This window comes from Staurois parvus, unplaced genomic scaffold (assembly GCF_062004578.1).
Source record: "Staurois parvus isolate SC_StPar_1 unplaced genomic scaffold, SC_StPar_1.0 ptg000953l, whole genome shotgun sequence".
In the NCBI taxonomy this organism is placed as follows: domain Eukaryota; kingdom Metazoa; phylum Chordata; class Amphibia; order Anura; family Ranidae; genus Staurois; species Staurois parvus.
Window position 1 is genome coordinate 791,837 of NW_028318749.1, and position 72,089 is coordinate 863,925.

The window sequence follows — 72,089 nt, forward strand, 5'->3', positions numbered from 1 at the left end:
GTGAAGAATCTGGGCTGGGGGGGGTGGTAAAAATCATTATTTCCTAGATTGAAAAATATGGAAGCAGAAAACATCTTTTAAATAATAAAATTGCATGTCCAGTTGGGGCAGATGTGGGGAAAGGGGGGGGGGGCAGGGCAATGTGAGAGTTAATATAGGGTGAATGTCCACTTTAAGCAGTTTAGCTAAATAAACTAGGCATGGCTTACACCAATCAGACCATAAAAATGCTATGTGTTGTCAGCTCAAAACAGGGTATAAGAGCTAAATTCACTTCTGATCTTGCAGGGCCTGTTAAAGGATAAAACACAAAGAAATATGCATGTGTTATTGAGATGTACTGCATTTTTTTTGCCTTGATATACACGTCAATGTATGTAGTATGACAGGAAATGGAGGCCAGATGCACCAAAGAGAATTTATTCTTTTTTTTTTTCTTTTACTGAAAAACTGGAAATCTGAAGGAGCCCACAAGACACTTAGGCTGGGCCTAGCCTTCCCTATCAACATTCTACCTTTACATTGATTAACACCTGATCTTGTTCCCTGGAACCACCAGCACCTTTTTGGCTTTCTTGCCAGGAGCTGTGATTACCACATTTGTTTCCAGACATGTGTTGATCCTTCCTGATAGCTGAAATAATTTTTATTTTGTTAGGATACTGGATTAAATATTGCTTTAATTCACTTTGTTATTGCTTTAATTCAGTTTCTATTTATTGTATATTTCTAAACCTATCTGTGTATTAAGAGACAACAGAAACACAAAACATTATTTCAATTGAAAATGAAACTACTAGGTATCTATTGCTCACTGTTGAGAAACCGATGGTGGCATTCTTTGTGTACATGCTTGTGTCTGTAAAGTACTGCTGATTTTCCATTCTATACCATCACTGTTCCTTGGTAATATTTGCCAAAAAATGCTGTTTCTCTTAAACAGTTTTGCAGAGTTTCAACAGGCAACTACAAGCTACAATAGTCCCTAGTACTAGGTTACCATACACCCAGGGTAACACATTCCTACAACATCATGTTGGTATAGCACAGTGGTTCTCAAACTTTTTCGGTCATGATCCCCTTTGGAAACAGATGAACTTTTATTTCTCCTTAACCCCCGTACACATTTATTGGAAAGGCTGGGCAGCAGGCACAAAGCTACAGACTGTCGTGTGACATCACTCAATGTCAGCTGCCACTAGCTTCCTTATGCTGCATTCATGGGCTATTTTACAGACAAGAAAAACAAGTGCAAAATTCTACGTGAACACTCTATGAATTTGGAGCTATGAGCTGAAAAGGAAAAAATTCTAATTCTTAATACCTTAATTCTCTGACTTGCAGAGTCTAGAACATTGCTTCTGTCTTCTATCTAATACAGTGGTTCTCAACCTTCCTAATGCCGTGACCCTTTAATACAGTTCCTCATGTTGTGGTGACCCCCAACCATAAAATTATTTACCCAGTAATTATAATTCATGAGTGTCGTTTTACCTCCAATACTGCTGCTTTCAACACAGTAGCTGCTTTTAACAAAGTAGCTGCTTTCAATACAGCAGCTGCTTTCTACACAGTAGCTGCTCTTTACACATCGGAAATATGTGTTTTCTGATGGTCTTAGGGGACCCCTGTGAAAGGGTCGTAGACCCCCAAAGGGGTCATGACCCACAGGTTGAGAACCACTGATCTAATAGCATGTGAACACAGCTTACGATGTTAGATGGGTGGTGGGTACATAACAAGAAAAACATTGGAGTCTGTGGCCTTGTCACCTGAAAACACAGTTTTGAACTGCTCAGATTTTTACAGCCTCACAAATCAGGTGAAATATAAGTTCCAATCGAAAAATTCCAGAAAGTGGACAGCAAAAAGATGGTACAAAAGTAGATGAATTATGCACAGTAAAGGACTGCACACTGAAAATAATGGTATAAAGAGGTGGGTTACCATCTGCATAGATGCTGTACCAGATTGTGACAGCCTCTTCATTAGCTATGGCATCCACCTTCACTATGTCCAGCATCATCACAAAACATAGCTTGGAAGGAATACTGGAGCACTTTATTGTTTACTCATTGAAGCATATACCAATTTGATTAGTGCTCACTTCACCATCATAAGGCACAGGAGTCTGGGGCACTTATCACTGTGCAGTCACAGTAATTATGTAGCTCCAAGGGTAATATAACAGTAAGTGTCTCATTCAGTGGCTTCATAAATATAGTGTCATTAGCCTCAGGTTAAACCAGAAGCATGGCAACCCTACATGTGGCATCCACTGCCTCAAACTGTAGGGATTGCCTCCCAAGGGGGTTATGCTCCACAATATGAGAATCACTGGTATACCATAACACTTCTGTACTGCTTAAAAATGAATTCCAGGTACGGCAAATTTTTCATTGTTAAATTGGTCCAGCTTGGACCAATGCAAGTATGTATGTGCCATACCTTTGGGATGCCTGTGGAAGCTGAAAATCACTGTACTTGGCACTGCTACTAGTGATTGCTGCTAGATTCCAGGCCCCATGCCAAGTGGATACACAGCTGCTCACTGATCACAGGAGGTCACCTTCAGAGAACACTTTAAATTTTCTTAATTAATGCAAAGAGATCTCTGACTAGACAAGATGGAGATTGTGATGTCACTGCCCCACCTCTCCAGACTGTCCATTCAGTGAATGCTTTGCATTCATTGAGAAAATGCAGTGTTCCCTGAATGGTGCCCAAGCCAAGCCTAGCTTTCTTTGTTCATAAGGCAGCAGGGTAGGCACACGGACCCGAAAGCTAGTCAAGGTCACTGCAGTAGTGGGACCTACTAGAGTGATTTCCAGTTTCCACGGGGTCTGAAAGGTATGGTGCATACATACTTACATTGGTCAAAGCTGGACAAACATGCAGAAATTGCAATACCTGGAATCCAACTTTATCTCTATTGAGCTGTACTCCAAGAAATGATGTAAGAATACCAAATAAACACTGGCACTGTTGTTCTTGCTGCTTTGGGTAATAAATGTCCAATACATATATACCTGAAAAGTGAGCTGGTTGAATATTCTTGCACCTGAAATGACTGGTATGTGATCAACTAATGCAAATGACTACTTTCTTTGTCTATATCACTACTCACGTCACCCTCATTTTATGACAACATGCAGTACCTAATATCTGGACCTACCCTCTTCAGAAGGTGTGCTGCTTAATGTGTTTGTCTCTGTGCTCTCAGAGTGCTATCTTGCTTTGATGGTCATGGCTCACAATTTTTCTCCCCAAGCAATCAAGGTTCCTTTTTAAATGAGCCTACAGTGGGGAAAATAATGATTTAATCCCCTGCAGATTTTGTACGTTTGTCCACTTACAAAGAAATTAAGAGTCTATAATTTTTATCATAGGTGTATTTTAAATGAATATCAACCAAAAATCCAGAAAAAAATACATGATAAAAATGTTATAAATTGAATTGCAGTACAGTGAGTAAAAAAAATATTTGATCCCCTACCAACCAAAAATAATTTTGGCTCCCACAGACTGGCTGTGAGTAGTTATGTCAACTGAAGTAGGTGCTCCTAACGACACCTTGTTATGTGTATAAAAAAACACCTGTTCACAGAATCTCTTTCTTCAAACCTCACCACATGGGCAAGACAAAAGGGCTCTCAAGGGACATCAGGGACAAGACTAGACCTGCACAAGGCTGGAATAGGCTGCAAGACCAGCAGCAAGGAGCTTTGTGAGAAGACAGTTGTTGGAGCGATTATTCAGAAATGGAAGAAATACAAAATAACCATCAATCGCCCTCGGTCTGGAGCTCCATGCAAGATTTCAGCTCAAAAGGTAAGGGTGATCTTGAGAAAAGTGAGGGAACAGCCCAGAACTACACGGGAGGAGCTTGTGAATGGTCTCAAGGCAGTTGGGACCATAGTCACCAAACAAACCATTGGTAACACAATTTGCCACCATGGATTGAAATCCTGCAACATTCACAAGGTCCCCCTCAAGAAGGTACATACAGGCCCGTCTGAAGCTTCCTAATGAACATCTAAATGATTCAGAGAAGGATTGGGAGAAAGTGCTGTGGTCAGATGAGACCAAAATTGAGCTCTTTGGCATTAACTCGACTCGCCATGTTTGGAGGAAGAAAACTGCTGACTATGACCCTAAGAACACCATCCCTACACTCATGCACAGAGGTGTAAACATTATGCCTTGGGACTGTTTCTGTTCTAAAGGTACAAGCCCACTTTGCTGCATTGAGGGGTCATTGGACGGAGTCATGTATTGTAAAATCTTGGATGAGAACCTTCTTCCCTCAGCCAGAACACTGAAGATGGGTCGTGGATGGGTCTTCCAGCATGACAAAGACTCAAAACATACCACCAAGGCAACAAAAAAGTGACTCAAGAAGAAGCACATTAAGGTCATTGAGTAGCCTAGCCAGTCCACAGACCATAACCCTAAAAAAATGTATGGAGGGAGCTGAAACTTTGAGTTGCCAAGCAACAGCCAAGAAACCTTAAGGATTTTTGAGGAGATCTGTAAAGAAGAGTAGACCAAATTCCCTCCTGAGATGTGTGAAAACCTGGCAACCAACTTCAAGAAACGTCTTACATCTGTGCATGCCAACAAGGGTTTCTACATCAAGTAGTAAATCATGTTTTGCTTGGGGATCAAATACTTTTATTACTCACTAAACTGCAGCTCAATTTACAACATTTGTATTATGTGTTTTTTTCTGGATTTTTGGTTGATATTTTGTCTCTATCATTTAAAATACACATATGGTAAAACCTATAGACCCTTTATTTCTCTGCAAGTGGGCAAACTTACAAAATCTGCAGGGGATCAAATAAATATTTTTCCCACTGTACTCACTTAGAGGTCCCTGATTACCCAAAGATCTAAATATCTGCTCTTATTTCCAGACCAATGAAACTTTAGGAATGTTTCTACCACTTAAGACATTGGATTGTAGAACACATGATGCAGAGGGCTTGTTCTGGAAATTGTGCAGATGCAGTTAAGCAGAAGAGTCATATACATAGTGTGAGCATGTACAGTTGATCCTGTCAGCCACACAAAATCATTACACAACACTGGATACAGACTATTTATGCTATTGTGTACCTGTTAAGTCAACAGCAGGTAAAAGGGAAATGTACTGAGAGAAATATGGAGGTAGCCATTGCTGGCCTTGATCTAGACATTCCTGGTAGAGTGGAAATGGCAATGGCGACTTCTACACACCATAGGATTTGATTGATCACCTTGGGTTGTGATAGGGATGAGTAAATCTAGAACGGAAGTACAACACTGTCATTTTAAAGTCAATTTATTTCAGTGAAACAAAAAGGATGAAAGACTGTACACAAAGCCAATGCATTTTGTGGGCTACAGTCTTGTCATCCTTCATCATGGCTAAGAATAACATTCTTTATATTTTCTTTGTGCTTTTTAACCCTGTTGAAGGGGGCAAGGATACGGCTCCCATATGGAGTTGGCTTTGTGTATAGTCTTTCATATGAGTTTTACATTAGAATAAACATGTAGGACATTAATATCATGATGTAGCACTTCTAGATTTACTCTTCCTTCTAAAATTGTCTGGATTTTCCTGGCTTCAGGGCTTTCTGAGATAAAACAGCCAGGCCAGGAAAGTCAGAGCCAAGTCAGATCTCCTAATCTGTACACATTTTCCAAGTCAGCAACTCAGAAAGTATTAAAAGCATTGAATCATAATGGCACCCATCAATCTAGCATTTTCAGCAATGGTAGCCTCCATGCTTCGTCAGTACATTTTTCCAACAAGTCCTCTGTCAGCAGTATACAACACTTGGGTATTGAAATTTTGCACAGTCCAGGACTGAAATAGCTATTTGAAACATAAAGGTAAAATATTTGTATGTGCCCAGTAATCACAGCGTACTGTCATCTAAAAGGCTTTTCATAAAGTTTTCTTCCCAATCACTGTTTTCTGCAGCAACCTGCCTAAATAAAGCTTGGATTGTGTGTTTTCTCTTTGTATGCCTGCGGAGGGTGTTTTTTTCTGTGAAGCGCACATAGCAAATTTCACATTGATAGGGCTTTTCCCCAGTGTGCACCCTTTGGTGTCTTTGTAGTTCACCAGATTCACGGAACCCTTTGCGACAGATGTTACATAGGAAAGGTCTTGCTCCCGTGTGAATATGCTTGTGGCGTTGCAGGTGAGAAGAGCGTTTAAAGCTTTTTCCACAAACTTTGCATTCAAATGGTTTGCATTCTGAGTGGGTAATACTATGGCGTTCCAGATCGGATACATATAAAAATGACCTGAAGCAGACAGGGCAGTAATGAAGTCTTCTGGATTCCTCTGATGATAGATCATCTAGGTCATCAACATTTCGTAGTGATGAGATTATATCATCTTTGAAAACTGTGTAAGGAATCCCTTGATCATCTATCAACAGGAACTTGCTTTTCTCTGTACAAGATTCATCTTCACTCACTTGAGGCTGGCATCTGAGGCCTTTGGTTTTGGTAATGTATTGTGAAAGGCAATTGTTGACCTTGTCACCTTCTTGCTCTTCCTCAATAGTGTCTGATACGCTCACAATGCCTGATAGATCATTACTGAAAGGTTCTAAACCAGAGCTCATCTCAGGAGAGCAAGGGTCCTCAATTCTGGAATCTAAAGAGACAGGACTATCCTCTATTCCTTGAGATACTTTTGAAACTGTGTTTGAACAATGTAAAGGTTGTGGCAGCTCATCGACAATTTCACAATCATAATCTCTTACTGCCTCAGAGTCATTCTCTATTGTATTCCAAGGAGTTCTGAGTAGTGAATGTGAAATTGGTACTGTAGCTACTTTTATTAGTTCTGTTCCAGCTGTTATCCATTGGGATGTTACATCTTCAGCTACATTTTTGTGATGGATATTATCAAAGTGATTGTATGGAATGTGAAATCTGTCTTCAAATCTAACATCTGGGCTGGCAGAAGGCAAATGTTGCATATAGCAATGAGTGTGAATGTCATTACCAACACATGCTTGCAGATTACTACCATACCGATATGTTGGTAGAGGTACCGGCTTTAGACGTGAGCCATAGGGTTCTCTAACTACCGGTTGGAGAGCATGGGTCCAGGCCTGGTTCCATGGCATATGGTGGCTCAATGGATTTGGTAGGTTAGTCCACTCCTTAGGACACAGCTGATTAACCATCCAAGGCTGATGAAATTGCTTGTTATAGTTTGTAGACTCCATTATTAAGTATTTTTCATACACATTCCATTAGTCTTTACTTACTGGTCTACAACTGTAAATAAAAAGGAAAATATCATTTCATTTGTATACTGCATATCACTACACCTACTACTAAACCTGTTACAAACCTGTGCAATTCTTACTAAACATAATTGAGTGCATGGATAACAAAATATTTAAGCACATGTTAACTTCAGTAAAAAAAAAAAATAAATGAAAAAGATAAGCTGATCCAGAGATATAGGCAGCTGAATTTGTTGTATATGCAAATCTTTTCCTCTAAAAACTGTGTTTGGACACACCACCTTTCACTTTCCAAGACTCCTTGTTAGTCAGTGAGGCCACTCATCAATTCAAAGGCCGTTAGGAGGGTTAGGAGTGGGTATAAGAAAAGGAATGGGGAAAAGTCAAGATCTGCATTTAAATTTAGCTGCATATATGTCTTAATCTGCTTATTGCTTTGATTCGCATTTACTGAAGGTTGTTGGTAATTTCATTTTTTTGTCTTATGGTCAGTTGGAATTGCCTAGTTTTGTGATAGGTTTAGGGTTTAGGTTAAAGCTGATCTGTAGCCATCTAAAATAATATAGAATGTAGCACCACTAGAATCATTTGTTGTCCTCATATTGTTTACCCTTTAATGGCTCAAATTTTTGTTCAAGAATTGTCTCCTTCCAAGTTGTCTGGTTACAGAGCAGTAATTAAGATGCGGTTAGGGTAGAGATTCAGGAGAACATGCTCCATCCACTCAGTAACACCCACTGCATGAACTGTAAATGTAATAATGGTGCTGTGGGTAAGCATTGGAGACATGTTAGTGGCTGTACTTCAATCCACAAAATCATAGCTATTCCTTGTTACTATGCATAGCTGTCAATAAGAAAAATGCAAGTGAATTCCAATACAAATTCACAGACAATAAATACATTTCTAAACATAACTGCTTATCAGAAACATAAATATAATCCACTGTGGTGGCTACAGCTCCACTTTATAACACAGCAATCAATCAGCAACATACAAGGATTAGCAAATTGATTTGTAAATCAAAAGGTAAATTGCGCATTTTTTCATTGCCTGCCTGCATGTTAATTTGTCCAATCTGCAGAGATTCCAATAATTCATGAATCATGACTGCCCAGATTCCTAAACTTTATGAATGAAAAGGCAGATATATGAATAGTTTAATGTTTTTTTTTACTTTTAAGGCCTTCTACCCTACCCAAACAATGTGAAATATCTACCATAAGCAGCTGCTTAAGTTAAATATTGCATGTCTAACTAAATCTTTCTAAATTTAAAAAGATCGACCAGAGTCCCTAATAATATTTATTAATAGATGAAATGTGTAACAAATTAATTAAGAATAGAAACTAATCCATAAGTAACAGTAATATAATGCAAATGTAACAAAAACAAACAAACCATTCTATGTAAATAGTCAATTATAATCCCAACAACAAATTAGGCAGACCCCACAGCTCTCTAAAACTCTACCAGTAATCTCACTAACCAGAAGTCAGAATGGCTTGACCGTACATTCATCCTTCCGACGCATTTCATCCCATGAAGACTTTCTCAAGGGCTGCAACTCTATTAAAAGTTAGAGAGCTGTGAGATCCTCCTGTTTTGTATATGAATATCTGAGTGCAGCGTGCATTACAGCCATATGTGATTCTTCCTGTTTTCTTCGTATACTCTTAATAAATTACTTTTTTAGGTTATATGAAGCTTTTATTTATGTGGTTACAATGATCTAATACATGAAATGGATTGAGATCAGTGAAGGATTCAGCAGAAGGCTTTGCTTGGCTTGCTCATGTGTAGGTTCACAGCAGCATAGACATAAGCTTGACCTTTTTGAAGGGTTCATGGCAGTGGATGCAATCACCTTGGAATACCTGTATTCCAAACATTCACAGTGATGCCTATTTGATCGAAGATTGGTTACAATGTGGATTTATGTGCATGAAGAGACATGTCTTATTGGGACTATAATTGACTATTCACATAAACGTGTTTTGTTACATTTGTATTATATTATTTTTAATTATGGATTTGTTTATATCCTTAAAGGATAAGTTAACTTTTTGGACAAAATAATAAATGCACATTTTTTTTGCAGGTAAAAATATGTGCATTTATTATTTTTGTCCAAAGGAGCCTGGAAAGCATTGCACTAGCTATCAGTAGATCACTGATGCCATGCAGGTCTCCTGCAGACCTGTCAGAATATCTGCTTGCCGTACAGCATATTCAGACTTCTCCCTGTACTATCTGTCAGAGGGAGGGGGGTGGTGGGCACGGTTGCAGCTGCAGCTATGGGAACATGTTACATGTTCCACCCTAAAACTGGGTGGAAGATGTAACATGTTCCCAAAGGTGAAATTATCCTTTAACCATTAGCCGCCCGGCCAATAGCCGTTTGGCGGCTTGAAAAGCGCTGCAGCTTTCCGGGTCCACGCCATTTGGCGTGCTCCCGCACATGCGCCGTTTGCGCTATTGCAGAGCGGCGCAGCAGCGGGATCTGTCACCGCCCGTGCACCTCGGACACGGCCGATGACAGATCCGAGTACCGGCTCCCGTTGCCGGTACCATGTGACCTGCCGCGACCAATCACAGCAGGTCACATGACAGTTGTATACAATGGATGGCTTCATTCATGATGCCATCCATTGTATACTAGTGCCTAGCTGTGAATGGTCACAGCTAATCACATGCACATGTCATGTGATTAGCTGTGACCAAATCACAGCTAAGCACAAAAAAAAAAAAAAAAAAAAAAGCTGAATGAATCGATTTCATTCAGCTAAATGCTTGCTTATAGCAAAGTAATTCTTTGCTATAAGCAAATTGTGTAAAAAAAAAAAAAAAAAAAAAAATACTGATCACTTCCCCAAAGTAGTACAATGTTACTATGGTAACATTGTACTATTTTGGTCATAGTAAAATATGAAAAAAAATCTTAAAAAAAATTAAAAAAAATGTAATAAAAAATTAAATATAATAAAAAAATAAAAAAAAATTAAAAAAAAATATAATTTTTTTTTTTTTTCATACTGTCACCAGTCAGTGTCCCTGTTCACCGCCATGCCAGTTATATGATGACGCTGTACTGCACTGGTGACAGTATGTAAAAAAAAAAATAGTGAAAATAATATTTTTCATTTTTTCATTTTCGGAAAAATTATGACAAAAAAATACAATTTCAAAAAACTCGCCATGCCTCTTATGAAGTACGTCCGACTGTCTACTCAGCAAAAAGGGGTCATTTGGGGATATCTGTACTATTCTGACATTCTTGGACCTCAAGAAATTAGATTGGCTGTCAGTACTTCAGGATTGATCAATATTCAGATCTATACCATAGTTTGTGAACTCTATAACTTTCCTACAAACTAAATAATACATCCTAATTTGGGTTATTTTCACCAAAGACATGTAGCAGAATACATCTCGGCCTAAATTTATGAAGAACAATTATTTATTTGTAAACTTTTATAACAGAAACAAAGAAAAATGTGTTTTTTTTTCAAAATTTTTGGTCTTTTTTTGTTAATTTAGCAAAAAATAAAAACCCCAGCGGTGATTAAATACCACCAAAAGAAAGCTCTAGTTGTGTGAAGAAAATGATAAAATTTTAGTTTGGGTACAATGTTGTATGACTGCGCAATTGTCATTCAAAGTGTGAGAGCGCTGAAACCTGAAAAATGGCCTGGGCAGGAAGGTGTAAAATTGCACGGTATTGAAACGGTTAACTTTATCCTTTTACACATTTTACTTATTGATAAGCATGTTTAGAGACACTTATAGCACTTTCTGAATGTTGATAAATTATATTGCATATCAAAATTTTGCATTGTTCTAATGAGCCAGAGGTTTAAGCTTATTTTTTCAATGCTCTCTATTTGCATCTTTGATGTACATGGCCTTATTGTATGCATACCTCAACAGCTCAAGCTGAAATTTACACTTACCAAGTAACATCCCTTATAGGACATTTCAGTCTGCATTTTCTGTACCCAATGTGGTTCTATACTTAATTGTGGTTTCTTTTTAGCCAGCCTATAATTTTTTGAGAATCCTTTGTTGTGTAATAAATATTTATTTGTAAAACAAAGATTGCATAGATAAAAAAAAAGAAAATAGTTTAAAAACTTAAATTAAAAGACCCAAAATAATTGTTCTCTCCTTTTACTGCAAAGCAGTAGAAAAACCTTAGTGCAGACTCCAAATGACAGGTACACTGGTGTGTATGTTCCCTGCTCTTCAGTGCATAAACTCCATATATATGCCAATATAATCTTTTTAGGTAGGGACCACTGAATGTTTAACGTAAATAAAAAAAGTCTACTTTTTTTTAATGCATACCAGTCATTGCAGGTAATTTTATTGGAGTATTTCCCTTTCGTATTCCAATATAATTCTGGGTTTATATTTTCCATGTACTATATACACTGTTACCTAAAAAGTATATGTGATACTTTAATTATTTATAGACATTGATCCCATAATACTGTGAATATGTGGAATTTCTAAAGAAAATGAAATCATTGGATCATCATCAAAGACAGGCAGTATCCATGAGGAAAGGCCAACAAGCTCAGCAATGAAAACCTACATATTTTTGCTATACAGGTTTCCTTCAAAACTCAGTAGTACAGTGACATGTTACAGAAGTATCTTGACAAAAGGACAAATTACAACAAAGAACTGTTCAAAGAACAAAGACACATGAGGTGCTTTTGGAGGACAGAGGAAGTGTTGGATGGTATTCTTTCCAAAAAGGGTAGCTAAGCTGTAAAATGCCCCACTACATGAAGTAGTTATAGCAAAATTCAAATAGGACAGTTTTAGTGCCTTTGCTACCAATTTGACTCCAATCCGGGTAAGCCAACTGTGACAGATTTACCATTGGATTTTTAGTAGTTTTCTACTCAAAACACACTCTACTTAAAACACGGTACCAGGGGTAAAGTGCACTCACTCTGCCTCTTGTACATACCTATTGGTCCATCACTATGATGGTCTGCTTTACTAACCAATAGGAACATATAGGGTATTCAAGGTTTGACACTACTAGAAATTGCCAAAGTTTTGGCTTGGTGGGTGTTGCCAGTGGCTACTTCAGGTACTGTATATGAAGTCACCTCAAGGTGCCCACACTGTTGACCTGGGAAGGAAACATTGCAGTCCTGTAACAAAATGCATCTGGGTTACTATTCGAGGAGTGGGCAAAATCTTGCTAGTTATATAACTAAAATGACACAATAGGATCATACTGCTGCAGCTGTCATTCCTTGCTTTGTGGATACTTTATTTTCATAAATTACCATAGTGAATAGGATGCATGCTGATGGTTGAGAGATCATTCATTGATTCACTCATAGAAAATGCCCACATGAGATCAAGGTGTTAAATTTGTTTTTCATTAACTTTACAGGTCTGCATTAATAAATTTCTAGATGTCAAAATATACAGCAACCATATATATTTCAAAACCTTTTATAATTAAAAAGCTGTCATTTAGCTCCAGTCAAGTGACTTTTTTCAGGCTGAGAAAATGTCATCAGTTTGCTGCAGGCAAGAAAAAGCATTTCTTTGGTTTCCCTGCTCCCTGTGATCAGACTGCAACATTGTAGTAACAAGTCATACAAGGAAAAGCTGCAGCAGGGGATTATCTGTATCAGGTATTTGTGAACACAGCCAAGAACCACAAAGCCACTGGGATATTACATGATTGTGTCATCTCTGTGTCAGCATCTCAGCCCAAGAAGTATAGTAGGTACTGATCCTGGATACAAAGATGGTTCCATCCTTCTGGGGAAAAAAGCAAATAAAAGCTTTGTGATGAATTTCTGTTAGGAGTAATAAATATCAGAAAGTTTTCACTTAAATAACAAATAACTTAAAAGTAAATAAAAGTTGATAGGAAAACCTTAAGCTGGCCACAGACAGAACAAGATTTGGCTGGTCCAGCAGGCACTGGCGGAATTTCAGTCAGAGTGTGGCCATTCCTGTTCAACAAAAGTTGATCGTTAGATCACCTTCTGTCAACCGAACAAGTTAGAAACCTTTTGTTGATCAGCCACTGATCAGTGTATTTTGATGGTGTCAGGCCCCACTGTCAGGCTACAATGTCCCATCAGTGTGGGGATTCACCCATCCATCTCGCTTGTATAGATGGAGGAATCTTGACCCAGCTGAATGAAAAGAACTACTCATTTATTGTCAACTTTAGGGAAACAGATCCCAATAAAAAGGGGCACATGCTTGAATTCTGTCCAACTTTTAGTATGCTGTCCAAGCCAACAAACAGGCTTTTAAGTGACACTAAAAGCTGCATTACTATTTAGTGTCAATTACCACTGATTTGACTGTTCTGTTCAATTTGGCAGGCAGTGTCACACAAATGTAACAGTAAATTTAAATTACATACAGTGTATTTTAAAATATTTTTTTAAAATATAAATTACAGATGAATACATTAATAAGGTCATGTACCTAAAAAGGTAGTGCTCCGGTCACATAGTGGCTCTTGGCTCTCACGTCTTGCATATGATAACACCAGCTGGGTGCATTATGTTTCAAGCTACATATAAAACATGAAGTTAAGGAATGTGTGTCTTGTTGTTGTATGTGCCCGGCTCCCATGGATCCTCTGTGGCACATCTTCCAGTATCGGTATGATCCACCTTAGTTGTTGGAGTCCACTGCCGTAATATTGAGGGGCAGCTACAACCAATACGGAATCTGGAGGATCCACTTCAGGCAGACAAGATACACCTATGATGGTGCGAGAAATAAAACTCAGTGTCCAGCATAGTGAGGTAGTACACAGGAATAACAGGCGTATTCAAATAAAAACATTTTTTATCCATACACAGAGTGGGGAATAGTTAGAACAGCTGTAGAGAATTATATGGCTGTCTGTGTCCCTGCTGGGGAGATTCACCCTCTCTAGATCCAAAAATGTAAGGCTGCTAGAAAAACAGGTCAGGAACAATGCATCTTTCTCTCCATTCCGAAGAAAAAGAAAACACATGGGCAGGCTGCACAGTGACTGATCAGATGACCGGGAACTAGGAGTCCCAGGTCCCAATCATAAGTCCCACTGTGCCGCATACTCTCAGCACAAACACAGGAATGCATAAATGCAGTCTCACGGATAAAGACCCACTTCCATGAGGTCACATATATGCATACAGTCAGTGGGAAGGGGTTAAGTAAAGAGTTCTATTTTTCTAAAGACCAGTAGTCCATGTGTCATTCTTCTTTTCTGCTTTTGGTAAAAATTTAGACTAATAATATATCCTCTATGACTGTGTTATCCAACAAACCAACTTTTACAAATCCTTATAATGCGCAGATGTAACGGCAGCTGTAATTAAATAAATATAACATTAGATTTCACATAAACAACCAGCGCTAACGTTCAAATATGTGCTACAAATAATAAATACAATGTTGCAAATTCCACAATCTTTTTATGTAAGTGTGGGAGTTATTTCCCAAAACTGCATGGTGTGAAATCTGATGCAGCTCTACATAGAAACCAATCAGCTTCCAGGTTTTAAAGTCAAATCTTAACTGAACAAGCAGAAGTTAGAAGCTGATTGGCTACCATGTACAGCTGTACCAGATTCTGAGTGTTCCAGTTTTAGTAAATCCTCCCCACCGTGTTTCTTTCAATACACAAAGAATTTCCTTGGAAATGGATCCATTACCTTTAACCAGGTGAATTACCACAGCACCGCATGTGTTTTAACTCCATGTCAGAAGTGTCTCAGCTATATTATTCATCACCACCTTCAGAAAAGCTCACTCACCAGAAGGGATGGAACTCAAATTATAAAAGTTTAGAAGCACACGTTCACCATTTTCTCCAGATCTCTTATGAAAAAAATACTCAGCTAGGAATACCCAATTATTTATTAAAATATCTCTTTTCCATCATTCCAACTCCAACACCAACTCCATGAAGTCTCTTGATGTGGGAAGGATATAAACATAAAATACGGTCCTATACTGCTTTATGGGAAAAAAACTGAAAAACGAAATACAAACCATATAATTGTACTTTACACTACATACTGTAAGAGCACTGAGCGCTATGATAAACAGCATGCAAGTATAGAAAGACATGGAAAGTCATCTGCATAGGGTCCAACCACAACATGAAAGCTTTAGCCACCTTGAACTGTATAAGTAGTAAATCCTGGGCTCGTCCTCCTTACAACTTAGGGTAGGAACCATGAACCAGCTCAATGATGTCACCTGCTTAACCTCACCTTATGCATTTTGTTTAATGATTTAAAGGATAGGTTCACCTTTTTAAAAAAATAACATATGCACCTTTTTTTGCAGATAAAAAAATGTTTTGTTTTTTTTTAGGAGCCTGCTGATTATTGTTGCCATGCAGGACTCCTGCAGACTGCCAATGTAAGCTGTCTGCCAGTACATAGTATGGGCAAGCAGTTTCACACTAGCAGGAAGAATCAATGAACTACCAGAGCATTAAACAGCACTTTGGAAGTTCATTGAGAACTACAAGCCAGCAGCCACAAAGGATGTCGGTACTTGTAGTTGATTCATTCTCAGAACCCTGTGAATGAATTGTGTGGCCATGTCGGTGGCCCCCTGTTCTTATCAAAAAGTGATAGCTGGGAATGTCTCCCTGTACTGCTGTCACACAGAGGGCTTGGATCACCGAGCAGCTGCAGGAGCAGAAACATGTTACATGTTCAGCCTTAAAGACAAGTAGAACACATAACAAGTTCCTGAAGGTAAACCTATTCTTTAATAAAGAGCACCAGGATGCTGTTTATCAAGCTTTACTATACATGTTTAGTTTTTTTTAGTAATAAAGCACTGTCACATGTTTACATTCATCCTACATTGAGCAATGAGTTGGAATTGTAATTATAGAAAGAAATCCTTTGGGCAATAATTGGGTATTCCTATCTGAAAGATCAAGAGATAATGGTGAAAATGTGTAGCTGGCCTTCATAATGTGGGCTCCAACCCATCTGATAAGTGGGCCTTTCTGAAGGTGGTGGTCAATAACACAGTTGAAGCACATCTGATGTGTCATTCTGAACACATGTGGCACTGGGGATAATTCACCTAGTTAAAGGTGGTGGATCTATACCATCTCCAAGGACTTTTTTTGTGCGGTGAATGAAACACAGTTGCACAGAAAGATTCATGACCTTGCAACACTGTATTTATTATTTGAAGCACACATTTGAACTTCAGAGCTGGTTGTGTATGAGGATATAATAACAGTTTGGACTATACTTCCTTCCCACTTACACTTCGTGACAGTAAGACATGGAATTATTTAGCGTTTAGGGAACGTTTGGCCCTCCCAAGTGCATTGAAAGTTGCTATATTGTCAATGCAGCATAACTTCCATAGGAATTATCTCTGCTGAGCCTAATTACAGACTTCACCGGGGGACATGTAATATGTAGATAAACACTACTTGCTTCACCTGCCATCTAAACACTGATTGTTTTTGCTATATAACATTTGCACAATTCACTGGAGAATATCTATTCATGTTGCTGTGTTGTGGAATGTGAGCAACATAATAAGTCAACCTAATATCAAACATGTAACACTTTTTGTGTTTTTAAAGATGACCACCAAAGGAAATATCAAGTACCTTTGGGCATGGAGGTGCATTTGGCTTTAGTACACTGTACCGAACACCAAATGACACCACTATAGGTTAATGTGTATAATGTTATGTTGAGAATTAGTGGCAAGGGGTGTGATGGAAGTCTTTTTAGTTCTGTACAATTTTGAACGTATATTTTGACTATGTATAACAAAAGGCAAACAAAATATCAGTTTTCCTAAGATGTTCCCACTGTCTTTACTGCTTTACCCAACATTTTAACATGAACCTTGGTCTACAGAAAAAAAGATAAGTCTTGCACTAACTCAGTAGAGAAGGTACTTCCAAGTGCCTGAAGGTCTAGACTTTCCATAGCATGCCCAGTGAACCCACAATACCATAGCACAGTTGGCTGGAGCTGAAAACCATAATAACTGGTTGCATATCAGTGCACTGCAATTGTTCTCTAATGCAGAGCCTTCTGGGGATGTGAGTGTGTGAACAAGGAATTAGGTTCACATAAGGGAGGGTTTACAGTAGCAATTAGTGTTAAGGGGGTTTATGGGTAATGCTTTCTGTGGTGGTGATACCAGTGCTGATCTGCTTGCGCTCCAAGCAAAGTCATCTTTTCACAAGCATTTACAAAAAAAAGGGAGATTCTCTGCCCAGTAGGCATTGGTCTATTTTGTATCTTTAGTGCCCAGGGGGGAGCCTGCATGAAGTGGGGCTTTATGTGCAACTTAACTGCTTCAAGGTGTTGTTACACCTTGGCCAATAAATAAATTAAAAAAAAATTATATATATATATATATATAAAACAGGCCAAGCACATAAAACCACAACTGAAACAAAATGACACAAGGAACATAAGATATTCATGAATTTCACTTTTCTGTACACTAGGAAATAGTATATGGCATCACTATATATATACCATATTGCCAAACGTATTGGGACACACGTCCTAATCATTGGTTTCAGGTGTTCCAATCACCTCCATGGCCACAGGTGTATAAAATCAAGCACCTAGGCATGCGGACTGCTTCTACAAACATTTGTGAAAGAATGGGTCGCTCTCAGGAGCTCAGTGAATTCAAGCATGGTACAATAAGTCCATCCGTGAAATTTTCTTGCTACTAAATATTCCACAGTCAACTGTTAGTGGTATTATAACAAGGGCTTCTCATACCTTCAGTCTCCACCAGAGGGAATCCTGAAATGTTATTGTTGTTGTTTGCTAAGGGAATTTGGGTTTAATCCAAATGGAGGTTCAACAGTAGTACTTTAACATGACATTTCATTCACACATTCACTCAGACATTACTTTTTCCAGATTAGGTACAGCCTTTGACTTATTTCACAAATAAACCTTCAATACAGGATTCTACCAGTATGACAGAAGGTTACCAGTTTCTATAGAGAGAACACAGCAAATAATGGTTGCTTTCTTTCTAATTGAACATTACATTGTAGCAGAGAGAGGGAACACTAGGCTACTAGGTGTGCTTGTATATGAAGTAGATAGTTCAATGGTTTGTGTAGGGTTTTAAGCAACTTTCTAACATTAAGGACCCTCTTGGGCAATGCTTATAGAACCATGAGAAGAGGGAAGCATGAGAATATTGATACTATTTATTTATTTATATGCAGATCAAAAGCATGTTCTTATTCAGGGATTAAAATATAAACTGTATCATAATATTTTATAATTTAATAGTTCCCGTTTACCCCTTGTTAATATTTTTAGATGTATACTTTGTGTTCTTTTACATACCTACATAGTTAGTCTGGTTGAAAATAGACAAAAGTCCATCTCATTCAACCAATAAAAAGGGGGAAAAATTATACAATCCTACATACACAATTCTACACATCAGTTAATCCAGAGGAAGGGAAAAAAACCCATTAAAGCATGATGCAATTTGCGCCAGCAGGGGGGAAAAAATCCTTCCTGACCCCTCAAGAGGCAATCGGATATTCACTGCATCAACTTTACCCATAAATATTAGTATCCAGTTATATTATGTACATTTAGGAAAGCATCCAGGCCTTTTTTAAAAGTAATCCACTGAACTGTCCAGAACAGCTCTTGAGGGAGTCTATTCCACATTTTCACTGCTGTTACTGTAAAGAGCCTTTCTATATTTGGAGATTAAATCTCTTTTCCTCCAGACATAAAGCGTGCCCCCTTGTCCTCTGTGTTTACCTTAAAGTGAATAGCTCTACACCAAGTTCACTATATAGACCACCTATCTATTTATATATGTTGATCATATCCCCCTTAATCTCCTCTTCTCAAGGGAGAATAAATTCAGTTCCTCTAATCTTTCCTCATAGCTGAGCTCCTCCATGCCTCTTATCAGTTTGGTTGCCCTTCTCTGTACTTTCCCCAGTTCCGTGATATCCTTTTTGTGAATTGGTGCCTAGAACTAAACTACATATTCCAGATGATGTCTTACTAATGATTTGTACAGGGACAAAAGTACATCTCCCTCCGGAGTCTATACCTCTCTTATTATTATTTATTTATTTCAGGTACTTAGGTATATAGCGCCGTCAATTTACGCAGTGCTTTACATATATATATTGTACATTCACATCAATCCCTAACAGGGGTGGACTGACAACTCATGGGGCCCCCGGGCAATAGGGGTTCATGGGGCCCCTGTGTCCTTGCCCAAACTCGAAAAAGCCTATGAAAAAGGTACCAGGGGCATCTCATGGGGCCCCCTACTGACCCTGGGCCCTCGGGCAGTGCCCAAGTTTCCAAATGGTCAGTCCGCCCCTGATCCCTAACCCTCAAGGGGTGTACAATCTAAGGTCCCTAACTCACATTCATACATACACATATTAGGGCCAATTTAGACAGGATCCAATTAACCTACCAGCATGTCTTTGGAGTGTGGGAGGAAACCGGAGTACTCGGAGGAAACCCACGCAGGCACAGGGAGAACATGCAAATGCCAGGCAGGTGGTGCCGTGGCTGGGATTCGAACCAACGACTGTAGTACTGCCAGGAGGAAGTGCTAACCATTTAGCCACTGTGCTGCCCATTTCTTAATACAATACACCCCCCTGTGCAAGGTTTTTCTGACCTCCTCATAAAAAAGAAATCAGATTTGTTTGACAACTTCTGTCTTTCATGAATCCATGCTGTCTGTTGCTTAAAATATTTTTTTCCAGCAAGAACTCATCTATGTGGTCTTTTATTAAACTCTCCAGTATCTTCCCAACTATAGAAATTAAATGAACAGGTCTATAATTACTTGGTAAAGACTTTGACCCCTCATTGACACCACATTGGCCTTATGCCAATGGAGTGGTACTATGCCCGTGGTATTTTTGGTATGTCACAATAAAAAGAAATGAACAAAAACCTTCATCTATTTAATTTGTAAATAACTGTTTATGCTTTGTACTAAAAATTTAATTTTAGTGTCATTAGAAATCAGATAACTAACAGAAAAAAAAAAAATTTTTTTTTCATCTACAGTAATACTAGTTGTTTTTAAACTCATACTGGTAAAACTAGAAGAAAACATTTTGTAATTTGCTTTGTAGCATTTAAATTGCAAAGAAAAAAGAAAGCTTTGCCTATTCTTAAATAAATTATAATAAATTACTTTGATATGTCTCATTTGTGGTAACAGTGCTGAAAGCTGAACATTGGCCTGGGCAGGAAGGGGGTAAATGTGCCCGGTAGGTAAATGGTTAAGGTGCCTTTGTTCTAATTTGTACAATAAAGGTGAAGTTCCTCTTTAGGAATACCTGTCTGATCACTACTACTTCCTCTTGGAAGCCGGCACCAGGAATGTTGGAGTATGTCAGTCACACCTCCTTCCTGCACACCCTCAGGCCTTGCTCTCAATATATGAACATGTGTTGACATGATTATTTTGGCTGACGTGGCTGGAATGTGTTTGCACATGTTACCATTTCCAAATGTATGGTAAACCTGTGCTGAGCAGGGATAGCAAAGCAACAGGTTCACGTTAAAGCCAGACCCCACACCAGCAAATAATCGCCTTCTTCTTTCATTGCCCCACTTCTCCATTTGCTGACAAGTGCAAAAGGGAAAATCCTGGTCTGTCTGGGTATGGGGGAGCATGCGACTCAGTCGCAATCCTCCTACATCACAGTGCTCATGCTTAACAGTGGTGTGCTCAGACAACAGAGCTGCAACATAGGGCCATGGATGAGTCCTCATTGCCTGATGGGGAGAGAGCGAAGGGAAGGCAAGTCTAAGCTGCAGCAGAGGCTCTAGGTTTATCCCATGCTTTTACCCTCAGTCTTCAGGCTGGTCATGTGATACTACAGAGTCCTGCTATTTGCCTTTTCTCTACTGCTGCAAAGATCAGCACTCATAGCGTGTGTTCATTCTTCCAGGTTGAGTGACACTGGGCACCATTTAACTGATGACATCTTGTGGCTAAAAAGAGGTATTGTGGGGAACAGCTCTGGCTTGAAGGTGAGTATTGCAGCCAGATTTAGCCTGTAGTTGGGCTTTAATATGAACCTATTGCCTTACCTTGCATAGGCAATCCTGTAGCATTTTAATATTAACCACTTGGCCTCCTGAGGCTTCACCCCCAACCCCCCCCCCCCTTCCTGACCAGGCCATTTTTTGCATTATGGCGCTGTGTTACTTTAACTGACAATTGCGCGGTCGTGTGACGCTGCACCCAGATGAAATTTACATCCTCTTTTTCCCATGAATAGAGCTTTCTTTCAGTGGTATTTGATCACCTGTGCAGTTTTTATTTTTGTGCTAAAAAAAAAAAAACTTTTGAAAAAAAAAACATTATTTTTGACTTTTTGCTATTAAACATGTTCAGTGACAAAAATTAAAAAAATCAAATTTAGGCATAAATTTAGGCCAAAATGTACTCTGCTGCATGTCTTTGCTAAAAAAAAAAGATCCCAATACGTGTAAATTAATTGGTTTACGTGAAAGTTATAGCGTTTACAAATGGCAGTATATATACTGGGATTTTTTTATTTTTATTTTTACTAGTAATAGCGGCGATCAGCAACTTATAGCGGGACTGCAGTGGGCATTCTGACACTGGGGGGGAACTGACTTGGTGTCACTGACATCCCCAGTGACTGGTGGGCATTGATGAGGAGGCACTGATGCTGCTGCACTGATATGCAACACTGGTGGGCATTGACAGATGGTAATGATGGGACCTGATAGGCGGCACTGAAGGGCACTAATAGGTAGCAATGAAGGGCACTGACTGACGGCACTGATAGGCAGCACTGACTGGTGGCACTATCACAGATTGGCAGCACTGTTGGGCACTTTTGTTGCTGCACTGATAATCAGTGCCCTGATCAGTGCAGATGTCTGCTTTGACCGTTGCCGAGTGCCCTGATTATCAGTGCAGATGTCTGCTTTGACAGTTTCCAGTTACCGGCATTATTTTCCTAATGCTGTGACAGTGTGAGGAAAGTACTGCCAATAACTGGCAAGTGTATTAACATAGTGGTCAGCTTTGATTGGACACAGCTGAACAAGTGACAAAAGGCTGCTGTGATTGGTCTTTTACCATGTCATGTGATCAGCTTTGTCCAAAGGACACAGAGATCACAGACAGCACGGGGTGTGCATAGCTTGGGGCATGTTCTGGGAGGATGTCATATGACGCCCTCCCAGAACTGGACTACCGCGCTGTAGGTAGCCGTCATTCAGCTATAGCTCTGTAGTAAAGTGGTGAAGAGATTTATCATCAGATGATGTACCAGGAAGTAGATGGAGATTGATGGAGTAAAGTCATCTGTCTGCCCCTCCACCTTAGCCAATCAGAGGAAGCCCTGTATTGATTGATGAGACACAAGGCTTCCTGTAATTGGCTGAGCAGCATGCAGTTTTGTTCTGGGAAGACCCTATTCTGCTGCCGGATCACAGCGCTGTATACTGTATGTAGCGCCGGTTTCCTGGTGTTTACGTCTGTTACAGTCTAGTAAGGCATGACCTATTACCTCTCCTTCTTCATCGGAGAATACATGGAGTTGGTATCTTGCATGGACATCATTACTTTCCATATGGGCAGTTCCACCCTGTTGGCTGAAGCTGTGATCTCGGACGTGTCTGTGTATATAACATGGCCTATGGTGAAAGCACCAGATTTACAAGCATTCTGTAATTGGCGCCAAGAGCCAGTCTTGCTTTATTGTATGCATTCTTGGATGGCTCATTTGGACTTGTTCCTAGATAGTATGTAAGAAGTGCTGGATGAAAAGTGAGAACATGCCCTTTATTGAGGGTCAGGATATTGCCATTTGATCCTACAGATAATGCGACTCAAATGCTGGTCAATTCTCTCAAATGCTGGTCTCATATCTATGAACATCCACTAATATCACAGAGGAGGCCAGGTTCAAGTGTTTTTGTTCTGAATAATCATCGGCCAATAATGGTTTGAATGAAGAGCTTGCCGACTGTATAACTACGTTATATGGCAGCAGATCGGCCTCCCTGCGCTTGATCACATACCTAGTACAGCCTGGCTGTGCTGTGATTCGTCACAGCATATGCCAATCACCAGTTCCAGCCCAATGATTGACATCCGGTACCCGGTAATCGGTTCTGAGCTTCTTCCGAACACAGCTCTGTGAATGTAAACAACACAGAGCTGTGTTCAGTGACAAGGGATCTTGTTGTGTTTATTCCCTGCTAAGCAGGGAATGAAAACAAGCAGATCCCCATCAAACACAATCCACATAAACACTTGTTAGGCACACATTTAACCCCTTGATTGCCCTAGATGTTAACCCTTTCCTGCCCAGTGGCGTTAGTACCGTGACAGTGCATATTAATAGCACTGATTACTGTAATAATGTCACTGGTGATGTCAGTGGAAGTTAGGCTGGCCATACATTATACAATTTTCTTGAGAAATTTGCTTTAGATTTACCAAAAACCATATAATATGAGGTCAAACCTAAACAACACTTTTAATTGTATCCAATTAGGCACTACATAGTTGAAGGTAAATCTAAAGGAAATTGGGAAGAAATTGGAAGAAAATTGTATAGTGTATGGCCAGGTTTAGTCAGTTCCCCACAGAGTCAGTTAGTGTCAGATTGCGCGCAGCACTATTGCAGTCCCATCGCAGTCCCATTATTAGTTGCTGATCGCCGCCATTACTAGTATAAAAAAAAATAAATAAATTCCAGGTATCATCCCATAGTTTGTAGACATTATAACTTTCACACAAACCAATCAATATACACTTATTGGGTTGTTTCTTTTTAACCAAAGACATGTAGCAGAACACGTTTTATAGCAAAAAGTAAAAACAAATTTTTTTTTTCAACATTGTCTGCCTTTTTTTCGTTTATATAATAAAATAAAATACTATCAAAAATAAAATACCATCAAAAGACAGCTCTATTAGTGTGAATAAAATGATATACGGTTGTGCCCAAAAGGTTGCATACCCTGGCAGAAGCTGTGAAATTTTGGCATTGATACTGAAAATATACTGATCGTGCCAAAAAAAAATCTTTTATTTAAGGTTAGGGATCATATGAAGCCATTTATTATCACACAGTTTCTTGGTTCCTTTTAAAATTGTAACGATAACAGAAATCACCCAAATGGCTCTGATCAAAAGTTTACCTTCTAAAGTGTGGCCTTGGTACAGACACACAAGATGGCACACACAGGTTAATATGGCAATTAAAGGTGAATTTCCGATATCTGGGCTTTTTAAATTGCAATTAGTGTCTGTTTATAAATAGTCAATGAGTTTGTTAGCTCTTACATGGATGCCCTGTACAGGCTAGAAACTGAGCCAAGGGGAGCAGCAAAGAACTATCAAAAGACCTGTGTAACAAGGTAATGGAACTTTATAAAGATGAAAAAGGATAGAAAAGATATCAAAAGCTTTGAATATGCCAGTCAGTACTGTTCAATCACTTAGGCAGTGGAAAATTTGGGGATCTCTTGATACCATGCCAGGGTCAAGCAGACCAAGAAAGATTGCAGCCACAACTGCCAGAAGAATTGTTCCGGATACAAAGAAAAACCCACATGTAGCCTCAGGAGAAATACAGGCTGCTTTGGAAAAAGGGAGTGGTTGCTTCAAGGAGCACAATACGACAATACTTGGAACAAAAATGGGTTGCATAGTCCAGATGCTAGAAAGAAGCTTTTACTGTGCCAATGCCACAAAAAAGACTAGTTACAATATGCCTGACAACACCTTGACACACCTCACTGGGATTTTTTGTGGCTTAAGGGCCGATTCTCACTATAAAAACACAGTCCTGATGCATTTCTGCATGTGCGTTTTTGGTGCGTTCTGGTGCATTTTTGATACGTTACAGTTAATTTTTTTCCTTCTCTTTTTCTTCAATTTAAATAGGGACATGTGCATTCTGGTGCATTTTTGAGGCGTTTTACCGTGTTCAAGTACAGTTCTGTGCAGGAAAAATGCAACCTGTTCTACTTTTTTTCTGCAAGTGGAACGTACGAGAACTGCAAGCACTGATGTGAACTATGACAACCATATAACCTACTTTCTGTGCGTTTTGGATGCAGAAAAAAAGCAACTGAAACACATGTAGTGTGAACTGGCCCTAAATTTGTGAAAATTAAATAATGGCTGCATTGAGACCTGAGCAGAGCGCTTTTCAGGTGTCATTTTTTTTTTTTTTTAGCTTTTTTGCATATTTTCGCATGCATATACGAGCATTTTAGAAGCAAATTTCAAACGTTTTAAATGTATGTTCAAGCTTCAGGTGTTTTTGTTTCAGCCAATTGAAAGCAGTAGTGGACGGAAACCAGTTCTTACGGGCTACAAAATGTGCAAAAATGCTTGTTTTGGGCGTCTTTATGCGTTCCCATCTAAGTTTATGGATCCAAAATCTCATTGTTCTACCTAAGAAGTAGCTCATGTAACTTTTGGAGCATCAAGCTACAGGCACCTGAGTGTTCATAGGTGAACGGCCGCCATGGACAGTGGGATATAGAGCGTATTTGAGGTACAAGACACTGGGGTGTGACTGGGACCTGCTTCCTTTAGTAAATCGACCCCACTGAGTATTTGTGACGCTTGCATGCGCTTAGATATTGTTGAATGGAGTCATACATACACTACCCAGTGATCGCCAGCGGGTTTTTGTCTTTGTCGCAGTGCTTGTGAAAAATCAATGTGTAATGAGACTTGTTCTATCCAAATGCATGTGATGGATGTCTGGCAGACAAGTGCCATCAGGGAGGTGACAGGTAGGTGCAGTGGGATGAGGCCAGGCATGGCTCCTGTCATTGTCCTGCAGAGGTGGGATCACCAATGATCCATCATACATACCTCTGGGATCAGGAACATTCCGATGGTCGGAAGGCAGTACAGGGGTGACCAGGGGCCGGCCGATCATTCATTCTGCTCTGGATGTCCTTGCTCCCATAGAACAATGGAGAGAAGAGATCCAGCTCCGGAGCACTAGGACCCGCAGGCGTCTGCAGAGGAGGGGGAGCGGAGAGAGAGGGAGCGGAGGGCCGGCCCCGGTCCTAGTGCCTGCGAGCTGCTGCTGTGTCACCGGGAGGAGCCGCTCTTCTCATCCTCTCTACAGCCACAGCCGAGCCACACGAGGACTTGTGATCTCCCTGAACCCAGGCTTCACTGCCAGCAATCCTTCCCTTCTACCATGGCGGCTGGGCACCGTGCACTATGAACTCTGTCCAGTAGGGGGTGTACGGGTGTTGGTACAGATGGCAGGTTGTGCTGCTGATGTAGCCACAGGTTGGACCTCATAGACATCCCTCTGGAAGAGTAAAGACACTACAGAGACACGGTCCACATGCCTTCCCGTCATATGATCACAGCACAAAAATCACACGGGATGGATTAGCTTTCCATATTAAATTCACATGTAACACGGGGCAGCACAGTGACTAAATGGTTAGCCCTTCCATCTGGCTGTACTAGGGTCGTCGGTTCGAATCCCATCCACAGCACCACCTGCCTGGAGTTTGTATGTTCTCCCTGTGCCTGCGTGGACTTACTCCGGGTACTCCGGTTTCCTCCCACACCCAGTGGCATATTTTCAATAAGGCAAACAAGGCATTTTCCTAGGGCTGCATTTTTTAGTGGGGCAGCACTGCCCCCAGGAAGAAGGGACATATGTGGCATGGGGACCAGGTAGGATCAGAGCGAGGCCGTGGGCTGCTTGATGGTGTATGCAGAGCCCGACTCTCGTTCCCGGGGATGTCCAAAGCTGTGAAGGTGAGCGTCCTTGTGGGGGGTGGTAGGTGTCAATGGCTCTCTCAGGTGGGGAGGGGGGGATGGGGCAGGGGCATTGTTGGTCACTGTCAGGCTTTCTCCATGGGGGGGTTCTGGTGTTGGTCTGTGTCAGGCTCTCTCTCTGCCAGGGGGGTTGTGTCCAATTTTTGTGCAGCACAAAACCTAAATACACCACTGCCCACACTCCAAAGACATGCTGGTAGGTTAATTGGCTCCTCAGTTGGCCCTAGTATGTATGAATGTTAGTTAGGGACCTTAGATTGTACACCCCTTGAGGGTTAGGGACTGATGTGAATGTACAAAATACACTATATTGCCAAAAGTATTGGGCCACCAGCCTTTATACGCACATGAACTTTAATGGCATCCCAGTCTTAGTCCTTAGGGTTCAATATTGGGTTGGCCCCACCCTTTGCGGCTATAACAGCTTCAACTCTTCTGGGAAGGCTGTCCACAAGGTTTAGGAGTGTGTCTATGGGAATGTTTGACCGTTCTTCTAGAAGTACATTTGTGAGGTCAGGCACTGATGTCAGATGAGAAGGCCTGGCTCAGTCTCCACTCTAATTCATCCCAAAGGTGTTCTATCGGGTTGAGGTCAGACCTTGCTTTGTGCACTGGTGTGCAGTCATGTTAGAACAGGAAGGAGCCATCCCCAAACCGTTCCCACAAAGTTGGGTAAATGAAATTGTCCAAAATGTCTTGGTATGCTGACACCTTAGGAGTTCCCTTTGCTGGAACTAAGCGGCCAAGCCCAACCCCTGAAAAACAACCCCACACCATAATCCCCCCTCCACCAAACTTTACACTAGGCAAAATGCAGTCAGGAAAGCACTGTTCTCCTGGCAAGCACCAAAACCAGACACGTTCATCGGTTTGCCAGACAGAGAAGCGTGATTCGTCACTCCAGAGAACGTCTCCTCTGCCCTAGACTCCAGTGGCTGCATGCTTTACACCACTGCATCCGATGCTTTGCATTGCAGTTGGTGATATAAGGCTTGGATGCAGCTGCTTGGCCATGGAAACCCATTCCATGAAGCTCTCTATGCACTGTTGTTGTGCTAATCTGAAGACCACACAAAGTTTGGAAGTCTTTAGCTATTGACTCTGCAGACAGTTGGCAACTTCTGTACACGGTGCGCTTCAGCATGTGCTGACACCGTTCTGTCATTTTACGTGGCCTACCACTTGGTGGCTGAGTTGCTTTTGTTCCCAGACGCTTCCACTTTGTTATAATACCACTAACAGTTGACTGTGGAATATTTAGTAACAAGGACATTTCACGGATGGACTTATTGCACAGGTGGCAACCTATCATAGTACCACGCTTGAATTCACTGAGATCCTGAGAGTGACCCATTCTCTCACAAATGTTTGTAGAAGCAGTCTGCATGCCTAGGTGCTTGATTTTATACACCTTTGGCCATGGAGGTGATTGGAACACCTGAATGCAATGATTTGGAGGGGGTCCCAATACTTTTGGCAATATAGTGTATATGTAAATAAGTACCTGAAATAAATAAACTGAAGCTAACTTTTAGAAAACGGTGGCTCTTTATCACAGAAGAGACATGCTATGTGTACTCTGCAATAACACACACCTATCTGCCTGTTCATGGTTTTCTGTTGAAAGTACACTGGGCTGCACATGCTCAGCATGCATTCCCGCAACACTGGCAGTGTCAGAATGACTGACTCCCATGTACACACCTGGGATGACATCATCCCCTACCAGCCATTCAAGAGGCCGAAAACCTGATACCCAGGGAGAAGCTGACAGTGGCTGGGGAGGGATGTAACCACCACATCACTGGAAGGTGGAGGTGGGTATACTGAGAACTTTAGTTCCACTTTGAAGGACAATTATACATTAGTACAGTTCTACTTTAACCACTTGCTGACCACTCTATAGCTGAAAGAAGGCTACAGCACGGTCATCTAGTTCTGGGAGGGCTTTTATAGACATCCTTCCAGAACTCCACCCTGTGTGCCGCTGGGGTGTGCATCGGGCACGCTCTGTGATCACTGTGTCCTTTGAACACAGCTGATCACAGATTGAGGTAAAGGGCCAATCACAGTGGCTTTTTACCATGTGATCAGCTGTGTCCAATCACAGCTGATCACATGTAAAAAGATCTGGCAGTTATTGGCAGTCCTTTCCTCGCATCCTGTGTCTGTGAGGAAAGGAAAGCAGATTATGGCAAATATGTCAGTACACAGTTCACACTGATAATCCCTGTCAGTGCTGTGTATCAGTGCCACCTTATCATCGCAGCCTCATCAGTGCCCATCAGTGAAGAAGAACAATTACTTATTTGAAAAATGGTATAACAGAAACTAAGAAAAACATTTTTTTTTATTTTGTTTAACAAAAAATAAAAAAACCAGTGGTGATTATATACCACCTAAAGAAAGCTCTATATGTCTAAAAAAAATTATAAAATTTTCATATGGGTACAGTGTTGCAATTGTCACTCAAAGTGCAAGAAAGAGCTGATTCACAAATGTGTGGTGCAAATTGAAACTCAGGTTTCACAGCTAATTTATACAGTAGTTGTTCAGCGGTTCAGGTCAGGTTTACATCAGGTTCAGGTCCGGATTTTATCCTGTTCACACATGTGCGGTGTAGAAACGGTTCCCATAGAAGTCAATAGCCTGTAATCCACACCTTAACTGGACCGCAATGCTCAGAAATCGTATAGGACTCTGGTCTGCACCGGTCGTATGTGAACAGGCACCATAGGAAGCAATGTTATTTCACATGTCATGAGGATTGGATGTGGTTCAAACCGTATCCAGTCCACATATGTGTGAACCAGCACAAAAGCTGAAAATTATCTTGGGCAGGAAGGGGGTGAAATCAGGGGTGTATTTACCACAAGCCAAACAAGGCATTTGCCTAGGGCGGCATTTTTCAGGAGGGCAGCGCTGTCCCCCAAAAGAAGGAACCCATGCAGCACGGGGACCAGGTGGGATCTGAGAGAGGCTGCGGACTGCTTGATGGTGTATGCAGAGCCTGTCTCTTGTTTCCAGGGATGGCCGGAGTTGTGAAGGTGAGTGTCTTATCTCTTGCCAGGGTGGGGGGGTTAACAGTGTAGGGGGGGCAGTGGTAGTGGAAGGCTCTCTCGAGTGAGGGTGGGTGGGGGCTGGGGTGTTGGTGAGTGTCAGGCTCTTTTTGTGGGGTGTTGGTTGGTGTCAGGGTCTCTCCGTGGGGGGGTCCAATTTTTGTTTTGCCTAGGGCAGCACAAAATCTGAATACACCACTGGGTGAAAGTGTCCAGTACTGAAGTGGTTAAAAGAGAAGTGTGGTAATCTAAAACACAAACATAGTCACCTGGATGCTGTCCCCCACAACCTCTATACCACGAATTGAGCAAGCACTAATTTCTTGGGTCTGCTCTGAGCACAGTGTCATGACTTTTAGTCACCGGCTCTCTGCTCTGTCCCTCCAGCGCTCACAGGAGCAGCAGACTGTGGAGGGGGCAGGCTCAGCTTACAGTGGTAGGCTTAAAGGCAAAAGCAGCTGGCAGTCAGGTGTATTTATTATTTTTTGTTGCAGGAGCCTGTAAAGCATTGCACCAGTGATCGGTAGATTGCTGGTGCCAAGCAGGTCTCTTTTAGACCTGTCAGTACATCTGTTTGCCTCTACGAGCAAGAAGAAACACTGACAGAAAGAATAAATAAACTAACACTGCACTCAAAAGCACCATGGTAGTTCATTGAGAACTACAAGCCGACCTCCACAAAGGCTGTTGGTACTTGTAGTCATCTCATTCACAGAACTCTGTGAATAAATGGTCGGGCTGTGTGGGTGGAGCCCCGCATGGCCGTGCTGTTTTTATCCACTAGCCTACAGGGCACTTATACCCCCTTCCAGCCCAGGCCAATTTCCAGCTTTCAGCGCTGTCACACTTTGACAATTGTGTGGTCATAGAGCTTTATTTTGGTGGTATTTAACCATTAGCCGCCCGGCCAATGGCCGTTTGGCGGCTTCAGATGTGCTCCTCCATTCCGGGTGCACGCCGTTTGCGCTAGTGCAGAGCGGCGCAGCAGTGCGATCTGTCGGCGGCCGTGCACCTCGGACACGGCCGATGACAGATACGAGTACCGGCTCCCGTTGCTGGTACCATGTGACCTGCTATGACCAATCACAGCAGGTCACATGACAGTTGTATACATGGATGGCTTCATTCATGATGCCATCCATTGTATACTAGTGCCTAGCTAGTAATCTTAAAAAAAATAAAAAAAAATGTAATAAAAAATTAAATATAATAAAAAAATAAAAAAAAATTAAAAAAATATATATATATATTTTTTTTCATACTGTCATCAGTCAGTGTCCCTGTTCACCGCCATGCCAGTTATATGATGACGCTGTACTGCACTGGTGACAGTATGTAAAAAAAAAAATAGTGAAAATAATTTTTTTCATTTTTTCATTTTCGGAAAAATTATGACAAAAAAATACAACTTCAAAAAACTCGCCATGCCTCTTATGAAGCACGTCGGACTGTCTACTCTGCAAAAAGGGGTCATTTGTGGGATATCTGTACTGTTCTGACATTCTTGGACCTCAAGAAATTAGATTGGCTGTCAGTACTTCAGGACTGATCAATATTCAGATCTATACCATAGTTTGTGAACTCTATAACGTTTCTACAAACTAAAAAATACATCCTAATTTGGGTTATTTTCACCAAAGACATGTAGTAGAATACATCTCGGCCTAAATTTATGAAGAACAATTATTTATTTGTAAACTTTTATAACAGAAACAAAGAAAAATGTGTTTTTTTTTCAAAATTTTTTTTTGTTAATTTAAAATAAAAACCCCAGCGGTGATTAAATACCACCAAAAGAAAGCTCTAGTTGTGTGAAGAAAATGATAAAATTTTAGTTTGGGTACAATGTTGTATGACCGCGCAATTGTCATTCAAAGTGTGAGAGCGCTGAAACCTGAAAAATGGCCTGGGCAGGAAGGTGTAAAATTGCACGGTATTGAAACGGTTAATCACCTCTGGGTTTTTTATTTTTTCTTAAACAAACCAAAAACCACTGAAAATTATGAAAAAAAATTTTTTTTTCTTAGTTTTTGTTATAAAATCTTGTAAATAAGTGATTTTTCTCCTTCCCTGATGTGCGCTAATGAGGCTGTAGTGATGGACACTGATAGGTGGCATTGATCTGCACTGATGGGCATTGACAGGCATCACTGATGGGTACTGAAAGGCAGCACTCATATATGGCACTGATAGGCAGCACTGACTTGCACTGTTAGGTGGCACTGACTGGCACTGATGGGTGACACTGAAAGGCAGCTCAGATGGGCACTGATATGTGGCAGTGATGTGCACTGTTAGGCACTAAAATGTGGCACTGATGGGCACTGGCAGGTGGCATGGATGAGCACTGACATAAGGCACTGATGGACACTGACAGGTGGCACTGCTGGAGTTACACTGATCTTCAGTGCTCTGATGATCATTGTAGATGTCACCTCCGAGGAATGACGATTACCGGCTCTCCTCTCCTCTCAAGCTATCAGCGTGACAGCTCGTGAGGAGAGAAATGCCGATAACCTGCATTTCCCTGTTTACAAGTTATCAGCTGTGATTGGACAAAGCTGATCACATGACCGAGCCGACATCTTCGTCTCTTTCCGTGGATCGGTGATCCGCTGTGTCCAAGGGACACAGCGCACCGCCGATCGCTCCCAGAGCCACGCATGCGCGGTGAGAATGGGAGGAAATCGGGCAGTGCCTGCAGCATTGGGAACATGTTACATGTTCCACCCTACTGATGGGTGGAACATGTAACATGTTCCCAAAGGTGAACTTATCCTTTAAATGCTCTTTGCCCTCTGCCTTTACTAATGCTGCATACTGTTTTAATAACAGCCAGTGTATTTACCTTTTTTTAAAAACTGTTTAGTAGGGATCACGTGTCTGGGTCCTGGGCAACTGGTGAGAGGAGACATCAACAACACTCAGAGCATTTGTGGCAGTGAGGGTGACCGTTGTCAGCTCTCACAGCAGGACCAGGACCTGGAACTTCCTGGTCATGTGATCGCTATTAAACAAAAGGTATACAAGACGATTGTTATTGTTAAAGATATACACTATTATAAAGAGAGAAGACAGGCAGCAGTTAAAGTTTACTTGGCAGAGAGCCTTTCCTTCTAGTTAAAGGATAATTGTACTAAAGAACTAACCATTTGAGTACTCACCTGTATATTACCCCTTCATTACTAGGCCATTTTCAGTGCTGTGATAGTTTGAATGACAATTACTTCTCCAATTTCTGCTCTCTGCTATAGTTACCTCGGCACAGCATTTTTAAATCCTCAGTCATCAAAAACTGGTGTGACAATTTTTATGCACTGACTTTTTTAATACAAAATTGAACAATATAAGGCACATGCAGTGATTTCAGTTGGTCCATGAGAGACAAACTTTAATGAATCGGAACAATTTTATAGTTAACATTTTCAGACGACAGTAATAAAAAATACTGCATGTGTTTTGCTTTTGTGAATGTATATGACTGCAAATTTCAATCACCAATGTCATTTGGTAAAATGAGTCGCATAGAATCAGTTGAGCCTCTCCTGACCACTGGCCACTTATGTATTAGAGCATTCTTCCCTTCCACCTCCAATGTAACATGCATTCTTCTCACTGATCACAAATGTAAGGGGGTTATTCTTCTGCAGCCCACCAAGGCAGGCAACACTATACTAACTACAAATGTGAGAGGACACTCCTCCATTGACGCTAATGTAAGGGGACCATCTCCACAGACCACCAATGTACAGGGGGACCTTCTTCACTGAACAATGTATGTAAATGTAAGGGGGCACTTCACTGACCACTGATGTAGGTGGACATTTCTCTACTGACCACCCATATAAGGGGGTCCTTTTCCACTGAACATTTCTCTGACAACCACTAATGCACTTGTATACTGATCAAAACTATAAGAGGGCCCTTCTTCAATGAACACCAATGTAATGGGGTCCTTTTCAGCTTACCAACCAAAAGGTGATGGTTCTCCACTGACCACCAATGTAAGAGGACCCTTATGCACTGGCAATCAATGTAGGTAGGCCTTTCTCTGCAGATCACCAATGTAGGAGCCCTACTCCACTGACCACAAATGTAAGAGGACCTTTCTGCGCTGATAATGTAGATAGACCCTTCTCTGCTGACCAACAATATAGGAGAACCTTTCCCCGCTGACCACAAATGTAAGGGTTTCTCTGAACTGATCACCAATTTAAGGGGCATTTCCTCACTGACCACCAATGAAAGTAGGCCCTTGTCCACTGACCAAAAATGTAAGGGGTGTTTCTTCACTAGCCATCAATGTAAGGGAGTTCTTCCCCACTGACCACTAATTTAAGGGGGGTCCTTCTCTATTGTTTGTTGAAAGGATCCTTCTTCACGATCCATTACAGTAAGATGGTCTTTCTCCACTGACCACCAATTAAGGTGGCATTTCTCCACTGACAACCAATGTAGGTGGCATTTCTTCACTGGCCAGCAATATAGGTGGCATTTATGAAATAGCCACCAATATAACCAGACACTACAATTTTCACTGTGTTTTTCTTTTTTGGCCATTATTACTACTAAAAATAATTTTGACATATAGAAAAAATGTTCAGCACGTGGTTGTATGGCTCTCTAGATATCAAACATGTTAGGTACACTGTATTTTTATATTATTATATCCACAGCTTATTGATCTGGCTAACTGTGAGCTGGAGATGTAATAAGCTTTTTTCAAGAGTTACTCCAACATAAACAGGTTGAGAAAGGTTGAAAAACACAGTAGTAGTAAATAGTCTTATAAATATTTTAACTTGTATTTCCAAGGACTTTTATTTGTTGCGATTAAATAATGTCATTATTTTACATACATGCATATTAATAAAGTATCCTTAGGGATAGTTAGTTAATTGGCCTAATTATATTCAAAGTACAAGCAAAATGGTCATCTGATCCTTTTCCTTTGGGATCCATCGTGATCTTTCTCACACTGTGCAATCTGTGTGCCTTCAACAAAGACAAAATCCCACAAAAGTGGGATTATATTTTCTCCAAACATTTTTCTTACTTTGCCAAGCTGCTAAATATACATATTAAATACCCATACTGAAATGTAAAGATAACATAGAAACCTACACATGTAATATTATAGTCTAAAAGTACCCATACTGATCTTTTTGTTAAAACGATTACACTACACTGATTGATGTGGCCACCACCCCTAAACAGGTCCTGTTAAGTCTGGACATTAAAAAAGCTAAATTTGAGACTGATTGCTTACTACGCTTTCTGATATCAGCAGTTATGTCATGACAAAATAAAAAGTGTCCTGGATAGTGGAGGTAGCCCCAGGAGTTTTAACATTCAGGCTAGGTTCACATTGCTGCAATCCCATTTTGATTCAATTTTTTTGTGTGATTATGTTGTGCAACTTGGATGTGGTTTGCATATTCTATGGCACCAAAACAGCTGGAATCACACCAAGGTAGTATAGGAACCTTTTCCAAAATCATGATGTGCCAAGTTCCATTAATGTGAACAGACACCATTGAAAGCTGTGACTTCCATTGTCATGCAATTATTATTATTATACAGGATTTATATAGCGCCAACAGTTTGCTCAGCACTTATAACAGGAGACAGTACAGCAACAATACAGTTCAATACAAGGGGGTTAGGAGGGCCCTGCTCCTTGGAGCTTACAATCTAAGAGGAATTTTGTGCAACTCACTAGTGTGAACAGAGCCTTAGGCAGCATGTGTTCACTGCTAAACACCAAGGCTTATTATTTGAAGTTAAAGAATAACTAAAACCAAGAACAGAAATGCAATATACTGCAACTTACTAGTCCTAAGATGTGGTGGGTGGACCAGTTTGCTTTTTTATTCAGGCTAAGAATAAGCGTAGAACATACCTTCAGTAAATAAAGACAATAGTTGTAGTTCTTGCCAGAAAGTTTCCTTCCACTTTCTGTGAGCTTCCTTCCAAGTGTAATCTACTAATTGCCCTGCTCCTCATGTAATGGAGATGAAGAGATACAGACATGCTTGTAGTCTATATGATAAGAGCGGATCAGGATGACAACCATGGCTCTCTCCATAGATACAGTGGATGAGTGATGTAGCCAACCAGGAACAGGAAATGTGTTACTTGCAGGATTACCAGATGAGGATAAAGCAAAAGATACTTAAAAAAAGAAAACAAATACAGCTACCACACCAAGGACTAATAAGTTGCAATGTATTACATTTTGGTTTGGAACCTAGGTACACTTTAATTTGGCCCCAACTAAAAGAAAAGATTTGGGGTCAGTTTGCTCCCGCTCATGGAAAGCAGCAGCATCAACGGCTGTTCTCAACAAACATGGCATCAAATGGGAAGAAGCGAAGGGGGCATGTACAATCTGTTTCAGAGGCTCTGCCTCCTTTATCAAGTACAATCATGCACAGGACAGGAATGTTTTTTATACTGGTTGGTAAAAGCCAGTAAACAGGAAGAGAAGAGGCTTAATTTCTCTTCCTATTTACACATATAACAATGCTGAGGTTGTGTTCAGGATGGCCCTTCTGCAATCAGCCTCAGTGCTGTCTATTTCCGAAGTATGGAAAAACTTCCAAGGGGATGCATACTTTTTATAGGAACTGTACCTTTTTAAACCTGGAAATGTAGACAACAGACAGGCAAGCCAAAAATGCTTAGCTGCATAGATACGCAAGTCATAAAACCAGTTTCTAGCTCACAGTGGAGGAATTAGTATTGTACACAGAATGCAACATTTAACTAGTTTCCCTCCGCCCCATAGCAGTTTTACTGCTACAGGGCGGACTCCCTGTGCAAAATCACGTATATATATGTGAACTGTGCTCCCGCCATGTTCACGGGCAGGGGGTGCGCACCCGCCGGTGCTGTGATTCAGTATAGCACCGATCATCAGATTCAGGCCAATGATGTTTGGCCGAGACCTGCTGATCGGCTGTATCAAATAAGAGCTCAGCCTGTGTCTCCGTGTACATTACACAGGAACAGGAAATTATGCAATCTTCTCTACCTGCAGCACATTCCATTCTAGAGAGAGAAGAAAGCAGATCCATGTGAGCAAAAGCAGTACACTTAGGGCTCATGTACACTGCAGCTGATAAACTCACGTTTAGGAGTTGTTCAGCATTTTTTCAGCAGCCCCTGAACTCACCCTAATGTTTTCCTATGTGTCCATGTACACATCTTCGTTTACAGTCGTTTACAGGCATTTGAGTTTACAGACTTTTTTTGAACGCAGAAAACTTGCGTTCAGTAGCCGATTTTATCAGCGTTTCAAACGCAAAACACTTGTAAACACGTCAAATCGCATTTATAAGCGCTTGTGTTTGAAATTTTTTTTTTAACTCTACCAGTTCCCGATGCTGTCCAGAGCCTTTTTTCATCATGAAAAATGCATGCAAAGCATTTTCAAGGTACTCAAATGCACAAAACACTGAACACAGAATGTTCCTACCAAGCTTGTCACACCTCAGACCTCTCCCACCCTTGGAAACAAAAGATATGTTAATGACCATTCGCACCTCAAATTCCTCATGAAGACCACCTGCCAGGTGACCTTAATGACTCAAAAAAATTGTTAATGAGCAACTCACACCTAAACTAATCTCAACACATACTGCTGTCTCTGCTTCTACTCCCTGTATTTATCTGAAACAGTCTGAAATAGTTAATAATTTACCACTTTTCAGTGCATTCTGGGCATTTGGGAGGTTCTCCTGTGCTTATCTTTAAAAAAACGCTTCTAAATACACTCATAAACGCGGCTAAACAGACGGTTTTTAAGCTATGTTTTCCAGCAGTCAGTTTCCATCGTTCAGAAGTGTCCTGTGTACATGGGGCCTAACACAGTAAAAGCACAGCTAGATCACATTTAACCCCATGATCACCCCCAGTTAACCCTTTCACTGCCCTGTCACCAGTGTCATTAGTACAGTGTAAAGATTTTTTTTTTTTCTGCTAACTGTATTAGTGTCACAGGCGATTTCAGATAGCGTTAGCATCAGTTAGTGTCCCTCCCAGATAGCATCAGATTACTCGCCACTATGTAATTCATCACATCACCCCCAGTTAACCCTTTGATTGCCAGAAACACGCTCACATACAGTTGCAAGAAAAAGTATGTGAACCCCTTGGGATTACGTGGAGTTTTGCATGAATTGGGCATAAAATGTGCTCTGAACGTCATCTAAGTCACAACAATAGAAGAACACAGTCTGCTGAACATAATACTACACAAACATTAGATGTTGCCATGGTTTAATTGCACATAACATGTAAACATTCACAGTGCAGGGAGGAAAAAGTATGTGAGTCCCTAGCTTAATGACTTCCCCCAGAGCTAATTGGAGCCAGGAGTGAGCCAACCTTGACTCCAATCAGTGTGGTGATATTGGATGTGTTGCTGACAGCTGTCCTGCCCTTAAAAAACACACACCTGTTTTGGGTTTACTGGTTTCAAGAAGCACTGTCTGATGTGAACCATGCCTCGCAGAAAGAGCTCTCAGAAGACCTACGAAAAAGAATTGTTGACTTGCATGAAGCTGGAAAGGGTTACAAAAGTATCTCCAAAAGCCTTGATGTTCATGTGTCCACGGTAAGACAGACTGTCTACAAATGGAGAAAGTTTAGCACTGTTGCTACTCTCCCTAGGTGTAGTCGTCCTGTAAAAATGACTGCAAGAGCACAGCGCAGAATGCTGCATGAGGTAAAGAAGAATCCCAGAGTGTCAGCTAAAGACCTACAGAAATCTCTGGCACATGCTAACATTTTTGTTAACACATCTACAATAAGGAAAACATTAAACAAGAATGAAGTACATGGGAGGACACCACGGAGGAAGCCATTGCTGTCCAAAAAGAATATTGCAGCACGTTTGAAGTTTGCAAAAGAGCACCTGGATGTTCCACAGCACTACTGGCAAAATATACTGTGGACAGATGAAACCAAGATTGAGTTGTTTGGGAAGAACACACAACACTATGTGTGGAGAAAAAAAGGCACAGCACACCAACATCAAAACCTCATCCCCACTGTAAAACATGGCGGAGGGAGCATCATGGTTTGGGGCTGCTTTGCTGCCTCAGGGCCTGGACAGATTGTTGTCATTGATGGGAAAATGAATTCCAGAGTTTATCAAGACATTTTTCAGGAAAACGTACGACCATCTGTCCACCAACTGAAGCTCCGCAGAGGATGGGTGATGCAACAGGACAATGACCCAAAGCATACAAGTAATTCAACAGAACAATGGCTGCAACAGCACAGAATACGCCTTCTGGAGTGGCCCAGTCAGAGTCCTGACCTCAACCCGATTGAAATGCTGTGGCATGACCTTAAGAGAGCGATTCACACCAGACATCCCAAGAATATTGCTACACTGAAACAGTTTTGTGAAGAGGAGTGGTCCAAAATTACTCCAGATCGTTGTGCAGGTCTGATCTGCAACTACAGGAAACGTTTGGTTGAGGTTATTGCTGCCAAAGGAGGGTCAACCAGTTATTAAGTCCAAAGGTTCACATACTTTTTCCTCCCTGCACTGTGAATGTTTACATGTTATGTGCAATTAAACCATGGCAACATCTAATGTTTGTGTAGTATTATGTTCAGCAGACTGTGTTCTTCTATTGTTGTGACTTAGATGACATTCAGAGCACATTTTATGCCCAATTCATGCAAAACTCCACATAATCCCAAGGGGTTCACATACTTTTTCTTGCAACTGTACACAATAAACCTCCATTGCTAGTATAGTGTCTAAACAGATCAATATCTTTGATCAGATCAGAACTATACCAACGTTTACAATACTATAGTGTCCCCAAAAAAGCAGGACCAGTGTTAGCAGGACCAGTCCCGACACCTGCCAAACCCCCTCTTCTCCCCCAGCAAGTGCAGTGTCAATTGATCACTGTCACTTGATACATTGCACACAAAACTGCAGGGTTAGCAAGATCAGACAACAAAAAATAAAAATTCCCAGCTCTAACTTGCCAGCCAGCCTGCAAACAAACCGAATTAACCTAACAGTATGCATTAACAAAAGGGGCTTAGTTAGCACACATTTGCACACATGCGTAAGCTACAGAGCCACATCACAGAATCCCAGTATTCTGTAGTTCCTAACTCTCCAATTTTAAGAGCCCCTATAGTAGAGGCACATGTACTTAATGGATAGACCAAAGGCAGATGGACCCAAGGGAGCCCACACCTTCTTACACGTACAGGAGCGCACTGGACACCCAGCATGTAGCATATGTATGGATTGATTGTGGATCAAAGCAATTTATACGCACAATTTATCGCCGCCCACCCAAATTCAAACCTTGCCAGACAAACCTATTAGGGTTTCTGAAGTTTTTTCGGGCCTAACCCTCAACATGGGCATTATTAAAAAGGATAAGTTGCGGTTGTATTGGTCTACAGACTTGATTCATCATATGCCCATGTTCTGTGCTGCCATGGCCAGGCATAGTTATAAGAATATAATGCGATTTGTGAATTTCAACGACAATATACTCTGTCGTCTTCGGAGTGATCCTGAATATGATAGGCTCCACAAAATTCGTCACGTCATAAATCACCTTAACCAGAAATTTGCAGATGTGTATACTCCCCAGCAAAACATCTGCATTGATGAGTCTCTCATTAATTTTTTTGGCCACTTTGCATTCAAACAATTTCTCCCCAGCAAGCGTGCCAGATATGGGGTTAAAATGTGTAAGACCTGTGAGATGGCAACAGGCTATACATGTAATTTTTGGATTTACGAGAGGAAGGATAGTCACTTGGACCCCCCCCCCGGATGCCCAGACTACATGAGGAGCAGTGGCAAAATAGTTTGGGACTTGGTGCACCATTTTTCCATATGGGGTACCACTTATACGTGGACAATTTTTATACAAGCGTGCCACTATTTAGACATTTGTACAATCTTGGAATTGGCACATGTGGCGCCATACAACCTAATCGCCGGGGCTTTCCCCAACAGCTTGTAAATACCTGACTTAGAAAGGGGGAGAAAGCCTGCTTGAAAAATGATGAATTGCTTGCAGTGAAGTGCAAGCACAAATGGGATGTTTTTGTCCTGTCTTCCATTCACGCAGACACAACCATCCAAATTTCCACGGCAGCTGGTGATGTTGAGAAGCCTCTCTGTGTCCACAACTATTATGATTATACAGGATTTATTTAGCGCCAACAGTTTGCACAGCACTTTAAAATATAAAGGGAGACAGTACAATTACAATACAGTTCATGGAGCTTACATTTTAAAAGGAAGGGGAGGTGGTACAAAAAGTGATAGCTGCAGGGGATAATCTAATGGAGGTGAGTCAAGTACAGTTCTTAGGTGGAGGTTGGGAAGGCTTACCTAAATAAGTGAGTTTTTCAAAGCTCGCCTGAAGGCAGACAGGGTGGGGGCTGACCGGACATATTGCGGTAGGCAGTTCCAGAGGATGGGAGAGGCTCTGGAAAAGTCCTGGAGGCGAACGTGGGAGGAGGTGACAAGGGAGCTAGAGAGCAACATGTCTTGGGAGGAGCAGAGCGGATGATTTGGATGATATCTGCGGATGAGATTGGTGATGTAGCTAGGGGCAGTGTTGTGGATGGCTTTGCATGTTGTGGTTAGTATTTTGAATTTTATATGTTGGTAGTGAAAGCCAGTGAAGGGATTGGCAGAGAGGGGCAGCAGTTGCTGATCGGCTGTAAAGCTGTATAAGTCTAGCAGCAGCAGTCATAATAGACTGAAGGGGGGATAGCCTGTGTAATGGTAGACCAGTGAGGAGGAAGTTACAGTAATCAAGGCCGGATATAACTATGGCATTGATAAGTTGTTTTTGTGGTGTTATTAGTCAGGAAGGGGCAGATTTGGAAATGTTGCGGAGCTTAAGGCGGCAGAGTTTAGCCAGTGATTGGATGTGGGGCCCGAAGGAGAGGTCAGAGTCTAGAATTACTCCTAGCACCCTGGCATGAGGGGAAGGCTGTGCTGTTGATCTTAATGGCAAAGTCATGAGTAGGGGATCAGGGAGAAGGAAATATTACAAGCTCAGTTTGAGAAACATTGAGTTAGAGGGAGTGGTGTGATATCTCTAAAAAAAAAATAAAATAAAAATTAAGAAAGTATTAAAAAAACAAGCAAAAAACAACAATAGTTGTCTTATTGAGTTACTGTTTATTGTTAACCATTGTTTTTTTTGGCAGGAACGCCATTCAGCTGCAGCACCGATCTGTGTATTCTGACAGCAAAAGGGTGTGTTCTCAGAATATACCTCAGTGCGTGCAGCACTGCTGGATGAGAATTCTCATTCACAGTTAAAAAAAAAAAAGAAAAAAAGATAGCTCCTATGCTTCGGCATATATAAAAAAAAAGAACATATATGGCCAACAAGGACCAGCAACGTATATCACTGGATTTTGAGTGAATATACCAGGATGATGCCTGCAACTTATTCTGGTATAATTTTTTTCAGCCGGCAGTCGGCTTTCACGAAAATGCAATCCTAGCAGCTAATTGGCTGGAGGATTTCTTTTACAAGCACTGGGAGGAGATGACCCCCCCTTCCACAGCTTTCTTGGGTAGTCCCGTCCCAGCGCAGTTGTGTCAAAGACTGCCAAAAAGACTTATACATGTGGTATCTCCATACTTGGTAGAAGTAGCAGAATGTATTTTTGGGTGTAATTCCACATCTACCCATGGCATTTAATTGACAACTCAGTGTAAAAAAAATATATATTTTTGCTGCCATTTTTCAAAAAACTTGTGGTAAAAAATAAAGTATTCCTTTGACTCAACATGCCTCTCAGCAAATAGTTTGGGGTGTCTACTTTCCAAAAAGGGGTCATTTGAGGGGGGTTGTGGTATCCTGGAATTGCAGGGCCTCTGAAACTGTGATAGGTAGTGAGGAAGTGAAATGAGGAAATTATACACCTTCAGGCTTTCAAAGGGGTCATTGGATTTTGGACTCCTGTATGCAGCTAGGCTCCCAAAAAGTCTTGCACATGTGGTATCCCCATACTCAGGAGAAGTGGCAGAATATATTTTCGGGTATAATTCCACATCTACCCATGGCATGTGTGAACAATATATCATTTAAGTGACAACTCTGTGTAAAAAAAATATATATATTTTGTGTTATTTTCCAAAAACCCACGGCATGTGTGAGCAATATATCATTTAACCACTTCAAGTCCGGACATTTTTACCCCCTTCTTGTTCAAGCCAATTTTCAGCTTTCAACGCTATCACACTTTGAATGACAATTGCACGGTCATGCAACACTGTACCCATTTGAATTTTTTTTAGACACATAAAATTTTATTTTGGTGGTATTTATTCACCAATGGGATTTTTATTTGTTTGCTAAATAAATGAAAAAGTCCAAACATTTTGAAAAAAAAAAGTTTTTCTTATAACATTTTGCAAATAAATAATCTTTCTTTATATATCTTGGCCAAAACGTATTCAGCTATCTTTTCAGTAAAAAAAAAACAAAAAACAAACAAAACAAAATTAGTTTATAACCAAAAATGATAATTGAAAAAAATAATTTACATTCTTATTTTAATTTAATATACTGTCACCCTGGTAGTACAGTGTCACCATGTGGGGGGTTGTGAAGATTTTTTTTTTTTACACTGATTACTTTTACACCCATAAAGGATGTAAAAGCAATCATTTCTCCTTCTCTCTGGCTGCATTCTTGCAGCCATTGAGAAATACTGTGAGAGCTGTGATTTGCCACATGGTACAAGGCTGTTGTGAATAGCCTTGTACCATGGGACCTCTGATCATTCACATATTTCACAAGTAGTAAGCAATGATGTCAGGAAGTGACATCTTGCTTACTACTATTCATGTGATCATTGATTGGTCAATCAGTGATCACATGATTGGGACCTCACACAGAGGTCCCGTACAGCGATCAGTGTTCGGAGGACACAGCGGGCACCGGATCGCGGTGCCACGCGCTCCCAGAGAGCGTGCACAGGTAGTGAATGCGGAGGCCGCTTATAAACGGCCACCCACTCCTGCACTGCTCCGTCCGGCCGTTTATGGACATGGACCGGACGGGAAGTGGTTAAGTGACATATATATATATATCTTTTTGCCATTTTCCAAAAACGTGTGAAAAAAAAAAAATCTCCCATAGACCCAACATGCTTCTCTAATAGCTTAGGATGTCTACTTTCTGAAAAGGGGTCATTTTGGGGGAGTTTGTACTGCCCTGGCATTTTAGCACCTCAAGAAATGTGATAGGCAGTCAGAAAGTAAAAGCTGCATAAATTCCAGTATCTACTATATACCATAGTTTATAGACGTTATAACTTTCACATAAACCAATCAATATACACTTATGCAGGCCATAGATGGGTCAAAAACAGGCCATTTTTTTAACAAAAAAACAAAAAATCGGTCGTTCAATAGGCCAACGTTACCACCAATGGTAAAAAAAAAAAAAAAATAAAATAAAATCGGCCGATTTTCGTCCCGTCTACGGCCTGCATTTAATTACTTCTGTGCCCTGCAGAGAGCTCCCGCTATTATATTTGACATAAAAAAGTATAGCGTTACAACAATGTTTCTATTTGTATCCATTTTGGATACAGATGTTTTTATTTGGATACAAATAGATACATTGTTGCAACCGCAATACTTTTTCATGTCAAATATAATAGCGGACTGGAATTCTTCTTCTATTCCTTCTTTTTCTAGCAGGTCACGGCTCATGCGCAGATTTTTTATCGGTAAAAAGATCGGCTGGTTTGCCTATCATTGCCGTGAAAATCTATCGATCGCCAAAATCGGATGATTTTTTTCCAACTTTATCAATCAAAAAATGTGCCAAAATCCAGAAAAATGGCCAACCAATTAACCCATTAACAGTGCAAAAATCGGCCGATTTTTTTTCTGGCCAAAAAATCAGCCGATTTTCAACCCATCTATGGCCTGCATTAGTGTGATATTTTTTTTGTTACCAAAGACATGTAGCAAAATACATTTTGGCCTAAATCTATGACAAATTTTGAGTTTATTGGGGAGCGGGTTTAATATAAATGAGAAAATATTGGTTTTTTTTTCAAAATTTACAGTCTTACAGGAGGTGATCAAATACCACCAAAAGAGAGCTCTAGTTGTGTGGAAATAAAAGGACATAAATTTAATTTGAGAAATGATTGCTTTTTCAGCTTTTATGGGTGTAAAAGCAATCAGTGTAAAAAAAAAAATCTTCATCACCCTCCCACAAATAGTACAGTGAAACCATGGTGACAATGCACTGCTAGGGTGACAGTATGTAAAAAACAAAAAAAACATAAATATTAAAAAATTTAAAAAAAAGTAAAAAAGTTTAAAAATTATAATTTTTGGTTATAAACTAATTTGGGTTATTTTATTTTTTTTTACTAAAAAGATAATGGAATAAATTTTGACCAAGATTTATGATGAAATACTATTTATTTGCAAAATTTTATAAGAAAAACACTTTTTTTCAAAATTTTTGAACATTTTCATTTACATAGTAAAAATAATAAAAATCCCAAAGGTGAATAAATGCCACCAAAATAAAGCTTTATCTGTCTCAAAAAATGCTAAAAAATTCATATGGGTAGTGTTGCATGACCGCACAATTGTCATTCAAAGTGTGATATCACTGAAAGCTGAAAATAGGCCTGGACAGGAAGGGGGTGAAAGTGTCCGGACTGGAAGCGGTTAAAGTGACCATTTCAGAAATCGCAGCCTCCCTCAGTTTCTTGAATGTCTGAGTACAGTTTTGAAATGACTTACAGTAGTTTGATAAGAAAGCAGACAATCAGATTTCCATTAAGGATTTCTAACAAAGGTTCAATAGTTTTTTCTGAACAAAGGGAAACAGGCCCAGAATAGTATACGGCCTCCTGCACACTGGATGTTTTACAGCTTCTACTAGGAGAATCCGGCATTTTTGATTTCTTGATCCAGGCGTCCTGGAGCAGTGGCATTTTGGCTCAAAAAACGTTTGATGTGTGCCAAAGCAGCAAAATGCTAGGCGCAGAGTGAATCTATTTCAATGGCCAGAATTATTTATTCTGGCCAATGAAATTAACACCCAAACGCTTGACGCGGGTAAACACGGCACACACTTTTACACGCTTTTTTTTAACCAAACTGCTGCTGGTTTCTAAGGGAGTTAAAATTAAAAGTCAGTATGCATGAGGCAAAAAAAAAAAAACTGTTCTATTTCTTGCCAATACCATCACCCACCACCAAAAAACAAAATTTTACTTGTGACGTTTGTGGCCATACACCGTTTGTACCCATAGTACAGCCAGCAAATAATAGCGTGCATTGTACAGTTTTTTTTATTGACACTGTGAAACATTGTGCAGAGGCCCTCCATTCAGTACTGGACTCAGACTTCCCCTAGCAGTCTACAGCACCCCCTCCATTCAGTACTGGACTCAGACTTCCCCTAGCAGTCTACAGCACCCCCTCCATTCAGTACTGGACTCAGACTTCCCCTAGCAGTCTACAGCACCCCCTCCATTCAGTACTCGACTCAGACTTCCCGTAGCAGTCTACAGCACCCCCTCCATTCAGTACTCGACTCAGACTCCCCCTAGCAGTGTACAGAGGCCCCTCAGTCCAGTACTGGAGTCAGACTCCTCCTAGCAGTGTACAGAGCCCCCCCCCCCATTCAGTACTGGACTCAGACTCCCCCTAGCAGTCTACAGCACCCCCTCCATTCAGTACTGGACTCAGACTTCCCCTAGCAGTCTACAGCACCCCCTCTATTCAGTACTGGACTCAGACTCCCCCTAGCAGCGTACAGCGCCCCCTCCATTCAGTACTGGACTCAGACTCCTCCTAGCAGTGTACAGAGCCACCCCCCCCCCATTCAGTACTGGACTCAGACTCCCCCTAGCAGTCTACAGCACCCCCTCCATTCAGTACTGGACTCAGACTCCCCCTAGCAGTCTACAGCACCCCCTCCATTCAGTACTGGACTCAGACTTCCCCTAGCAGTCTACAGCACCCCCTCCGTCCAGTATTGGAGTCAGACTCCCCCTAGCAGAGTACGGCGCCCCCTCCGTCCAGTATTGTTGTCAGACTCCCCCTAGCAGTGTACGGCGCCCCCTCCGTCCAGTATTGTTCTCAGACTCCTCCTAGCAATGTACGGCGCCCCCTCCGTCCAGTATTGTTGTTAGACTCCCCCTAGCAGTGTACGGCACCCCCTCCGTCCAGTATTGTTCTCAGACTCCCCCTAGCAGTGTACGGCGCCCCCTCCGTCCAGTATTGGAGTCAGACTCCCCCTAGCAGTGTACGGCGCCCCCTCCGTCCAGTATTGGAGTCAGACTCCCCCTAGCAGTGTACGGCGCCCCCTCCGTTCAGTATTGGAGTCAGACTCCCCCTAGCAGTGTACGGCGCCCCCTCCGTTCAGTATTGTTCTCAGACTCCCCCTAGCAGTGTACAGCGCCCCCTCCGTCGAGTATTGGAGTCAGACTCCTCCTAACAGTGTACGGCGCCCCCTCCGTCCAGTATTGTTGTCAGACTCCCCCTAGCAGTGTACAGCGCCCCCTCCGTCGAGTATTGGAGTCAGACTCCTCCTAACAGTGTACGGCGCCCCCTCCGTCCAGTATTGTTGTCAGACTCCCCCTAGCAGTGTACAGAGCCCCCCCCCCATTCAGTACTGGACTCAGACTCCCCCTAGCAGTCTACAGCACCCCCTCCATTCAGTACTGGAGTCAGATTCCCCCTAGCAGTGTACAGCGCCCCCTCCATTCAGTACTGGACTCAGACTCCCCCTAGCAGTGTACAGAGGCCCCTCAGTCCAGTACTGGAGTCAGACTCCTCCTAGCAGTGTACAGAGCTCCCTCCATTCAGTATTGGGGTCAGACTCCTCCTAGCAGTGTACAGCGCCCCCTCCATTCAGTACTGGAGTCAGACTCCTCCTAGCAGTGTACAGAGCCCCCTCAGTCCAGTACTGGAGTCAGACTCCCCCCAAGCAGCGTACAGAGCTCCCTCCATTCAGTATTGGGGTCAGACTCCTCGTAGCAGTGCACAGAGCCCCCTACATCCAGTAGTAGAGGCAGACTCCCCCTAGCAGTGTACAGCGCCCCCTCCGTCCAGTACGGGAGGCAGACTCCTCCTAGCAGTGTACAGCGCCCCCTCCGTCCAGTACGGGAGGCAGACTCCTCCTAACAGTGTACGGCACCCCCTCCGTCCAGTATTGTTCTCAGACTCCCCCTAGCAGTGTACGGCGCCCCCTCCGGCCAGTATTGGAGCCAGACTCCCCCTAGCAGTGTACAGCGCCCCCTCCGTCCAGTATTGGAGCCAGACTCCCCCTAGCAGTGTACGGCGCCCCCTCCGTCCAGTATTGGAGTCAGACTCCCCCTAGCAGTGTACGGCGCCCCCTCCGTCCAGTATTGGAGTCAGACTCCCCCTAGCAGTGTACGGCGCCCCCTCCGTCCAGTATTGGAGTCAGACTCCCCCTAGCAGTGTACGGCGCCCCCTCCGTCCAGTATTGTTCTCAGACTCCCCCTAGCAGTGTACGGCGCCCCCTCCGTCCAGTATTGTTGTCAGACTCCCCATAGCAGTGTACGGCGCCCCCTCCGTCCAGTATTGTTGTCAGACTCCCCCTAGCAGTGTACGGCGCCCCCTCCGTCCAGTATTGGAGTCAGACTCCCCCTAGCAGTGTACAGCGCCCCCTCCGTCCAGTATTGGAGTCAGACTCCTCCTAACAGTGTACGGCGCCCCCTCCGTCCAGTATTGTTGTCAGACTCCTCCTAGCAATGTACGGCGCCCCCTCCGTTCAATATTGGAGTCAGACTCCCCCTAGCAGTGTACGGCGCCCCCTCCGTCCAGTATTGTTCTCAGACTCCCCCTAGCAGTGTACGGCGCCCCCTCCGTCCAGTATTGGAGTCAGACTCCCCCTAGCAGTGTACAGAGCTCCCTCCATTCAGTATTGGGGTCAGACTCCTCCTAGCAGTGTACAGAGCCCCCTCAGTCCAGTACTGGAGTCAGACTCCCCCTAGCAGTGTACGGCGCCCCCTCCGTCCAGTATTGTTCTCAGACTCCCCCTAGCAGTGTACGGCGCCCCCTCCATCCAGTATTGGAGTCAGACTCCCCCTAGCAGTGTACGGCGCCCCCTCCGTCCAGTATTGTTCTCAGACTCCCCCTAGCAGTGTACGGCGCCCCCTCCGTCCAGTATTGTTGTCAGACTCCCCCTAGCAGTGTACGGCGCCCCCTCCGTCCAGTATTGGAGTCAGACTCCCCCTAGCAGTCTACAGCACCCCCTCCGTCCAGTATTGGAGTCAGACTCCCCCTAGCAGTGTACGGCGCCCCCTCCGTTCAGTATTGGAGTCAGACTCCCCCTAGCAGTGTACGGCGCCCCCTCCGTCCAGTATTGTTCTCAGACTCCCCCTAGCAGTGTACGGCGCCCCCTCCGTTCAGTATTGTTCTCAGACTCCCCCTAGCAGTGTACGGCGCCCCCTCCGTCCAGTATTGTTGTCAGACTCCCCCTAGCAGTGTACGGCGCCCCCTCCGTCCAGTATTGTTGTCAGACTCCCCCTAGCAGTGTACGGCGCCCCCTCCGTCCAGTATTGTTGTCAGACTCCCCCTAGCAGTGTACGGCGCCCCCTCCGTCCAGTATTGGAGTCAGACTCCCCCTAGCAGTGTACGGCGCCCCCTCCGTCCAGTATTGTTCTCAGACTCCCCCTAGCAGTGTACGGCGCCCCCTCCGTCCAGTATTGTTCTCAGACTCCTCCTAGCAATGTACGGCGCCCCCTCCGTCCAGTATTGTTGTTAGACACCCCCTAGCAGTGTACGGCACCCCCTCCGTCCAGTATTGGAGTCAGACTCCCCCTAGCAGTGTACAGAGCTCCCTCCATTCAGTATTGGGGTCAGACTCCTCCTAGCAGTGTACAGCGCCCCCTCCATTCAGTACTGGAGTCAGACTCCTCCTAGCAGTGTACAGAGCCCCCTCAGTCCAGTACTGGAGTCAGACTCCCCCTAGCAGTGTACGGCGCCCCCTCCGTCCAGTATTGTTCTCAGATTCCCCCTAGCTGTGTACGGCGCCCCCTCCGTCCAGTATTGGAGTCAGACTCCCCCTAGCAGTGTACGGCGCCCCCTCCGTTCAGTATTGGAGTCAGACTCCCCCTAGCAGTGTACGGCGCCCCCTCCGTCCAGTATTGTTCTCAGACTCCCCCTAGCAGTGTACAGCGCCCCCTCCGTCCAGTATTGGAGTCAGACTCCCCCTAGCAGTGTACGGCGCCCCCTCCATCCAGTATTGTTCTCAGACTCCCCCTAGCAGTGTACGGCGCCCCCTCCGTCCAGTATTGGAGTCAGACTCCCCCTAGCAGTGTACGGCGCCCCCTCCGTCCAGTATTGTTCTCAGACTCCCCCTAGCAGTGTACGGCGCCCCCTCCGTCCAGTATTGTTGTCAGACTCCCCCTAGCAGTGTACGGCGCCCCCTCCGTCCAGTATTGTTCTCAGACTCCCCCTAGCAGTGTACGGCGCCCCCTCCGTTCAGTATTGGAGTCAGACTCCCCCTAGCAGTGTACGGCGCCCGTCCGTCCAGTATTGGAGTCAGCCACCTCTCTCCTGGAACAGGAAACCAGCACACCATCCCTCTGTTTCCTCTTCCCGGGCTCAGTCTAAACTCTCAAAGCTCCGCCCATTTCCGCTTTCCCCGACATCACTTCCGGTTCCTTCCACAGGACGGGAACTAGCCGCTCTCCTTCCCCCTCCCCCAGTTGGTGGCTCCGCTCGGTGTTCGGGCTAACCATGAGAAGCTCGGCCTGTCCGGGCCCGGTGTACGGGGGGTGAGCGGAGATGGCGGAAGTACATCGGAGCTCGTCCTCCATGGACCGGCCGGGTCGGCGTGTCATGTGAGCCGGAGAATAGAGTGACAGCCCCGGGTTCCTGCTCACAGGTGAGGCGGAGCTGACAATGACTTGATGTACATAGAGGAGGCCGGGGGAGGACAGGGGACATCACACCCCGGGGAGCCCATGTACTCTACACCTCTGGCTGGGTCATTGGGATGGACAGTCTGTTGTACATCACTGGATCCCACAGCTCCCAATTCTCTCCTTTACAGCCACAAGCTGCCATCCTGGCCTCTTGTCTCATCTGCTGTTGCCATGGTGCTGCACATGTATTCAGACCTGACACCAGACGTGATGGCTTGACAGGTCAGTTGAGAGCACAAGCAACTGTGACAGTTTGCATTCCTGGCATGCCTTGAAATAAACTGTTTCCCAAACCCTTAAAATGATTGTAAATGTTCCAATTAAAGCCAATAAACATGTTATACTTATCTGCTGTGTGTAATGGTTTTGCACAAAGCAGCCTTGATCCTCTCCTTCTGGGGTCCCCCACTGGCACTTCTGGCTCCTTTTCCCTGCCGATTGCCCCCATAGCAAGCCCCTCCCGAGCTGGCTGTGTGTGTCCATAGACACACACAACGCAGCTGAGCCCCGCCCCCTGCTCTCTCTTCACTGGCTGTGATTGACAGCAGTAGGAGCCAATGGTTCCCTCTGCGCCAATGAAGAGGGAGAGAGTCTCTGCTCTCATGCACAGCGCTGGATCGGAATCAAGCTCAGGTAAGTATGGGGGGGTTCAAGTTGCATGCAGCTTTTTTACCTTAGTGCAGAGAATGCATTAGGGTTTAAAAAAAAAAAAAAAAAACCCTTAGCCTTTACAACCACTTAATGAATACATAACACATTGCAGACAGGCAGGATTCTTAACCTCCCTGCCGGTATGATTCTTTCCGATTTTTTGTGCTGAAAGCGGTACCATTTGTTTGCATGGAAATATGTAGTTTTTTATTGTAGGCTGTAATTTTTAGGAATAACTCACTGAAATCTGTCTGAACAAGAGTCTATTAAACATTCCGGATATGATAAAATTTGAAACACGAAATCATAAATTATAATTTAATAATTAATCATAAAAAATAATAATATAATAATAAATTTAATTCAATAATATAATCAAACCAAAAACACTGAAATTTGAAATACAGAGGCAAATTCGCACATCGCTGAGCAAAGTCGCAAAATTGTTTTCAGTGTCTGATGACGAATTTCCCCACGAATCATCACTCAATTCTGCAAGTGGTTCTGATTTACTATCGCTGTTCTCTAGCTGTTCTAAAACCGCTTTTGATCTAAAGGGACACTTTTTGGACGCCATGGACTTTTCTCAGTTTCCAGGCAGAAAGAATAGTCAAAATGCAGACAGGGGACAGGACAAAGCAGTAGGGACAAAATATATGTGAAGTGCATTGAAAAAGCAATGACAGCAAAAATGACATTTTTTAAAAATTTCAAATTTCCTGCCGGTTCCGGCGCCCGTACATCCCGACGTCACAGGGACCGGAACACAGAAGCCGGATGTCGGCATCGGCCGGAGGAGATGGCCGGGGACGCTGCAGGGGACACATCGCGGGAGCGAAGGACAAGGTAAGTGCTGCAGGGACTCCCAGAGCAACGCCGCATGGTAAGCCCGAGTGTAGCTCGGGGTTACCGCTTTTGGTACTGAAATTTTACCCCGAGCTACACTCGGGAATACCGCTAAGGAGGTTAATGTAGAGTGCATACCACATCTCTGTATGCATCTGCATTCCCTCACCCGCCTCTCCACGCTGTTCACTGAGCTGTACATGCCAAGTGACTGAACGCCTGCGTAGGTGCAGAGATGACCTCAGCTTAGGCCGACAAATTAATATGGTTTGGAATGAATAACCAGAAGCCGCCGGGATGAAAATGTCAGCGGGGGGATCACAGCACTGCAGAACAGGTGAGTATAGTTCCACTGTACAATGGTGGACCACCCTTTATTCTGAGCCGACACACAACAATGTCCAACACAGGGGTGTTACTTTAATTCTATATCATGTGTCTGTTCACCTGCATGGATCAGCATGATGGCCCATAGATAACCATTGTCCTCTTCATGCTGTGTTCACCATAACACTGCATTACACAGCACAACACACCTCGCCACCCAACATCATAATGAGTGAAGACTTGATGAAGTGTAATTTTATCAAAGGTAAAAAAACGAAACATTGCATATCACAACCCCTTCACAATGCACACTAATAAATGCAGGCTGGGGTGAACCAGCGCATAGTGCATTGGGGTGCCATGAAAGCAGCATTGCATGTCACATATGATACTACAGTTGAGGAAGGTGGAAAAATAGCACTGGACCCATAAAGTTATTTTATTGGTATTGCTTTCTTAACCACTTCCTGTCCGGACACTTACACCCCCTTCCTGACCAGGGCAATTTTCAGCGCTATCACACTTTGAATGACAATTGCGCGGTCATGCAACACTGTACCCAAATGAATTTTTTTACAATTTTTTTGAGACAGATAAAGCTTTATTTTGGTGGTATTTATTCACCGCTGGAATTTTAATTTTTTTTGCTATGTAAATGAAAAAGTCCAAAAATTTTGAAAAAAATTGTTTTTTTTATAACATTTTGCAAATAAATAATATTTCATCATAAATCTTTGCCAAAATGTATTCCGTTATCTTTTTAGTGAAAAAAAAAATCCAAATTAGTTTATAACCAAAAATTTAAATTTTTAAACATTTTTATTTACATTTTTTTTTTTTAATATTATTATTTTTTATTTTACATACTGTCACCCTAGCAGTATAGTGTCACCATGGTGACACTGTACTACTTGTGGGGGGTGTTGAAGATTTTTTTTTTTTTTTTTACACTGATTGCTTTTACACCCATATAGGATGTAAAAGCAATCATTTCTCTTTCTCTCTGTGTGCATTCTTGCACTCATTGAGAAGTACTGAGTGAGCTGTGATTGGTCACAGCTTGTCACATGGTACAAGGCTTTTGTGAATAGGCTTGTACCATGTGACCTCTGTGATCATTCACAGATTTCACACGTAGTAAGCAATGATGTCACATCTTGCTTACTACTTTGCATGTGATCACTGATTGGCCAATCAGTGATCACATGATCGGGACCTCGTACAGAGGTCCCGTCCGACGATCGGTGTTTCACTGTCCGGAGGACACATCGGGCACCGGATCGCGGTGCTGCGCGCTCCCAGGGAGCGCGCACAAGCAGGGTGCGGGGAGGCCGTTTATAAACGGCCACCCAACCCTGCACTGCCACCGTCTGGCCGTTTATATGCAACGGCCGGTCGGGAAGTGGTTAAAGTGATTGCAAAAACATATATATATATATATATATATTACTTAAAATATAAACTGTATTACCTCCTCTGTGCAGTGATATTGCACAGAGCATTCCTATACTTCTGCTGTAACCACTTCCACACTGCTGTACGTACATATACGGCTTGGTATTGAAGTGGTTGTACAGGGGACGTGATTGACACTACAACCATGATCTCGGTATCATTTATTCAAACAGGCAATTCCCTTTTATTAAAAGTAATCCAGCCACTTTGCAGCTGCTGGATTACTTTTACAGGCTACAGAAGGGGGTCCCACCCCCCACCCCGTTCTGCCACTTTTACCAGGTTCTCCCATGGGATTCCGGAGCCCATTGAAGATATGACTGGTAGCATCAGCTTTCCATGCAGACAGTGGGAGGCAATGGTGTTGTTTCTCCCACTGTGTTACGTCAGAAACCAGAAGTGGCCTGGATTTCGTTGCTTCCAGTTTTGGTTCTTTGTTTATTGACCCGTTACCCTCCAGTGCTGTTTGCACCTCCTTTATGTGAGTGCCCACTCATCAATCCATGTGCTGAGGGAGAACTCATTCAGGCGCACTCCTGAGCTGGGCTGTGTGCATCCATAGACAAACACAGCACATCTTGGCCACTCCCCCTGCTCCCTCAAAGGGTTTGGCTGACAGCAGCAGGAGTCAATGGCTCCCGCTGCCCTCAGAGCCATCTGTAAAAAGAGAGGAGAGCAGCGCTGCAGATGGGACAGCACTAGATTGGTGGAGGAGTCAGGTAAGTGTTTGAGGGGGGAACAGGCATTGGAGGATGCATTAAAGCGGAGTTCCAGTCACACTGTGAAAAAATAAGTCAGCAGATGCTGACTTTTAAAAAACAGCCACTCACCTGTCCCACAATCCCGCGGTGTCGTCCCCCTCCCCCGCAGCCCGTTTCACCAGCTGTCTGGTGTTCCAGGCACCGGCATCTTCAGTGTGGGCACCTGGCTGTGACGGCTATGGGGAAAGAGGGTAGGAGGACAACTTCTGCTTCTGATCGCCCTAGGCGATGGCAGCAGAAGTGGGAGCGGGTACCTGTCAATTTCGGGTACCCACTCCCGAAAGGTGCCAATCCTTAATGGGGAGTGGGGGACCAGTCTTTAAAGCACAACTTCCCCTTTTGGGTGGAGCTCCACTTTAAGATACAAAAAAAATGTTTTTATTTAGAACTACTTTAAAGCAGAATGTCTCCCCCATTCCTCTTCTTCGCCACCATTTTGAAAGTTCCAGCACATGTGCAGATGTGTTGCTGGGTTCTGCCAGATCTCAAATCCGTGGCAGAGACCAGCAGCACATATTGGGAGGGAGTATCTGCACATGGACTCAGCCCCGCCACTTCTGGTATATGGACTCTTCTTTGTCAGTGATGTTTTGTGCACATATGCTGTACACTGCCTCCTGGGATAGCTGTGACTTAGCAATTCCCAGAGGTCTTGGAGAACGGTCTAGGCCAAAGAGCAGGAAGTGCTCCGCCATGTAGCACAAAAAACACCCAAAGGTACACATCTAATAATTTTTTCACATTTTTTTTTTAAAGGGAGGACCAAAAAGAAAAAAATGTTAAAAGTTCTGCTTTAACCACTTCCACACTGCTGTACGTACATATACGGCTTGGTATTGAAGTGGTTGTACAGGGGACGTGATTGACACTACAACCATGATCTCGTTATCATTTATTCAAACAGGCAATTCCCTTTTATTAAAAGTAATCCAGCCACTTTGCAGCAGCTGGATTACTTTTACAGGCTACAGCAGGGGGTCCCACCCCCCCCCCCCCTTCTGCCACCGTTACCAGGTTCTCCCATAGGATTCCAGAGCCCATTGAAGATGTGACTGGTAGCATCAGCTTTCCATGCAGACAGTGGGAGGCAATGGTATAGTTTCTCCCACTGTGTTATTTCAGAAACCAGAAGTGGCCTGGATTTCGTTGCTTCCAGTTTTGGTTCTCTGTTTATTGGCCCGTTACCTGCCAGTGAAGCAGCCAATCAGACCAATTTGTGTCTGTCTGCATTGGAGGCCAGAGGAGAGATGTGGGGTCTAATAGACCCCAGATCTCTCCATAAAAAGGACCTGTCATGGCCCATTCTATCACAAAGGAGGATGTTCTTTTCTTCTAATAGTATTACAGTTGCAAGAAAAAGTATGTGAACCCCTTGGGATTACGTGGAGTTTTGCATGAATTGGGCATAAAATGTGCTCTGAACGTCATCTAAGTCACAACAATAGAAGAACACAGTCTGCTGAACATAATACTACACAAACATTAGATGTTGCCATGGTTTAATTGCACATAACATGTAAACATTCACAGTGCAGGGAGGAAAAAGTATGTGAGGCCCTAGCTTAATGACTTCTCCCAGAGCTAATTGGAGCCAGGAGTGAGCCAACCTTGACTCCAATCAGTGTGATGATATTGGATGTGTTGCTGACAGCTGTCCTGCCCTTAAAAAACACACACCTGTTTTGGGTTTACTGGTTTCAAGAAGCACTGTCTGATGTGAACCATGCCTCACAGAAAAGAGCTCTCAGAAGACCTATGATCAAGAATTGTTGACTTGCATGAAGCTGGAAAGGGTTACAAAAGTATCTCCAAAAGCCTTGATGTTCATGTGTCCACGGTAAGACAGACTGTCTACAAATGGAGAAAGTTTAGCACTATTATGTTCAGCAGACTGTGTTTTTCTATTGTTGTGACTTAGATGACGTTCAGAGCACATTTTATGCCCAATTCATGCAAAACTCCACGTAATCCCAAGGGGTTCACATACTTTTTCTTGCAACTGTAAAAGTGATCCCCCCAAAAAAGTAAAGGTACAGGTTAAAAAAAAATATATAAACGCCCCCGTGCTCAAGTGCAAAGCCGAACGCACGTGTTGGTCCGCACACATGTGTAAACAGCAGTCGCAGCACACGTGATGTTTCACCATGAATGTCAGAGTGAAAGCAATAATTCTAGCACCAGACCTCCTGTGTAACTCTAAACTGGTAACCTGTATAGGCTTTTAAATCTTCACCTATGGATAATTTCATTTGTCACCATTACATGGGCATGTGTAATTTTAAAGCATGACATGTCTGGTATCTATTTACTGGTCTAACATCATCTTTTTGTATTTTACCAAAAATTGGGTATTATACTGTGTTTGTGTTCACTAAAATTTACCAACATTGGCATGGTAGGAAAGTGGGTTCAAGTATTGGATTTCCAGCCAGGTGGCTTCTGTGTCCTTAGAGGATTTCCACAGTCTCCTTGGCTTGTAGTGTAATGTAAAAAAAATAAATAGAAATTGAAGTACCACAGCACTGCTCAAAGGTCCAAAAAGAACTCTGTTCCCATAAAAGTCAGGGGGACAATTTTTCAACGCATTCTGGAAATCCAAAAAGCCACTTGCATCAGATCTAGGTTATATCTAGTCTGTTGGCATTGTTTTTGAACTAGCCCTGATTAAAGAAATGTTTTTGGAGCTCTGAAACACATTGACCGCTTTTTTTTATTTGACCCGTTGACTTTTATTGGAATAACGCTGTATCTGGACCTCTTAGCAGTGGTACGATGCTTCAGTTTCCAGTTTTGTTACATCTGCGATTCGGCTCCAACATGGCAGTGGGCTTCCATCTAGTGTCACACTAAATTAAAGAGACCTTCACTCCCCAGAGTCATTGTTCCTTCATGCACACGTCTCCCTGTCGTAAAGCGTCAGTTATTTTTGTTTTTTGGTTTTTTTTTTGTCTTTGTTTACATCTTTTTAACTTTTTAGCCAGCCTGCCCCCACCCCCCATGCTTGTATATGTTGTGTGTGTGCTGAAACTTGTTTGGACAGGCCTTTAATTATGGTACGGTTTCCCTTTTAATTACATTCCCTATTATTGTCACAAGGGTCTAATTTTCCTCCTGTTTCACAATAAGTACTTGTGGTGACGAGTTCTATTTATGGACCACTCAATCTTTATCTGTCTCCAAGAGATGTACATCAGAAACAGAAGTTCTGAATCTGCACAGTGGGGTACCCCATTCCCAAGGTTTTGGGGCCCTCAGGGCATCCTGTACATCATCAGATGATGTGTGCCAGCATTATAGTCCAACAGCCAGTAAGGACATTACAGGTAAACTTTGGGGGGTTACCATACATATTACAATCTGGCCATACAGTTTTTATACATTCATCTTTACATTTACTAAAACAATATGAGGACCTACCTAATCTGTCTATTCGATCTGTTTCCAGTCAGGTAGGTACTCGCACTACAAAGTTGTTAGTAGATCAAAGGAGATTGTACTATCAGATTGTGTGGTCAGCCTTTATCTAACCTTTGACTATGCCCTCCTCCCCAGCAGCTCATTCCTTCACTCCCTGTCATGCTGTTCTGCCTCCAGGAGCAAAGGAACAGCTTTCCAGATACGGAAGACCATATGATTCGCTCCCTGTCTTGTCCCATACAGTGAGCAATGGTGATTGGGCCAGCACTCTCACATGGGGGCAGGTAGAGCATCCTCAGCCTTGTGTTAGTTTTTGTTATCTTGTCTTGGGGCACACTCAGCTTCTCCATTGCTCATTCCTGGAAGTGAGAAGAGGAACATTAACTGAAATCTGTTTATGCTTCTACAGCATGGCTTCACTTTAAAAGAAAAACAAACGAAACCAGCGCTCCAATCTTCATGCAAACCAAGGAATTGTCGAATGCCAACCAAAGAGGTGCTGCCCTTCTGAGATCGGGAGTTCTGACCACTAATGAATAAAAACAAACAAGGGCGCACTCTCATCGTGCATTACCGTGGTATAACACGTAATTTATTAAATAGAAAGGATGTATACTCACAAACCAACGTGATAATGGGCAGTAAAGGTGATCCACAAAAACAGTCACAATGCAACTGTGTCTAATGATGCGGATAAGCTGACGCGTTTCGGGAGTTAAACCCCCTTCCTCAGAGCTCTGATCCGCATCATTAGACAGTTGCATTGTGACTGTTTTTGTGGATCACCTTTACTGCCCATTATCACGTTGGTTTGTGAGTATACATCCTTTCTATTTAATAAATTACGTGTTATACCACGGTAATGCACGATGAGAGTGCACCCTTGTTTGTTTTTATTCATTAATGGCTTCACTTTACCCTTTTAAAGGCTAAGTTCATTTAAAAATAAATAAGTGTACATAAGCAATTTGTTGTTTTTTTTTTGAAAAGGAGCCTGTTAATCATTGCACTTGTGAGCAGTAGATCCAGCTCCTGCAGACTCTTCCTCCAGCATCTGTATGAGCAATCAGTTGGAGAACTGAAGGAATTGTCAATGGACTATGAGAGTGAGAATGGACTGCTTACTGTGCTCGTATTCCATTGAGAATCATAAGTCTGTCAGCGGTAGTAGATGGGAATCAGTGTGGTGATGCTGCAATCGAGAGCCAAATGCACACATTAGCCCCATTGTTAATTGCTGTTTGGCAAAAGTTAAAAAAAAAAATGCCTCCTGAATGCCTGACAGCAGTTACTTAGCGGCACTCTGAAAAGCAATCCACTGCAGATTGCTTTTAATAGTATTGGCTGATGTGAATCTAGCCTTAAATTGTAACTTTCATGAAAATAGAAGGACTACTTTACCCTCAGTCCTCCGCTTTCCAAAAAAAAGCAGTTGAAAAATAGTTTGAACAATGCCATGGCCTCGATGTCATCCAGTTTGCTTTGTGTAATAGTTTTGGAAAGATTAGCCCCGATCCGCCTCTTCTCGGGTCCTTTGCTGGAACTCCTGGCTCCTCCTACCTGCTGAGTGCCCCCATAGAAAGCCAGTTGTTGCTCTGGGGGCACTCATGCATGCTCGCTCCCAAGCCACTTCTGTGTGTCCATAAGACAGACAGAGCTTGGCTTGGCCCTGCCCCTGCTCCCTCCTTACTGGCTTCGATTGACAGATATAGAAGACCATGTGTCACTGCTGTGTCTCTGCCAGTGAGGAGAGAGAGACCTGGGAGAGCCGAGGCTCTTGTGCACATCACTGGATCAAGATTGGGCTCAGGTAAGTATTAAAGGGAGCTGAGGGAGGAGCTGCACACTGAAGGTTTTTGACCTTCATGTATAGGATTCACCTTCAACCTTTTCAACCACTTTATCCTCTTTCTGAACATATTGGATGCCTGGCTGTCATGCTAATCCATTGGCTTCAGCACTTTCAGAGACACTGACATGAAACAATTATGCAGCACTGTTCTGTTTTCACATTCTCATTCAAATCTACGTGCTTGTTCTGAGAAAATATGGAAGCCAGATAAAATCAGACAAGTATTCCTAGGAGATCACCAGCACCTGACCTTTAGTCCAAACATTAAAGGTTTATTTTATTTGTTTGCCCGGTACAGCTGAAACACAAAATGTGAACCTGGAATCGCTTGATACTGAGCCTATATGGGTTCACACTGTGGTGAAAGGGATTGCTATTCTCCCAGAGTGCTGTGCAAACCTGACCATAAACTATTACAGATTCATCCACCAACACAAGATGGATGGAGGAATCCCCTCACTGTGACATCGCATTCTGACAGCTGCACATGGTGCTGCCAGAACACATTCAGTGGCTGCAGTTGCTGTTTGAGATAAATTCAGCATGGCCTTTTTTACTTCTGTCAAGTGGGAACTGCCACCCACTGATCAAAATTTGTCTGTGCCCTGATGAACTTGCCAAATTTCAATTAGTGTATGATTAGAAAGGGGTGCTGCCATCACAGGGTGGTTACTGTGGGGATGTAAATAAGACTCCAAAGTGCCACGTCCTAATCAAAGCAATTTATAATTGGAAATAGAGAACCTTGTGGACTTTATAGGCACTGTAGTAATTCATAAAATGTAACCATTTTTTGAACATGCAGAGAATAGTACATACACATAAAACATTTGTTACAGAATATACTCTAACCCTGCAACATATAATGAATGCAGATTCACATATTAATAGTATCTCCTACATTGAAAAAATATGCTGCAGACGCAGCAATACCTAAGAGGGGATACTCTTGAACTGATAGTATTAATAGCTTAACATGATTTGTGATGATATCACTTCTTCAAGAGCTTTAAGAAGACTTCTATATGGAGAAATATACAAAATCGTATTGATAAGATAACAAAGAACAACTTGCATACAATGCTATATGTACACATATCACACCAGATGGTAATAGAGCAATTGTGATACCTCAACGTATGTATATCTGCATAGAGGCGATGGAAGGAAGTGTCTGATGACACCATGAGGGGCCAATCGATGGGGGGATCCCAGTAACAGCGGTAGGGCAGGTCACCCGCCCTATGACAGTGCCTGGTACATAAAAATTATATGATGATTAATAGTAATATGATAAAAGGCCTCCTGACCAAGTGGTACCAATGTAGATTAAGAGATAGCACTGCAATAATATGTGAATCTGCATTCAATATAAGTTGCAGAGTTAGACTATATTCTGTAACAATTTGTGTTTTATATGTGTATGTACTATTCTGTGCATGTTCAATAAACTGTTACATTTTATGAATCACTGTTTGTAGTGCCTATAAAGTCCGTAAGGTTCTCTATTTCCAATTATCAATTAGTGTATGGTCAGCTTCAGTGATTGCAGGATACTTTGACAGGCAGAGGCTGGGAATAGTTTGTTTATAAGCTCAGAATCGGTGCGAGTTGGCAGGTATTTAGGAGCACCATTCATGTAACTGTCATACACAACAGCTCTGGCCATGAAAAGGTCAGAATGCCTTTCTGGATTCTTAATTGCACCTCATGGCTTTTGGATGCTGCAGTTTTTTTTTTCTGATGTTAACCTTCCTGGCGGTGTTCCCAAGTGTAGCTCGGGGTTAATTATCCCCTCCCTCCTAGATTGTAAGCTCCAAGGAGCAGGGCCCTCCTTTCCCCCTTGTATTGAACTGTATTGTTGCTGTATTGTCTCCCGTTATATTGTAAAGCGCTGAGCAAATTGTTGGCGCTATATAAATCCTGTATAATAATAATAATTATCAGTGCCAAAAGCCGTAACCCTGAGCTACATTTGGGATTACCCTACAGCGTTGCTCTGGGATTCCCTCGATCATTTACCTTGTCCTGCACTCCCACAATGTGTCCCCTGCAGCGTCCCCGGCCATCTCCTCCGGCAATGCCGGCATCCGTCTTCCAGGTTCCGTTCCCTGCAAGCGTCAGGACGTACGGGGGACGGAACCGGCGGGAAATTTAAAAATTTAAAAAAGTGACATTCGCTAATACACTAAAATCACATAGTAAAACATTACTGTTTGAAACCATTTCACATACATTTTGTTCCTACTGCTTTGTCCTGTGCCCTGCCTGCATTTTTACTGTTCTTTCTGCCTGGAAACTGAGAAATGTCCATGGTGTCCAAAAAGCGTCCCTTTATGTCAAAAGCGGTTTTAAACCAGCTAGAGAACAGCGATAGTAAATTAGAACTACTTGCAGAATTGAGTGATGATAATTCGTGGGGAAAGTCGTCATCAGACACGGAAAACGATTTTGCGACTTTGCTCAGTGATGTGCGAACTTGGCGCTCTATTTCAAATTTCAGTGTTTTTGGTTTGATTATATTATTGAATTAAATTTATTATGATATTTTTTATGATTATTATAATTTATCATTTTGTGTTTCAAATGTTATCATACCCGGATGTTTACTAGACTCTTGTTCGGACAGATTTCAGTGAGTTATTCCTAAAAATTACAGGCCTACAATAAAAAGACATATTGCCATGCAAAAAAAGTACCGTTTTCAGCACAGAAATATTGAAATAATCATACCGCTAGGGAGGTTAAATGACACAAATCTAAAAGTAAATCAAGATAAATCCCTGAAGCCATGAAGTCAGATTACTGCTGACACTAAACTTTTGAAGCTCATATTTGCTGAACTTAATAGATGCTCAGTTTCTGCTTCCTTTACCAGTAATCACTTTGCAAAAAAACGCCCACCTGTCCAAAGCCCCCTAATTTTATTTAAGCTAGAACTCCGACCCCCCCCCAATACCTCACCCAGGTGCTTATGTACCTCTCCGTACAGTGGTCTCCTCCAGTGTTTACAATTTTGATCCAGAAATACATTGCACAACAAATTAAAGGAAAACTTTGTAATGAGAGTATAGCATCAAGTCAATTAAACTCCTGGGATATTAATCTGGTCAGTTAAGTAGCAGAGGGGGTTGTTAATCAGTTTCAGCTGCTTTGGTGTTAATGAAATTATCAAGAGATGCACTAGATGGGCAACAGTGAGACGACCCCTTAAACAGGAATAGTTTTACAAGTGGAGGTCACTTACATTTTTTCCCTACTCAACTTTTCTGACTGTTTTTCACTAGTTTTACATTTGGCTAGGGTCCGTGTCACTACTGGTAGCATGAGGCGATACCTGAACCCTACAGAGGTTGCACAGGCAGTCCAACTCCTCCAGGATGGTACATCAATACGTGCCATTGCCAGAAGGTTTACTGTGTCTCCCAGCACAGTCTCAAGAGCATGGAGGAAATTCCAGGAGACTGGCAGTTACTCTAGGAGAGCTGGACAGGACCGTACAAAGGTCCTTCACCCATCAGCAGGACTGGTATCTGCTCCTTTGTGCAAGGAGGAACAGGATGAGCACTGCCAGAGCCCTACAAAATGACTTCCAGCAGGCTAATGGTGTGAATGTCTCTGACCAAACAATCAGAAACAGACTTCAAACAATCAGGGTGGCCTGAGGGCCTTACGTTCTCTAGTGGGCCCTGTGCTCAGGGCCCAGCACCATAGAGATCGATTGGCATTTGCCATTGAACACCAGAATTGGCAGGTCCACCACTGGCGCCCTGTGCTTTTCACAGATGAGAGCAGGTTCACCCTGAGGACATGTGACAGACGTGAAAGGGTCTGGAGAATCTGTGGAGAACATTATGCTGCCTGTAACATCGTTCAGCATGACCGTTTTAGTGGTGGGTCAGTGATGGTCTGGGGAGGCATATCCATGGAGAGACGCACAGACATCTACAAGCTAGACAATGACAATGACACCCTGACAGCCATATGGTATCGGGATGAAATCCTTGGACCCATTTTCAGACCCTAAGCTAGTGCAGTGGGCTATGCCCGGCCTCATATGGCGAGAGTAGGCAGGCAGATTCCTGGAGGATGAAGGATCTGATACCATTGAATGATCCCAGACAACACCCCACCCCCGCTCGCCTGACCTAAATCCAATAGAACACTGGGATGTCACGTTTCAGTCCGTCCGACACTGCCAGGTTGCACCTCAGACTGTCTAGCTTAGTGATGCCCTGGTCCAGATCTGGAAGGGAATACCCCAGAACACCATCCGTCGTCTCATTAGGAGCATGCCCCGACATTGTCAGGCGTGCATACAAGCATGTGGAGGCCATACAAACTACTGAGGACCATTCTGAGTTGCTGCAATGAAATTTCAGCAAAATGGACTAGCCTGCTGCACCGTTTTTTCACTTTGATTTTCAGGGTGTCTTTGAATTCAGTCCTCTGTAGGTTTCATTTCCATCAAACAATGGGGCATCCTTACGTTCCTAACACATTACCCATCCATATCAGTATAGATATCCAGCATGATATTTTTCCCCATTATCTGATTTATTTTTAAAGTGTTCCTTTTTTTGAGCAGAACATTTTCTCGTACTGAATGTGCCTCCTCACTAACTCCTCCATAGATTTAAAGTGGTTGTAAAAGATCAAGGTTTTTTACCTTTATGCATGGAATGTGTGGAACACTTCCCCAATACTTAACTGAGCCCCATCGCGATACAGACATGTTCACGAGAACCTCAGCTGTCCTGGGTCAATGAGATGGAGGGGCGAGGCCAAGCTGTGGATTTTTGTGTGAATGGACACACAGAGCAGCAGCTTGGGAACGTGCCTGCTAAGGTGCCCCCATAGCAAGCTGCTTGCTATGGCGGCACCTCTCAGGAAGGAGAAGTCAGGATCATCGGCGGGGGACCCGAAAAGAGGATTCGGGCTGCATTGTGCAAAACCACTGCGCAAAGCAGGTAACCATAACATGTTTATTTAATAAATAAAAAAAAAAAAAAGTGAACCTTCTTAGTATCACTTTAAATGGGGACATATATGTAGCATCACCATTGTAGGGATAAGGCCAGTTCATATTAATGGGGGGTTACTGCACAGGTGCTGCTAAAGGAAAGAGATTATGCATCTGAGAATGGAAACACCAGAGGAGGTGCTACTGTCAGGGAGAAATAACTAATCATCTAAGGTTAGGAAACTTGAGGTTTTTTTTTTTTTTGGAAAGTGAACTTGTACTTTAAAAGATGAACCCCAGAAAAGGGGCCAAATACACAGTTGACATTTAAATTTGAAGCCAGTCTTTGGTTTTAGATGCTCCTGCTAGACAGTATGACCAGGTTTGTGTCCTTCCTTCTCCGCTGCAGTTGAAACAAACCAGTTAAGAGATAAATATGGGGGCTGCCATTGCTGACTAGTATTTAAGGGCTTGTTCACACCAGCCACTGGTGTATAGTGCTATCTGGCTGAGACCAGATGCAGTGAGCTTGGCGCAGTGCACTATTTCCTTTTTTTTTTTTTTTTTTAAAAAGCATACTTTGTTGTGATGTCTCCATTCCAGCACAGAAAAATAATTCAGAATAATATAACTGCCTGCAGTCACCACAAATAACCTACTGTGTGTGTTGTTTCTATTTCACATAACAGGATCACTTTCAGGTACAGTGGATTTAGTAAAGGCTCCTTTTTATACAGAGTTGGCCCAGTTAGTTTGATTTTTTTAGTATGACACACTTTTATTGCAAACAGAACAAGCTGGATATGAAAGTGCTTGCTGCAGGTATGGTTTATTATATGCAATGGGGAGCAGTGTCAAATTAAAGTTATATTTGACCTTGCCACCCTGGGTGACCCAAATTTGCATGGATTAGGGTTCCGCTTTAGTGAATAATTCAGTGGGATTGTAATAATAGGAAAGATGAATGTGTTTTTAATATTCCAGTTAAAAATATCTCATTTCTGTTGCAGGTTATTGGGCTTGTATGAGATGGAAGCTAATGCAGGAGAGGAGGGCATTCACTTTCAAAGCTATCCTTTTGATTTCCTAGAATTTCTTAACCACCAGCGCTTTGAACCTATGGAACTGTATAACCACCATGAACATGCTAAAGCTGTAGCTGCCCTCCCTTGCACTTCACCTCAGTATGATTACACCCACCAGTCCCAGACTAACAGTATTCAGGTCACTCCTGCTGGCATTTCTAAACCGAAAGAATTCAAAGTAGAACTTCCTTCTTCTGTGTCTCCCATTAAAAAATCAGAACCTGTACAGTTGCAACAATATAACGTCCAACCTTCAATCTCTAACGCACAAACTATCTTTGATGGAACATTTAACTCACAGCAGTGGGGAATTGTTGATCTTTCTAGCCATCAGCATCTTTTCAACAACTTAAAACGCTCCTTACCAGTAACACAGCAGGCGCAAGCTGAAGAGGAAACAAAAGACGATAAAAATTACTTCCGTCGCCTGAAGTATCTAATCGATCGTCGTTTCCCCTGTACTGTTTGCCAGAAGTCTTTTAAGCAGTCATCACATCTAATGCAGCACATGCTGGTTCACACAGGGGAGAGACCCTATGAATGCAATGTTTGTGGGCGTACGTACAATCATATCTCCAGCCTCATAAGACATAGACGCTGCCATAGAGAGGAGACTGGAGCGGATATAAACAGTTCACTGGCAAACACAGATGTTGAGACTGCTGCTGCAGCTGCTGTAGTGGCAGCTGCCACAGCTGCAATGTCCGCTCCTCAGGTGGGGTCTGGGGAAGTTCCTGTAGCAGGGGCAGAGCAAAGTGTAATTTTGCAGCAAGATGGTCCATTTACTTGCAACCTGTGCTGGAAAGTCTTTAAAAAGCAAAGTCATCTTCACCAGCACCAGATTATACATACTGGGGAAAAGCCTTTTAGCTGTAACATATGTGAAAAAAGTTTCAATCGCCGTGAAAGCTTAAAGCGCCACGTGAAGACACACTCCAACTCACTGAAGGTTCAGTGTGAGGTGTGCGGCAAAGCCTTCCGCGACACTACTTATTTATTAAAGCACCAAGCTACCCATACTGGTGAACGACCAGACTACAAGTGTGATGTGTGCGGAAAATCATATGCTGCTCCACAGAGTCTTTTAAGACACAAACATGTGCATGAGGCCAGTCTTTCATTGCCACAGTCATTGGTGCCACAACAACAAGCAATTCATGTGGATGTCAAGGAAGCAGTTGCAGCAGTCCCCTATGAAACTACAACGCTCCTTACCACAGATGTTGCCCAAGCCGACCAAGCAGCTATCAGTGTTATTGAAAGAATTGGATCTGTTTTTGCTCAGCCCTCTCCTCGTAGACAATCATCTATCTCAAGTAATATAAGCAAAAACTTCTGCTGTAATGTATGTGGACGTGGTTTCGGTAGGCGAGAAACCCTAAAGCGTCATGAACGGATCCACACTGGTGAGAAGCCACACCAGTGTTCAGTTTGTGGCAAGAGGTTCAGAGAATCTTTCCATCTTACTAAACATCATGTAGTACACACACGTGAACGGCCCTACAAATGTGAGCTGTGTGGCAAGGTTTTTGGCTATCCCCAGAGCTTGACACGCCACAAGCAGATTCATAGGCTTCAGTTGCCTTGCACAGTACCAACAGGAGCCCTGCCCCCTGATCGACTTAGCTTTGGATGCACAGATTGCGGAGAGAGGTTCCCAGACTCCTTTCACCTAATGAATCATAAAGAACTGCACATGAGTGAAAAGCCCTATGTTTGTGATACGTGTGGAAAATGTTTTGGCTTCATTGAAAACCTGATGTGGCACAAACTTGTCCACCAAACAGCTACAGAACGCCTACTTCCAAGTGTAAGCCAGTGTCAAGAAGAAACTGAAAGCAATCAAGCAAACTGTATGCAAAATAGCCTTACAAATGAAGTAGTCCCAATATCAGTAGCAACAGCTACTTCCAGTGGACAAGTGAATTCTACATCGGACGAGCACCCAATGATACCTAGTGGGGAGAGATTTTCATGCAGTATTTGTGGTCAGAGTTTCAAGCACTTCCTGGGTTTGGTAACCCATAAATATGTGCACTTAGTCAGGCGCACTCTAGCTTGCAATGTCTGTGGGCAAAGCTTTGCAGGAGCATATGACTTACTGCTTCATCGTCGTAGCCACTTGCAAAAGAGACATTTCATATGTTCTTTATGCGGTAAGCGCTTCTGGGAAGCAACGCTACTCATGCGCCATCAACGCTGCCATACAGAGGAGCGACCTTACCGATGCACGATATGTGGACGTGGTTTCTTACATTCATGGTATCTTCGTCAGCACAAAGTTGTGCACACCGGTGAGCGAGCATACAAGTGTGCCTTGTGCAACAAACGTTTTGCCCAGTCCTCCAGTTTAGCAGAACATCAGAGACTACACATTGTGGCACGCCCTCAACGATGCCCAACCTGTGGTAAAACGTTTCGCTACCGCTCCAATCTCTTGGAACACCAGAGAGTGCATCTTGGTGAAAAGGTTTACCGGTGCGATCAGTGTGGTAAGAGCTTCTTCTACATTTCATCCATCTTGCGTCATCAAAGATCTCATGATGCAAAACCAGACCTTCGTTGTTCCTGTTGCCTCAAACTGTTTAAGGATCCAAAGTATTTCAGCAAACATGTACAAGCCCATCAAGGAGAACGTCCCTTTAAATGTGGAACATGTGGTGAGGCTTTCAGCAATACGTATGGACTAAAGAAGCATAGGTATGCACATAAAATGGAAAAACTTAATGCAGTGGCAACACTTGTTGAAGGACAGAAGACTTCTCAACCAACAGGAACTTAAGTACATTTTATAAAACATTTCCTTTTATCTCTAAAATCAATGAAGTTTATGTGTTCTGTAATCAGCCACGTGGTTGGTCCTATCTTGGTTTTAATAAAGAATACTTAAAGAATATTTAACTGTAACACTGGGTATTCAAAGTTTTGAGCACCAATAATGACACAATGTATGTGAAGCCATTCAGATATATATTATCTGTGAATTATTGCAGTGCTTTCCTGTACTCAGTTTAATAATATTTAATTGTTAGTGTTTAAAGTACCTACCGTATATCTTCCACGTGCTTTATTAAATTCCTAATATGAGTTGTTTCTCTCTGCTTGATATGGAGCACAGTGATGACAATGCTGTTGTACAGGTATATCTGTTACAAAGGGATGCACAAAAATATTACTTCATGTAATAATATGAGAAACAAAAAATTTATTTTGACAAATCTAAAGTGCTATAAAAACACATTTTGGTCCATCTTCCCAGAAGGAGTTTGTCCCCCATCTCCTCAGCTTTATTTTTGGCCAACGAAGGCTTCCCCTCACAGTGGTGGCCCATTAGGGAGCCTAGGTGACCAGGAGCATGGGGCAGGCACTTGACCAAGAAAGTTCAAGTCAGTATGTACATACCAGCAGAGGACCTAGGTTTGCAGTTTTTTGGGCGTTCCTGGAATCTGAATTTTGCGTCTGCTTTAACTTGCGGTTTCATAATAGACGCAGTTCAAAAAAAAACCAACACTGCATATTTGCTTCAGTTTTTTGACAACTTAGGGGCTTCTATCATAACCTCATGTAGATACCCTTCTTTTCTGCTATGGCAATGTTTTTGCTCCTGAGTTTCTAGCAATACACCACCAGTTGAGGTCATAGTAAGGGCTGTCACTCTCCCTGTTGCAGAAAAAAAAAAAAAAAAGCAGAGGGAGGCACTGCAGTAGATTGCATAATCTCTCTAGTGGTCAGGGACAAAGCTAGAATCTCCACCCAGTTTGCACCAACCAAACGTTTGCTCATGGGAACTATTAGCAGGGGTTAATGTTCTCTTTGCACAGTGTAAATTAAGTACTCTTGCGAGAACAAAACTGTGTACAAACCACATTCAGGTGCCGAAGAAGCAAGTTTTTTACAGTAGCTTTGGCATGGCTGCGACATGTCCATTTCCCATAGAACTATTGAACATAATTTTTTTTTTTTTTAAATATACATTGGGACCAGCAGTGTGTCAATCTCATGATTATTTTAGGTTGAAGAAAAAATTCTGAGAGAATAGATAGCCTGCCATTGGTGGCATCTCCTGAAAATGACGGTTCCCTAGCTTTCGAATATATCTAAAGATATATATATTTTTTAATTATTTTATAATAAGGGATTGTTGAAACAGATTTTTTTTTCTTGCCTGTGTCTCATTAGGGTGATTTTCCTTCACTTCCTGCCCTGTAGACTCAATAAGAAGTTAGAGGATATTTTCCAAATCTGAGGCAAATCCTCTTAGATATTTACAATAGGAACAAGCATCCCGCCTGGAAGACTACCCTTCTATTACGCTGGTGGTGGCAACTCAGAATTTTATATTTACTATCACTTTCATTTTTGGAGATATTGTTGAGCATATTAGAGAGATTGAAGCTCTCTAACAGGGACACAGACAGTAACAAAAACCTGACAATGGTCAAACTCACTATTCTAAACCTCAAAAAAGTAATGCTTTTAGCAACACCTTGGCAATCTCAACCGATTGTTATTTATCTCAGCATGTTTCCTTTTAGGATCTTTTAAAGCACTATTACAGTAAAATTCAATTATGTGAGAAATTGCATAGAAAATCTGATTGTTTGAAATGTCACAGCTATCTGGATTAGAACCTTTCATGAAGAATTTAAAATAACTAGAAAAACTCCATTTAAGGAGGCTTGGAAAAAACAAGAAGTATTAAAGTGTAGTGAAAAAGTGTGTTAAACTCATTGTTGGTTACAATGTATTGGGTTAGTAACTTGTTTAAAAGCAGATGCTGAATATTCATGTTCCTGTGCCGAACGTGAGACTGGGGATCATTTGGTTGCTCTGTTGCAGAAGTGAACCTGAAAGCATAAGCTTCCATTTGCACTATAAAATAAAGTACTACTAATGAAGGGTGTCCCATGTGCGGCTGCTGCTGTGTTTGGTAAAACTCCTTTTTTTCAGTTGGCACGCTAATGGTGATCACAATCTCTGGTGCTGAGGGTTACAGTTCTGGCTCGAGTACAGTTCTCACACTGGGGCACTTGCTTGCCACCTCTTTCGGGAGAAGTCTTGCATTGTTTTTACAGAATAGAAGACTTTTTGTAATTGGATGAGCTAAAACTGACAATCATCTTCCATTCACAGAAAACCTTGTAATCTGTGAAAAGGATTCAAGACTTTTCTAAATGTAAGAGGTGCTGAGATGAGAAAAGTTGAAAAGTGCACATTGATTCAGTGGTGGTAAATACAGAAGCACTATAAGTAAATAATAGGCAGAGCACTCCAAACAGCTGACGTTTTGTCTGTATATGATACTTTCATTCATAAATATATGAAAATCAAAACAGTACACCCACATCTCCCCACAATTCTTGTATCTAGACAAAGACGAACTCTCAACTACAAGCAACACATGCATTTTCATTAGCACAGGGAGGAGCTGTGGGCTAATTGTACAACAATTATCAAACATCAGTGCACAAGGATAGATACCAGAAAAATCCTTCAGCTGACATGCAGACATTCAAGTAGAGGTAGGAATCACGTCTCAGAGTAAAAACCCATATCTCAAGTGAGATTCACCTGGTGA

At 42.4% G+C, this 72,089-nt stretch overlaps 2 protein-coding genes across 4 annotated transcripts; one reads left to right on the top strand and one right to left on the bottom strand.

Annotated features, from left to right (window-relative positions):
* Positions 1-404: 404 nt before the first annotated feature.
* LOC149441725 (uncharacterized) lies at positions 405-26,568 on the bottom strand. Of its 2 annotated transcripts, none has more exons than XM_089656980.1 (3): positions 26,187-26,568; positions 13,746-14,027; positions 405-7,293 (listed from the first exon to the last, which is right to left on the bottom strand). In XM_089656980.1, exon 3 carries the CDS (start codon positions 7,239-7,241, stop codon positions 5,910-5,912), a length of 1,332 nt encoding a protein of 443 aa, XP_089513106.1. In that variant the 5' UTR covers positions 7,242-7,293; positions 13,746-14,027; positions 26,187-26,568; the 3' UTR covers positions 405-5,909. The 2 variants fall into 2 exon arrangements, 1 of the variants encoding a protein (XP_089513106.1); XR_016307302.1 differs by lacking the exon at positions 405-7,293 and adding an exon at positions 11,571-13,061 and having other exon boundaries at positions 26,187-26,542.
* Positions 26,569-50,877: 24,309 nt separating this feature from the next.
* Positions 50,878-69,598, top strand: ZNF865 (zinc finger protein 865). 2 transcript variants are annotated; one of them, XM_089656983.1, is made up of 3 exons: positions 50,878-51,114; positions 51,283-51,376; positions 66,437-69,598. In XM_089656983.1, exon 3 carries the CDS (start codon positions 66,456-66,458, stop codon positions 69,291-69,293), a length of 2,838 nt encoding a protein of 945 aa, XP_089513109.1. In that variant the 5' UTR covers positions 50,878-51,114; positions 51,283-51,376; positions 66,437-66,455; the 3' UTR covers positions 69,294-69,598. The 2 variants fall into 2 exon arrangements, with proteins under 2 accessions (XP_089513109.1, XP_089513108.1); XM_089656982.1 differs by lacking the exon at positions 51,283-51,376.
* The last annotated feature ends 2,491 nt before the right edge of the window (positions 69,599-72,089 follow it).

Coding starts and splice junctions, on each gene's coding strand:
- ZNF865 (XM_089656983.1), top strand. CDS start 66,456: ATGGAAGCTAATGCAGGAGAGGAGGGCATTCACTTTCAAAGCTATCCT.
- LOC149441725 (XM_089656980.1), bottom strand. CDS start 7,241: ATGGAGTCTACAAACTATAACAAGCAATTTCATCAGCCTTGGATGGTT.